Genomic DNA, 60,948 nt, shown 5'->3' with positions numbered 1-60,948 from the left:
CCCAGAGGACAGGTAGAGAAAATTGTCATGTCAGTTTCTAACCTGCTTAATCCAGACCAGGGTCACGGGAGCCCACCCCAGCTAGCACAGAGTGCAAGGCAGGAATAAACCCTGGACAGGGCACCAATCCATCATGGGGAAAACACAAGTTCACCTAACCTGCATGTTCTTGGACAGTGGGATGAAACCAGAGCACCTGCTGGAGAACAAGCAGGGAGGACTTGGGAGACAAACCCTGATCTCTTTACTGCGAGGCAGCAGCATTACCACTGCACCACTTTGCTGCCCTGGTATAGAAAATAATATAATACACTAATTAAATAAATATAGTAGATGCATTGAATAAATTAGTTAAATATAGGACTTAAAAATGCTGAAAAAATTATACAATCTGAACAAATGAGAAAAATTTGAGAAACAAATTGAAAAAAACTAAAGGTGCCACTTGTGACAATGTTGTATTTAACTGCTGACAAATAGTTGTGTGCTAAATCCACTTTATCCAGGTATTAGGGAATCCACAAAAATATACCGTATGATAACATAAAAGTTATGAGTCATCTTAATACGGGAATTTCACTAATCAGCTGTCTACCAGGAAGCATGAGACAAAAAAAGTGGGAGGGTTTTATATACAAGGAAATAACATTTAACCTGCTTAAAGAAAAACAACAGGAGACACACTTAACTTGGTCATGATGGCAGCAATTGCACTTCTGGTGTTTATTCCAGCTGTGGGTAAGTCATAACTGACATTTAAAAATTGGAATTGCCATCCTAATAATTTACCTTAAAACTTTTGAAAATAAATAGTACAGATTTAAAGATTTTAATTTTTTCTGTACCATCTGTTCAAATCTTATTTGTTGTTATAGCCTTATAATATACATTATACTGAAGGAGTAAAGTCTTAATTTTAGGAAATGTTATATTAATAATTGGTTTAAAGTAGCACCACTGCCAAATTACTGCAGAAAAGTAGAAAATGAGAAGTGACTACTATACATCTTCAGGTAACAATTATGAATAACATTACCTGCTGTCAGGATATTCCTCATGAACTTGAGCTGGACTAAGAGGGTCTGAGGATGTAAGGTTATGTTGTTAAGATGTCACCTCTGCACTTGCCAGGTGTGAGCCAAGTGTGAGTGAGCATATGAGTGTGTTCTGCGATGGGCTTGGGACGGCTCCTGTTGGGATTGCTTTTCCTCCTTGAGACCATGGGTAGGTAATTAGAAGTGTCTAATACTTAATCAGCTGGTTTCACTCTTTTCCATCACATGCTTATAGACTATTACAGGACAAGGGCTTAAAAGCAAATGGATGTTAAACTGATGCAAAGATGGCAGAGATAGAAAATAAACTGTAACACTGTTGCCATTCTTCTTAATTAAAGGTCAGATGCATATGATGGCTTTACATTATAAGCTATAATGCAGGCAAAAAATAATACAAATCATTAATACATGCAACTTAGAATTTGTTCATAATCTGGAAATCATGCCTGTCTGTTGGTCCCCATGAGATGGCATACTATACAGTATATGACAGGGCATATATAAAGACCCACCACTACCCTACATTCACTGGTCTTCAGTTTAAAAGCTCCTTCATGCATGTGTAGGGGTTTGTGAAGTTCTCGGGTGTTCAAATCTTGAAGGATGAGTGCTAAAGACTAACCATGCAGCAGTCATGACTTTTATTTTTATTTAGTAATATTTGTATTAGCTCATAACTGCTTTAAGCCCATGTTTCTTTACTTTCATGAACTGCGTTAACTTATACATTGACTTAAGAGAAATAATACAGCAGCATTGTTCAGTCTCTTTGCATGGTTTGTACCAGCAAAACCTGCCTATGAAAGGTTGTTTCAAAATTAACCTTTCCAGTAGTTTTTAAGATCATTTTGTTCTTTCAGAGAAATAACACTTGATAAAAGATTGATGGTGACATACAGTATGTGTGAACTTATAAAAGCAGTCTACTCAGTGCAATGAGCACACACACATATCTTTGGAGCTACAGCAGGGCCCTAGCAGTGCATTTGTGCACGTCCAGCAGTCCAAACCTTACTTCAGACTGATCATTGCTTAGAGTTACTGATTTGTTTTCCATAAAGATAATAATTTTAAGGGGCAGCATGTGGTGCAGTGCTGCCTCGCAGTAAGAAGACCAGGGTTCATGCCTCGGGTCCTCACTGCATGGAGTTTGCATGTTCTCCCTGTTTCCTCCCAAAGACATGCAGGTTAAGTGAACTGGTGATTTTAAGTTGGCCTTGATTTGTGTGTATTTGCCCTGCGATGGACTGGTGCCCTGTGCAGGGTTTATTCTTGGCTTGCTCCCTATGCTAGCTGGTTTAGGCTCCAGCAGCTACCCCGAGACCCTGTTCAGGACTAAGTTGGTAAGAGAAAGACTGACTGATTTCTTCTTCTTCTTGCAGCTGCTCCTGTTAGGGGTTGCCATAGTGGACCATCTTGTTCCATATCTTCCTGTCTTCTGCATCTTGTTCTGTTACATCCATCACCTGCATGTCTTCTCTCACTGCATCCATAAACCTTCTCTTAGGCCTTCCTCTTTTCCTCTATCTTGGCAACTCTATCTTTAACATCCTGTTCCCAATATACTCAGCATCTCTCCTCTGAACATGTCCAAACCAACGTAATCTCACCTCTCTAAATTTTTCACCCAACCGTCCAACTTGACCTTCTAATGTACTCATTTCTAATCCTGCCCATCGTCGTCACACCCAATGCAAATCTTAACATCTTTAACTCTGCTACCACCTGCTCTGTCTCCTGCTTTCTGGTCAGTGCCACTGTCTCCCACCCATATAACATAGCTGGTCTCACTACCATCCTGTAGACCTTCCCTTTCACTCTTGTTGATAACCGTCTGTCAGAATGATTGACTGACTAATAATTTCAAATGCCTCTACATATGTTTCCACTGCACTCGCTGCTCTAATTTTCCAAAAGTATTCAATTAATAATATTTTGGCAAAGAATGCATGTGTTTTGGCTATTGTGAGCATACAGTGGGATGACTTGATGTATGGATTATGTGACACTTGTGGCATGAGATTTTTTACAGTAAATTGCTTGCTGTGGAGCAGCATTAGTCTTCTTAGACATCCATTCTATCTGAAAGTTTGTTATTGCTATTCTCAATGAAAACAGATACTGATGTTTTTTTCAGCCATCACTACAAACAACAAGGGGTAAGAAATGTATATAAAATATCCTATTCCTGTCAAGGCTGAAGATGCTGAGCAACAACAGAAGAATGCTGGAGCTTTATAATACTAACACTCCCATTGTTAAAGTTTAAACATCCGAAGAAGCAGATAATCTTGAGTAGACCAAGAAAAGCTATGTATGGATAAGATCATGAATGACTGTTTAATGTTTATGAACAACCAGGTTCTTGTTTACAGTTTATCGTGCATTTTAGCTTCTTGGTAATCAATTCAATATTACACAGTGTATGTTGTGTCGAGAACTTTAATAAACAACATTCCAATAACTGATGAGAGTTCACTCTAAATTCAGCTGGTTATTTATGGACAAAGTTCATCTTGTAAAGATGCCTTACATTTTTAGGCAATAGATTCCAATTGTTTCAGTAAATGAACAATACAAAAGTACTTCCATAAAATTAATTCTGAAAGTGAACATCCACTCTGGTTAACATTTAGGTTGAAAAAAATGTGGTTGGAATGCTAGAATGAAAGGAGCCAAAGCCTGAAATGGCTGTAGATGAACTGGACTGCATTCCGCATTGATAGCAGAACTGACAAAATGATGAACCCATTGTGTTTTAGAAGCTCAGCAGAATTTGGGGGTAGAGGATGATGCTCACATAACTGATGGTGAAAGCAAATAAATTGGTAATAAAATGCAACAGGGAAAGAAAATGCCAACACTCTAGAAAAATCTCCTCTGGCAAAGGTTAACCTCCAATATCTTTTAAATAGTCCATGCTCCTTTGGCTGCTCTTGCTGGATTATCTCTTCACATGACAGATTCATGCTCCTATGAGCTAGCATTATGGCTAGCTAGCATGGATAGAAGATGAGTTGCCACTGATAGAAAGACTGTTGGGGTTCTTTGAAGCTTTGGTTGTAGTGATGGCTCACCTTCGAAATTCCAAATTGGAAATTTTAATCAGTGAAGGGAACCTACAGTTACACACACAGACACATTCTAGCTTCGTGATGTCTGTGTGGCTGAAAACATACCATCTCCAGTTGCAACCTCAACATATGCATAAAGTGCTGGGGTTCTGCCGTTCGAATGGTGAGACAGTTCAGGCAGAGAAGTTGGAACCAAACTGAGAAAAATTATGTTTTTGGTGTAATGGACTTGGTGTGAACTTTCAACAAATCAAATTTGCTTTGTGGTTGTGATTTTTACTGTGTAAATAAAATTTATTTTTACCTAAAAAAAATGATCTGAGACTGCTCTACGTGGGTGGCATGACTCCTCAGTATGTACTGTAAGTACCTAAGAAGAAATCAGACATCATAACAGGTTAAAGAGAGAGCCAATGAGACCAGCAGAGTTCTTCTGAGGCTGTAAGCTCAAGGAAATTTATAGGTAGAAGGTAAAGTCAAATGTGTGAAGGTTTATTTAGAGAGAATGGGAACAGTGATGGCTGGGGGCTTTAAGAGGCAACAATACATGATGGCATCCATGAATGGAAATTAGGGGACACCTCTCCCTCCTAGTGGCATGAGTGGCGGATGACCTGTTGGGGGGAGTAAAAGTCTTTGAAAATGCTGTCTAATTATGACATACAATCCTAGGATTACTTCTTTTTCCAAAGAGCTATAAATGTTTTAAAAGAAAAAAAAAAAAACAAACAAAACAGTGAGTAAGTAAACCAATAGAATATATGCTGAAATTTCAGTGATGGAAATACTGTACTCATTATTATAGGAAACATCGATCCATCCATTTTCCAACCCACTGAATCCAAACACAGGGTCATGGGGTCTGCTGGAGCCAATCCCAGCCAACACAGGGCATGAACCAATCCTGGGCAGGGTGCCAACCCACCTCAGGACACACACAAACACCAATCACACACTATAGTCAATTTAGAATCTCCAATCTACCTAGTCTTTGGACTGGGGGAGGAAACCCATGCAGACACGGGGAGAATATGCAAACTCCACACAGGAAGAACCCGGGAAGCGAACCCGGGTCTCCTAACTGTGAGGCAGCAGCGCTACCCACTGCGCCACTGCACCACCCTATAGGAGACGCTTTCCAAGTTTTCTTCTTTGCACTTTGTATTCATCATCTTTTGAAAAATTCACATGAACTGGTAGGCAGTGCCTGCTGATGCCCATTTAGAACCCTAAGTGGGGTTGACGGACACCGGCCCTCATTGTCCATAGCGGGTAATCAGCAATATTAAATTTCAATGACCTGTGTGTGTGGTGTATCCCTTTGTGTGTGACACCTCTGGTTGTACAGCACATGCGCACTTACAGTTTCATAAATGATGCCTAGTGGGTAACAGTGCCCACACAGTATCATTATTGGTTGATGTCCTCAGCTTGTGCACCTTAACTTTGGTATTTGTCAGCCCTCAGATGGGCCCTTTGTTGCTTAATGGACTGACCAATTCTGCTGGTAGGAATGACTGTGCAGTAATTAATTTGTCCAGAGTGCTCTTTAGCAATCAAGCTAATTATAGATAAAAAGTTAATAACTGCAGGTCTGACTCAGCATGAAGTGCAGTTTAATAACAAATGGATTTTTTGTACTGTATTAGAATTCATAGTTTCAAATTAAATTGACATGTTCCATCCATGTATTCATCCAGCTACCCTATCCATCATTGTTTATTAGTATGATGGGAAAAGGGAGGTTGAGAAAATAGATGTCTAGATGGATATGATCAAGCACATTTCAATATATTTGACAGTAACAGATTTGTCAGTTGTCAATGTATTATTTGTTATAAATAATCAGTATAAATAAAGTGGGGGGTTTCCCAAAATTTTAACTTGACTGAGTATTTGGCATTATTTTAAAAATACATCAATGACCTTTTCTTTTATGCCAACTTCCTGGTTCCTTTTTCCAGTAACGTAATTTGTTTGAAGGAAGTAATTAAGATTACAGGTATATTTAATTGTGTAAAAATATTTCCTTCTTTGAAAAATAAAATGTTGTATCATCTTGAAGTTTTGCAAATTTAAAATAGTGAGTTCCCAATTTTAAAGCTTTTCTTTCTCCCATAGGAGCTAAGAACTGTTAAACAATTCTCACACTTCTTCTGATGTTTTAACTTTTTCTTTTTATAAATAACATTGCAAAAGTATTTGTTGCGTAAGTCTTTTTCTAATCTATGATAGCACTGATATCATGTCAAGCTCATGTTGCTAATCATCTGGGTAAGAGAAGTTCTTCTGGGTCACATGTGTGGCTGGTCTTTGGCTCTACAGGGATGGTTTTAGGTTGTCTTGCCTGGTGGTGGACCTTGGAAGGTTCGCATGTGCTGACTGAAGTATCTGGAATAGAAGAAGGAAGATCCCCCTTGGAGTGCTGAGCTCCCTGATGTGCAACAGATTGGCAGGCATGCCTGCTTTCTGAAGGTGTTACTTATGAGTTTGCATTGCAACTGAGGAACAGCCATGACAAGTGCAAGGGCAGACTTAGTCTTGGTTACAATGGTGCCAGCAGTGGGAAAAAGTGTCATTTTCTGAGCTGTGAAAGTTGCAAACATTTAACTTCATCTCAGTAGATTAGGTCACTTTTGTGTTCAGTTCATGGCCACACGGACTAGGGTTTGGGAATGAAGTGCATTGGATGGTAAAGTCAGAAATCAACATTAAATTATTAATAAATGCACATTTAAAAACAACAGAAGTTCTACCAAAGTGCTGTACAGAAGAACATACGTATAAGACTACCGTAATGAAAAAAATTATGTAAAACAGTTTGTTAATGACTATTTAATTTCCATCCACCCAATGACCTTACCCAGAGTGAAAGGCTGAAGAGACAAAGTGGGTTAAAAACCTCAATAGAAGGAGAAGATCTGATATGGAACAGAAGATCGTTTCAAAGTTTAAGAGCAACAATTGAAACAGCTCTGTCACCCCAAGACTTCAGCTGTGATCATGGAACTGCAAAGAGTAGTTGAGCAGATGACCTCAAAGCCCTTGTTCCTGAGAGGTGATGAAGGAAATTGCAGAATAATTTGAGGTGAAACCATTCAAGGCTTTAATAACAGTTAAATTTTAAAATCAATCCAAATTCAAACTGGTTGGCAGTGGAGAGAGGCCAGCACAGGTGAGATATGCTCTTTTTTTCTAGTACTGGTTAGAAATCTAGCAGCTGCATTTTGAACAAGTTGAAGGCACAATAGTGCAGATTTGGGCAATCCCATAATATAGGGAATTGCAATAATTTAGCTGAAATGTAATAAAAGTATGAATCACTTTTTCCAAATCTGCTTTGAAGGAAAAGATTCTAATTTTGAGATTTGCCTCAGTTGGTAAAAGCTGGACTTTAACACAGTGGACATTTGTTTCTCAAAGTTTAGTGACAACTCAAAGAGAAAACCATCCATCCATCCATTATCGATCCCGCTATATCCTACCTAGAGGGTCACGGGGGTCTGCTGGAGCCAATCCCAGCCAACACAGGGTGCAAGGCAGGAAACAAACCCCGGGCAGGGCGCCAGAGAGAAAACCATGTTATTAGTAATTAAATGAACCACGAATAAGCTAAGAAATTTAATAAACTATTTGACCATTTTTAGTTTCTTTTTTCCACTATCGCACTAGGCTGTTTTTTTTTTAAATAAAGGATGTGAACATTTTTTGTTAATCAAGTTGTGAAAAACACACAATTACCTTATACATGAACACTCTGTACATAATTTTGAATCATATATACAGTTCACAGTGGTAGAGCTGTTGTCTCACAGTAAGGAGACCAGGATTCTTGTCCTTGGTTCTTCCTGCGTGGAGTTTGCATGTTCTCCCTTTATCTGCATTTATTTCATTCGGGTGCTCCAGTTTCCTCCCACTGTCGAAAGACATGCAGGTTCATTGAATTGCTGACACTAAATTGGCGCCAGTGTGTTTGCATGTTTGCCCTGCAATGAACTGGTGCCTTCTCCAGGGTTTGCTGCTGCTTTGTGCCCTATGCTAGCTAGGATGCGTTCCAACAACCGTCTACCATACAACAACCCTGGCCTGGATTTAGCAAGTTAGAAAAATACATACAGTAATATTTACAGTTCAAAGTAGCCAACTGCATGCATTGTACATTACATTTTTGTGTTACAGTGTATGTTGCTGTGCCGATGCCATTCTTTCTGACTGTTGCTACAGACTACATAGTCTGGTTTGTGTTTCTTGCTCTCATAAGTGGCCGGAAAATGATGACACAGAAATGTGTTGATAACTTACAGGGAGGATCAAAACAATGATCTGCATATATGTTTGTCTACTCACTTATCAGTTGAAAAGCCTTCTCCTGAAAAAAACAATTTGAAACAATCAATTGGCTTTTAGTCAGAAGTGTCCACCAGTAGCTGTTGACCAATCCACTCACATATGCATATGAAATGTGTGATTAGCCAAGCACAGAAACCAATGTTCTAATGTGCACATGCACCCACCTGGAGCCTGCACATTCCAGCACTTCCAATTATTTCTTTAAAATATCCAACCCCACAATCCTCCTCTTTACAGAGAGCATTTTGGTGAAGTCATTTGAGTGGGTCTTCCTTGTTGCGACTTATCTGAAATTTTTACTCACGTGATCCTAACCTTGTTGACTAGTGTCAGAAAGTGGACGCTTAGTGGCACTGTTGCTCACATTTACCCCAACAGACAGTATGCAAGACACAGGATAAAATCACTAAGAAGTAATTTTAATTTCTTCTTTTTTCAATGTTATGCCCCAAAACACCACAACCACCACAATAAACAATAAACTAATACAATAAATACAACAGTTCTCTCCTCCCACCAGCTCCATCACAGCCCCTCCCAACTCCAGCTCTCTCACTGGGTCTCCACTAGTTCTTTATATAGTCCTTGACCTGGAAGTGCTTCTGTCCTACCGTCCATGTGATTCGCCAGCACTTCCAGGTCAGATGGAGACTTCTATTTTCTTCAGCCCGGAAGTACTTCTGTCCTTCTGTCCCCATGACTTGGGAGTACTTCCAGGATATATGGGAAAAACAAAAACTCCATCTCCCATAGTGCTCTGCGGGAATCCGGGGTACCACTAAGCTGCAGGGAAGTTGCCATCTAGCGTCCTGTGTGTGTCGGCCGGGTTGAGCTGTTAGCTGTCCATCACACTAGGAACATACAGTAATCACCATAGGCATGTAACAAATGGTGAGGCAGCCCCCTGGTTATCCTAGTTTTAGGATTTTCAAGTCAAATGAGCTGCGGTGGGCTGGTGCCCCACCCGGGGTTTGTTTCCTGTCTTGTGCCCTGTGTTGGCTGGGATTGGCTCCAGCAGACCCCCGTGACCCTGTAGTTAGGATATAACGGGTCGGATAATGGATGGATGGATGAAGTCAAATGAGTTTCCTTTGGTTGTGGATTCATTTTTGGTTAGTTTAGATACTGAAGCCTGTACAGATATTTGACTTTGATTCTCTCTCTGCCCCCCAAAGACTACTTAATTTCCTGATCTCATTAGCTTTACTGGTTTTGACCTCTGCCTGTTCACAACTCTTAATTTGCTTCTCCCTCTGTATAGCCTCTTTAATCCCCTGGTTACATAATTCATAATATTCTTGGCAGAGACTTAGCCTGTTCCTAATGCCAACAAAATGAAGCAAAGTGTCTGAAGTCATCAAATACTGTATCAGAAACTTACAATGATACCTCAACTTCACTTCTCACCATTAAACAGTGATTTGAAGCATTTCATTTTCAGTACAAAACAATTGGGTAAAACCTCAGTGCCAAACATTAAATTTCAACCAAGGAATAATTAGATCCAGGGATAACAAGAACATAATCATTATACCAAAATTGCATTATCTTAATGGAAATCGCTTGAGCAGGAAAACCGACTCAGAGAAAAGAGAATGTATGTGAAGGAATGTGCCACAGCGTGGAGCTATGACCAAAGCTGGACTTCATATCAATCACAGGTAACTGTATTCTCAATTATTGGTAGAAATAATAGGGCAAAGATTATATTTAGTTAATACATTAATTTAATTAACAAGACAAAGTACGGAAAGATTAAGAAAAAAGTATGCAAGGCTAGTAGGTAACAAATCAATTTTAATGGTTAAACCAAAAAAACAGAGGGGGCCAATTAGGGGTAAAGTTTTTATTGTATATGGCATTATACCACAACTGAGCAATTTTGGTTAGAAAAGCTATTTCTGAGCTGTCCTACTGTGTGCTACGACTTGCTAGGTGCTAATTTCCCTCTGGTAAGCATGCATTTCACCTTAGTTACCCTTACAATTTGAATATTCCAATTGAGTTTCAAGCTGAAACTGCAGAAAAACTATTTGGGAGATGGCATAAAGAAGTTGGAATTCACACAAGCAAAAGATAGATGAATATAATCACTGGATTTCTTGGCCTCAGAAACACCGAAAACTATGCTTAAATATTTTTTAAAGTTAAGAAACAGTTGGAAAAAATTCACCTTACAAGCTAAATGAATGCAAAGAGGGGAGAGAGAAAAGGATATGAAGGGAGAGATGGAGTATTTTAAATATTTTAACTTGTGAAACTAGATGAGCCACTACACTTAAAAGGCAGGAACTACAAATACAACGGTGTCTTCGGCACTAGACATTATTGAAGAGCTTGACTGGAATTGACCTCAGAATTATATTTAAAGCCCCATTACAATCAACACATTCATTCAGCCTGGAGTAAGGACAAAGACTTCACTTGGAGAGTGAGAGGGGAGGATAGAGAGAAAGAACATACAGTAAGTGGAGTGTTTGCTGTTTTGTCGCACAGCTTTTTGAAATGAAAATAGGCTCAGAATGGATACTGATATTTTGTTAAATTTGTACATTTTCTATTCACCCTTTGCTAATGCTTCCCAGTATGCTTCATTTATTTATTAATAAAGGGACCATTTTGAAAATTTTCATTCTCCTCCCATTTTCATGGATGGAGTACATATGTGTATGCACTCCCTGAGCAAGTTGTTAGTAAAATCTACATATACGCCTGCTTATACATGCAATTATTTAATCAGCCAATTATGTGGCAGAAGCACAATACATAAAATTATGCATATACAGGTACACGTCAGGAGCTTCATTTAATGTTCAGATCAACTGCCAGAATGGGGAAAAAATGTTACCTCAGTTGTGAATATGGCATGATTGTAGGTGACAGGCCGGTTTAAGTATTTCTGTAACTGCTAATCTCCTGGGATTTTTTCACACAACAGTCTTGTCTGAAAAACAAAAAAACATTCAGTGAGTAGCAGTTCTGTGGATAGAAGTGCCTTGCTGGTCTGAGGAGAATGACCTTACTGGTACGAGTTTACAGAAAGGCTACAATAACTCAGATTAACTGCTCTCTACAACTGTGGTGAGCAGAACAGCATCTCAGAATGCACAACGAACCCTGAGGCTACAACTGCAAAAGACCACATTGGGTTCCACTACTGTCAGCCAAAAACAAAAAGCTGAGGCTGACCAAAACTAATACTAACTAATAACTGATAATACATAATGCTACCAAGCAAAAGTTTTCTTAAACTGGTTTCATGAACATGACAATGAGTTTAGTGTTCTTTAGTGACTTTCCCAGTCCAAAGAACACCTTTGGCATAGTAGAACAGAAAATTAACAGCATTAATGTGCAGCTGACATATCTGCAGTTACTGCGTGAGGCAGCCATGTCAACATGGACCGGAATTTCAAAAGAATGTTCCCAACATCTTGTGAAATCAATGCCATGAAGAAGAGACAGCAAAAAAAATGTAGGAAGAAAAGGAACAGTATTTTAAGTAAATAATTTTGTTAAGGATCCTTTTTTAGTTTCCTTACCTTTCTCTTTAGAAGACTATCTCCGGCTGTTAGACCGCTATCAATGTAGATTAGATTAGATTGGATTAGATTAGATTAGATTAGATTAGATAGATAGATAGATAGATAGATAGATAGATAGATAGATAGATAGATAGATAGTGTGGTCCCCGGCCGGGGCTGGAGCCCGGCTGGGACGGGCTGGAGCCCGCTGGAGGACCGGAGGACGGCTTGTGCCTCCTCCAGACCGTGAGGGGGCGTCCGTCCTGGTTATGTAGAGGGCCTCGGGTACAGGGCTTGGAAGCCCAGCCCTGTAGGGACCCGTGGCCACCGTCAGTCGGCGCCCCAATGCCTGCATATCCCTGGAGCCCAGCACTTCCGCCACACCAGGAAGTGCTGGGGGGAAGACGACAGGGGACACCCGGACGGCTTCCGGGTGCGCAGCCGGCACTTCTGCGCTATGACTGATTGCCGGGAAGCAGCTGGAGCCCATCCGGGTTTCCATATAAGGGGCCGTCTCCCTCCAGTCAGCAGTGGATGTTGGGTGGAAGAGGACAGAACTGGAGAGAGGACGGGAGGCGGGCAAAAGAAAGGCACAGAGACTGTGAGGCCTGGACAGTTGGGGGAACGGTGCTGGAGGCACTGGGGGTGCACGTGAGCACAAATTGTAATAATTCTTGTAAATAAACGGTGTGTGGTGAAACTATGTTGTCCATCTGCCTGTGTCCGGAGCCCAGTTCACAATAGATAGATAGATAGATAGATAGATAGATAGATAGATAGATAGATAGATAGATAGATAGATAGATACTTTATTAATTCCAAGGGGAAATTCACATTCTCCAGCACCAGCATACTAATAAAAAAAACATTAAAAAGTGATAAAAATGCAGGTATAACAGACAATAACTTTGTATAATGTTAACGTTTACCTCAACCCGAGTGGAATTGAAGAGTTGTATAGTGTGCGGGAGGAATGATCTTCTCAGTCTGTCAGTGGAGCAGGACAGTGACAGCAGTCTGTCGCTGAAGCTGCTCCTCTGTTTGGAGATGATACTGTTCAGTGAATGCAGTAAATTCTCCATGATTGGCAGGAGCCTGCTCAGTGCCCGTCGCTTTGCCACGGATGTCAAACTGTCCAGCTCCGTGCCTACAATAGAGCCTGTCTTCCTCACCAGTTTGTCCAGGCGTGAGGCATCCCTCTTCTTTATGTTGCCTTCTCAGCACACCATCGTGTAGAAGAGGGCGCTTGCCACAACCGTCTGATAGAACATCTGCAGCATCTTATAGCAGATGTTGAAAGATGCCAGCCTTCTAAGGAAATATAGTCGGCTCTGTCCTCTCTTGCACAGAGCATTAGTATTAGCAGTCCAGTCCAATTTGTCATCCAGCTGAACTCCCAGGTATTTATAGGTCTGCACCCTCTGCACAAAGTCACCTCTGATGATCATGGGGTCCATGAGGGGCCGAGTCCTCCTAAAATGCACCACCAGCAACTTGGTTTTGCTGGTGTTCAGTTGTAGGTGGTCTGAGTCGCACCATTTAACAATTTAATTTAGTTTAATATTTAACAATGTAACTAAAAGACACTGATTTTAAAGAAGACAGGACACAATGCAGACGTGACAAACATATATCGTAACACAGAATAGACTGGCTGTTAACTGGTTATTTAGAGTTCTAAATTTATCTACTTACAGATGAGTAGTTTTACGATACCAAGTCTTTAAGGATGGTCCGATGTTGTGTGGAGTTCTTACTCTGGGTTCAAATGAAGGATTCTTCCTGCATTGGATTGTACTCTTTCTCTTTGTCACATGGTCTTTTGTTTGTGGTATGATGCCTTCCTCAGTCTGCTCTTTGGTGTGTCCTCTTCAGCTTCACAAGGAAAAGCAGTGCTCTTTCTGGCACGAAAGGTTTGTGCTCTGAATTTCCCTTCTTAGAGTAGTGGTTGCCTCTTAGCCTTCCCAGACTGGGCTCAGCCACTGTAATAGAGCTTGGCAGAGTGGATCTCAAAGGTGGTTCAGGGCAGAGTAAGCTGTCTGCTATTTTGGATCTTCAAAGATAAGAGGATTGTCAGCTTTCAGCTCCCTTATTTTGGAGTCTGCAGAGACATCAGTTCAACTCTGATTTATACATTTGTTATTACATGAAGTACAGGGATTATCTGGGTATGCGCAGAGGTGCTCAGCAGTTCATTAGGAGTGGGGAGTGGTGGTTTTGCTGCTGGATTCCTGCGCTCCTGTTAAATCCGATGTCTTAACAGACCTTGTGTGCCACTAAAAGCCTAGGAGAATAAGCAATGCCCACTTTGTTCTATATTACTCAGTATGGTGTTCCTAGTAATTTGGTCAGTGTGGGTATATACAGCATATATTAGTAATAAACAAAATATTGATGTGCTTGTTCCAAGCATTTGGCTTAACTGAATTGCTACTAAGCTCCAGTGGTCCCATTCAATGCCCTCGAATAGCTCATAATGCATAATCCTTCAATTGTGTACCAGTGGTCAGAAAAGCTTGTACAGTATCATCATATACATAAAGTCTCTTTCAGTATGCTAAGTCTACATTGTGCTGGTAGTTTGTTTGAATTCATTGAAAATGATGTACTCTACATAGCTGTATCACTTTATTTAAAGGTAACACAGTATAATGGAGCCTTCTTTAAATGTAAAATAAATTGACAACATCAACCTTCAAACACTTGATCCCTTGAGAGATCTCCTTCTTCATCTTTTCTATGTGGCATTGAAGTGCTTGATCAGCTCATTCCTGCATCTCCACACCAAACCCTTTTCCTTCGGATCTTCTTTTACTTTATCCATCCACCTCCACTTTGGCCAAGCTTCCTTTCTATTCCCCTGTACTTCCATTCCCATCACTTTTTTGCCCACATATTCATTGTCTCACCTCTTCACATGTCCATACCACTTCAGTATACTTTCCTGTACTTTCTTAGATTTTTCTCCAACTTTTGTTGTACCACTGATTGTCTCATTGCTTATTCTGTCCACAGATCCATCTCAACATTCTCATTTCTGCCACATCTCACTTCTTCTCCCACACTCCCTTTACTACCCATGTCTTAGCTCCATACACCATTGCTGATCCCCTGAGAGATATTAATACAAAATTAGAAAAAAAAAATCAAATCATGAGTATGTACATATGTGACCTTTGAGAGTGCTTTTTATGTAAAATGAGTGAATTACTAGTTATTTGTTTAGGTAGCAGAAATTTGAAAATTCAAATGAGAAATCACAGTGTTGGTATCAGCAAAGGTCAATTAATTAAATTTTCTTACAAACCATAAATCATAGTTTTGAATGCTTAGTAGGAAACTTGGAAGTCTTACACAAAATCATTTCTTTTTAATTCTTACTGAAGGGACTCTTTCCTTTTTCTAGGTAATAGTGCAACCACAGCTCTTTAAAAGTCTGCATCTGATATGTCAAAAATTGGTACATTACCCATTCTATTTAATAAGGATAACAGTTATTAGTACAGTTTGACTCTTATGCTCATTCATTTCATCGGTCATGGGATGAAACTATCCACACCACCATTTAGTCTGTAAATTTTTAATCTTCTGCTCAACTATCTTTGCATCAGTTTCACTATTGACATAGTCGGTTCAGTTCCACCTAAGGTAAAAAGGGGATGTGCGCTGTGGACAGTCATTTCTGTTTCAGTTCTTCTCTCAATTCTTACTTTTGCTCAGTCCTGTTTCATTTTTCCTCTCCCTAATCAAACCTTTGTTTTGTTTACAGACAAACATTAAAGGTGGTTACAACTTTCCTGTTCTTTCTCTTATACTTACAATTAAATTTCAGATACCTTGAAATGTAGCCAAAAATCACTTGGAGATAAAGCATTTCATTAATCATATTATACTTGATGGAAATGCATGAAATAGCTTTTTTTTTTGTTTATCTTGGATGTGATTATTAAAACTGCCGATAGTGAATTAATGTAAGTATTAAATGAAACAGCAAAATCCAGGATGTTGTATGTAAGAGGCTGCACTACTAATAACTGTGCCACTCTTAACGCCATATATAACATGTTTTATTTTTTTTTTCATGTAAGCAGTTGCTACAAAATATACACTCATTTTCTGGGCAAACAATATACCACATTACTTTAGAAATATCCACTTAGATTTTTCCTATTTACAATATCAGGAATGAATTTTAATTTAATTTACTAATTGATACAATAGCACAATGGTTAGTGCAGCTTAAAAAAACATGAACTAAGTCTGTGTTATTGTATGCAGTGAGAGTTATTTTAAATTTATGACACATTGGTATAATCTGTTACTATCTATTCATGGTTATTTATTGTATGGAGCCTGTTACAGATTTTTTTGGAAACTTCATGTGGATGGATCTTTTGGGAACCAAAAATGGTTTTCCTCTATCCTAATCTGGGGATCATTAATGCTTTAGTTTTAGATGAACACTAAATCTGGTATACTGTCACTTAGGAAGTACATATTTACTATATATATATATTCTTATTTCTGAACTGCAATCTGATTATTTAGGTGGTTACCTACTGTAAATAACATCTGCCACGTCTTTTCAATTGGGGAAAGCAGCACATACATATGTGATACAGTATTTGCACATATAATACAAAGAGTGCATGACACATGTTTTGCCCTTATTGGGTGTATGCACTTTTGCATCCCTTTATGTAGATCAAACCTTGGACATCAGCGCCTGAGGCGAAGCCTCTGACGTTGCGCCACAATGGCTGGTTCACTTATTTGACAGGGTGAAGATTGGTATACAGTATTACATTCTCAGTTCTGAATTGCAATCTGATTAAGAGGTGGTTACCTATCAGGTAACGCTTGTGGTTGGTTTGGCTAGTCGGCAAACATCCGATAATATATACAGTACAGTATATAGTGAAAAAAAAAAGAAAAATTCTAGAGGAGACGTTAATGGTGTTTTTCAGCCATAAAAGGTTAAGTTGCCATTGTGAGGTCTGACTTCTCATGTAGCTGGTTTTACAATGTCTCCAGTCAGCAAGTGCTTTAAGTAGTAGTGTGGATTGAAGGGGCAGGGCTAAGGCTGTTATCCCAGATGTGATGTCAGAATTCTTCCTGTGGGTTCTCCATTTTAGGGTAGGAATCTGAACAGAGATAAGCATTGTTGTCACCCTAAACATCCTCCTTTGCTTCCCGTAATACCAGTGAGACATTCACTATGATCATGTGTGTGACATGGTCTAACCCCCCACCAAACCCACCCCTGGCAAAAAAGTGAAAGCAGAAAAGTGCATACATGTTAGCATATAACCTATCTGGTGAACCATCTTAAGGTTACATTATATGACCAAAGAGTTTCTGGACACCCGACCATCACACCTATATGAGCTTATTGGAGAGTTCATTCCAAAACCATTGGCATAAATATCGAGTCCAAGAAGTCCTGTCTCGTATTTCAATTAATCCCAACAGAGTTTATTAGGGTTGAGGGCAGGGCCCTGTACAGGCCATTCAAGTTCCATCACAGTGAAATTGTCAAACCATGTTTCCATGAACCTGGCTTTGTGCACAGGGTCATAGTCATGCCAGAACAGAGAAGGGCATTCCCTAAATTGTTGCCACAAAGCTGGAAGTGTACAATTGGCTGCAATGTCTTTGCATGCTGCAATGTAACATTAACAGCAGTACCATTCATTGGAACCAATGGGCTTAGCCAAAGCATGACAAACAGCCCCAGACCATTACTCCTCCTCCACTAAACTTTACAGCAGGCAGTATGCAGTCCAGAAGGTAGCATTCTTTTTTCTCAACCACCAAATCCAGGTTCATCCCTCAGACTGCAAGACAGTGAAGTTTGATGGTGGTATGCTGTACATCACTCCATCCAATGATTGGCATTGCACATAGTGATCCTTGATTTCTGCTCTTGTTGGGGTGTTGCTTCGAGAGGCAGTTTGGAACTCTGCTTTGAATGATACAACATTGCCAAGTGGACAAAATCCTACAGAAGCTGGGTAATGCTCACTACCTCTCAATAGTTCTGAACATGACAAAGGGGTATTGGAAAATTCATCTGTCCTCTGAGGCCAATTGTCAGCCCAAAGTAACTTTTTTTTTTATTAATCCAAAGGTGGAACTGCTGGAGCATGTCCAAGACCTGTGGCAGTTGTTCTTCTCATCTGCTGGAACAACTGCCTATTTAATCAAGGCAGGCAGTAGTTTAATCATTGTGGCACCTTTGCAGTCTGCCTACCAGATGTTGGAAAGCCACTGGGGCCCCATGTAACCCAAAGAGAAAATATGATACTGCCAACAGCCACTTGGGGCGCTAAACATGCTTTTTTTATTTGGCCTGAGGGCATTGATGAACGCCACTGTCATGTTCAGCATTGAGAGGTGAAGCGCGTTACCCAGCGTCTCTAGGATACCGTCAACCACGGCATGGAATATACTTCAAACTGCAAGACTAAATTTAGGCGGCATAAGTCATTTAAAAACTACCAATTTCCATCAAGACTATATACATGAACAATGGGACTTAACCAGAGGATATTGCTCTCCTCAACAACCTCCAACTCAAGCATGTTTTTAACTTCCAGATCAACTTCCGTTTCCTTAGCCTCAGGGATCCGGTATGGGCATTCCCTAGGAGTGATGATGTTGTGAATTATAAGCCCCGGGTTTAGTTTTGACAACATAAGTAACTTGCTCAATTATTTGCCCCAATTGTCTCTTTAGTGTACAAGCTCGGGTATTGCCAATGACCATTACAACATATGCCAAGGTGTTCTCCAGGGAATTTGTTGCCTTCTCTCTATCTTTCCAGGGCTTTAGTAGAATGACATTATAAATCTGCTCAGCTGGTCCTGTTTGTTTATCATGTAATCCACCCATCTTTGCATTTTTTAACATCATAGTGTCTTTAACAATGTGCTAATAATTTGGATTTGGAGGTGGGTACCCTCATCATGACATGGTTCTCTGAAATTAAAAAGGTCCAATTTGTTGTATGATGTACTCGATTACATTCACAGATAGGTCAACTGAGCAATGTACTTACAGTAAATATGTTCTCAGATTACTATCTTGTTCTTCCCGTGACTCCCTGATTAAGTCCAGAATACCCAGAGGCCGTCTCCCATACAGCAGCTCAAAGAAGAGAACCCATTAGAAGTTTGCTGCACTTTCCCTGTAAGGAAAGAAAAAGAGTGGAGTCAGCTGATCCCTATCCCATCCATCCTCTCGGACTGCTTTCTTTTTTTATATCTGTTTAACTGTCTGGTTAAAATGCTAGTCCAAACCATCCACTTGCAGATAATAAACAGATGTATTTAAATGTTTAATTCACCGGAGTTTGGCAGTGTTTTTTAATACTTTAGAGATGCCCCTTGATCCACCAGGATCTATTTGGAAATGCCTACCTGTGTAAACACCAGAAGTAGATCTCTAGCAATTACCTTTGCATTTGCCACTCAAAATGGAATGGCCTCTTAATATTGTGTAGTGTAATTGACAAGCACAAGGATGAACTTATGTCTGCAAGCAAAAGGCTCCAGTGGACCTACAATGTCCATGCCTATTTTTTTCAAAATGAACGTCAATTGTTGGCAGAGGGATTAAAGTAGCTCCCTCATATTGGGTGATTTGATGCAGCTGGCATTCAGGACATGAGATGCAAAAGCATCTCACTTTGTCATTGGTGCCTGGCCAATAAAAGCAAAGATTAATTCTTTTCAGTATCTTTTAGTACCCAAATGGGCACTCGTAAAATGCTTATATGCCAACTCACATATTTAACAACGGTACTGGCAGAGGACCAGTAGGAGTCTGCACTGCTCCCCTTGATGATCTGCTACATGATGCCATTAATTATTCTCTAGAACAAAAAGTGGTCTATAGAGTGGAATTACAGTAGCTGTTGGTATATCATTTGTAACAGAGACATCATTTCAGACGTGCTTCAGGAAATCACCATTCCACAGTTCTCTGTTCATGATGGGAAGGGCACCAATGTCATTAGCTTGCAAGTCTGAGGTAGAAGCCAGCACAGTTCCATCACATTGTATGCCTATGCTTTTTGTTGGATGTCTGGCCATATAGCACACTGTACACAGGGTGGGAGTGTTCTAGCTAGAACTAGTTTTCAGGGTCTCCAGGTTTTAATTGACCACATACATGTGTCACCACCTTTATTTTCATACAAATCTTTACCTATTATTCAGCCATTATTGAGGGGATTGTCCATTACCACTATAAGCAGATGTTTCAGCTATACTTGGAAGGACACACAACAGATGGCCATAGAATAAACATACATATCCCTGTGTTTGCAGATTAGTCTGATCTTTTCTTTCAAATACTATTGCTGTAACTCAAACCAGTGTACAACAATGGATGTGTTTCTACTGGAGTTGTCTAGAACTGGTACTTGTTAGTAATAACCTAAGCAACACATGCATAGAGATCAGAAAGCAAGTTAGTCAGCACCAATCAACAATACCATTCAACTGAGGTCCATCCTAGATAGTTCAAGGAAGACAAATTTTTGTGAGACAAGAGCATTGCTTTTGTCCACCAGATCTTTCGTCGTCTTCTAAGGTTACCTGCGAAACAATACAGCAAGAGACTCAGATAGTGCATTAATCAGAAAGTCACAAGGGGTTAATTCAACATGTGTGTATGTGTGTATATATATATATATATATATATATATATATATATATATATATATACATACATATGCACATGCAATGGCATACAATGTGCAAAAAAAGACCAAGCATCATTTTTCATAAAATAATGATATGTAAATGCTTAACATGTGTGTAGTTCTAAAATAGCCATTTCATTATGTATAGTAATTGAATTCCCTGAACCAGTTTGCCACAGTGACACACCCTGCCACAGATCAGTGCTACTGTTCTATTTAGTTAAGAGCACATAAAAAAGAAGCATGGCATATCAAGGGTGAAACTGGCTAAAATAAAATGAATCTCCCTAATAATATCCCTTTCTATCTATGTACGAGAGCATATGGAATCCAACACAGAGTCAGTCTGACTTAGGCACACACTGAATAAACAGAGGTAACCAGAAAGAAAAATGGTAGACAAAAGCAGGAGATGGACCTTGAGTCCAAGGATAAAGCAAAAGTAAAGTTAAATAAAGCAGTCAAGGGGTAATAAGCACAAACCTCACAATCAAGAATGGAAATCAGAATCACCAAGCCACCAAACACTCTTAAGACAGCAGAAAAAGATCCTAACACCAAGTTCTTCTTAAAAGTGTCCTTTAGTGTTCCCAGAACTAAACCAGAAATAAAGATAGGAATTAATTGCAAAGAAAAGGATCTAAAACATAGACACAGAGACCAGAATGCCACTATGCCCTATAGAAAGGGCATTGTGATGTCACAGGTACATCATGTGATTGGTAACCATATATAGCTATGGTAAACAACAGGGCATCACTCAGGGCAAGATAACATAAAATGGCGATGCCTCATGTAATGCAACATGGTGTCACAACAGCAACAACAAAATAATGTTTTATGAAAATAAAAATTAAGACTCAACAGATATTTTTCACAAAATGTATTATGCAATATTTGAGGATATCTAGACATATTTATGATGATGAGAAACACTTCCAAAATAATTAAAAGCAAGTGCAAACATGACATAGCAAATCTTACACCGTTCTCCTACAATGTGATGGTATCATGACATTAATATTGTTTCAGCTTTACTGCGACCAAGGCAGGAAATGCCAGATGTGACTCCTAATTATTCACATTGAAGTCTCCATTATCTTTCTCACATCTTCCCCAGACATGTCAAAGGATGTTCTCCCCTTCCATACTGAAAAGAATGTTGTCACTCAAGAATCTGTCTACTAGCCCTGCCAAGGAATGGCTTTCTACTAGCTGCTAAAATCTTTTCTTGCTAACCCAATAATGAGTACTTTGTGATTTATAATACCATGTTTCTAAAATATATTTTCTGGAAATCCACACCATTTTGATTTTCAGGCTTCCAAAGTTTCCAGACCACCTGGGAAACTACTCTCCCTCACCCCATTTCTCACCTTGATCTTATGCTTAGCAGAAGATTGTCATTCTAGATCAAAAGGAAAAATGACATATATTATTAAAAGTAGTGTTATAAACAAATGGTCCAAGCAAAATTTCAAATAGTTTTATGCAGTGTTATATATAGAAATACCTTTTAAACCTTTCAGATTCAAGTTTTAATAAATTGAGTTAAAATTATGTTTTACAGAGTCATGCTTGCGCTTGAGCAGCAATACAACAACGGTAAATGTGACCACAGGCTCTGATGTGCTACTGAACTGCCACTTTGTGTACAAATTCAAATTAACCCTAGGAATGATCTCAGTTTCGTGGAGGAGGCAGCCTGCAACTGAGGAAAGTCAACAGATGATAGCACATTTTGATGGCCTAAACCTCCAAACTTTCTACAATAACTCATTTCTCTCACCAAAAGCACTGTTGGAAGGAGATGCAAGCTTGCTAATGAAGAATGTGTCTAACTCTGACACAGGAGATTACTTCTGTGATGTCCTGGTGACACCAGTAAAGAAAGAAATCCAACTCAACTTAAATGTAGCAGGTAAGCAAGATTTACTTCTAGACTCAATGGATACCTCCAAAATATCAATGGCTAGAGCTTTAACCAATGTCCAACACCAACACAGTATACTGACACTTGTCTGTGTATCACTGGGCTGTATCAGAAAGAATTGAGAAGAGCTGTCCTGCAGATAAACACATATATTTTTGGGGGGCTGCCCCCTTTCTCTTTCTGTCTTGCATTTTCATATTTCCCTGTCTCCCTATATATGTGAATGATATATGGACACGCTGTCCATATACAGTACATATAAACAGTATTTACCTCCTTGGATGTTTTCACATTGTTAAATAATTTTGAATCACAGTGGATTTAATTTGGCTTTTTTGATGCTGATGAAAAGAAGAAGAGTATTTAATGTCAAAGTCAAAACAGATCATTGCAAAGTGATCTAAATAAATTACAAATATAAAACACCAAGTAATTGATTGCGTAAGTATTTCATATACTGTATGTACCTTTGGCTGTCATGACAGCTTTGAGTCTGTGTGCACAAGTCTCTGCCTCTATCAGCTTTGTACTGTATATCTGGGCACTGCAAATTTTCCTTATTCTTCTTTATAAAACTGATCAAGCTCTGTCAGGCTGCATGGAGATCACAAGTGCAAAGCATTTTTAAGTCCAGCCACAAAATCTGACTCTAGCTCTACCACTCCAGATCATGAACATTTGTTGTTTTTAAACCATTTCTGTGCAGCTTTGACTTCATGCTTGGGGTCATTGTAATGGTGGAAATCAAATCTTCCTCAAAGGAGCAGGTTTCTTGCAGACCACATCAGGTTTTCCTCCTGGATTTCCCTGCATTTTGCTGTATTCCTTTACCTTCTTCCCTCACAGGCCTTCCAATGCCTGCAATAGAGAAGCATCCCCACAGAATGATACCACCACCATGTTTCACAGTGAAGAGGATATGTATTTAACAATGTGCAGCAATTACCTTATGCCAAACATGATAGTCTGATGGCCAAAAAGCTCGAATTTTTGTCTCATCAGACCACAAAACCTTGTTCCAGTTGGCCTTACAGTCTTTCTTGCACTTTATGGTAAACTCTGAGTTTTTGTAACATTGTCTTTCTCTTTGCCACTCTCCCATAAAGGTACAACTGGTGATGTTTCTGGGCAACAGTTGCTTTATGCACAAAGCTTTCCAACCTCAGCCACTTCAGCTTGTTAACTCCTTCACAGTTATCATAGATATCTTGGGGCATCCCTCACTAGTCTTCTTCTTGCAATGATCACTTAGTTTTTGTGAACTACCCACTCTAAGTAGATTTACAGCTGTGCCATACTCATTCAATTTCTTAATGATCGATTTAACTGGACACCAAATGATCAGTGATATTTTCTGTATTCACTTCCTGGTTTGTGCTTTTCAATTATCTTTTCACTGAATACCTTTAACTGTTGTCTTCATTGTTTAGGTCAGGCTATGACACTGACTCACTGAAAGTTGGACCTTCCAGATACAGGTACATTTTATGTGGATGGACCCTGTAAGAATAAGTAAAATGTCCAAGAGTCTCAGAGTAAAAGCAAACCTGTGATTCTCTAGGCGATCCCCTAGGAGGAAGTTTTGATAGGACAGTAGGCACTCAATCTGACAGAAAGTGTGCTCAAATATCTAACCAAGAAAGTCAGTCCATGGAGGAAAAGCAGATTACAACAGCAGCATATGGTTCTTGACTTTGAACAGTGGGACATCTAGTCCATTTAAAACGGGAAACCCAGAAGATCCCTTGTACCCCTGCCCCTCTAACTGACTGTCTCTGTAGCCAAAATATCCTAAGCCTAACCCTATAGAAATAACTTGGCCAAAGAAATCAAAGAAACTTCGGGCAAAAGGACTGCTGAGAATTTGGGTGAAAGGTCACTAGCAGAAGAGAGACAGTCTAGGGCATTGATGAGAGACTGAGAAAGAGAGACAAGAGGAAAGATACAATTAGTATGTTGTTATGAAGGGGGAATGTGTAAGCCACCCTCCAAGTCAGACAGGGAATTTACAAGGGAAGGCAGGCAAAGAGGATTCTGTTTGTAATTATTGTGATTCTTTGTATTTCATCTTATTTGTTTCATTAAAACACAGCACATTATTCCGATACTTGTAAACTCTTTTATAGTATTCTGGGTGCGGAGAGATGCCAGAACAAGGCTCATATTATTACAGTACAGAAAACTAAAATAACTAAAATCGATAAGGCATCTTCACCAAATTTGAAAAGGGGAAAATGACTTGAATAGTGAAGAAAAGCAGAAATTAAAGATCCTGAAAACAAGAAGGTTAAAACAACAGCTAGACCAGATTTGGTCATACAAAAATGTACTGGAACTGTCACACTTACTACAATTATTTGCTTAGAATAAATATTTTCCAAGAACAACAGACCATAAAAAATATCATGCCCAGATGGTATGAAAATATATTTACATAACATGCAAAATAGATTTAACAAGGGACTCGACCTGTAAATAATATTTTGAAATGTACTGAGCCCTTTTCTAATAGATTGTCAGGTTCAGTTGGTCCAAGCTGTAAATGAGCAGTTTAACCTAAATCTCATATGAATACAGAGCATACCAATATTTTGACTTTCAAAGTTTATGATTTGGATTAATTAGATGACATATAGAGTGATAAGCCATAATAATAATGCTTAACGTTATTACCAGAATAACCACAGACCTTAACCAATAGACCTTAATAAATATACAGGACCAAAAAAGACACCTAAAAATACTTGCTTACTTCATTTAGTCACCAGCATATGTGAATTATAATTATGATTAGTAAAACCAGAATGTAATAATGTAGCTAATTACTAACTTACAAAATTTCACATTGTATATATTGAGGATAGGTGGTCTGATTTTACTAAATCCATCTCAGCTGAAAGGAGAACTTATGGAAACGGACACTGATCTTGCACAGACATATTTTATAATTACTTTGTCTTCTTCTTTGGAGTTATGACACTACAAACAAGAAAGTCAAAGAACAGTTAAGCATATCAGCATCTAATAAATTTATAGTTATTAACCTACACAGTGTAGCATTAAACTACCGATGAAAATGAGTTTCTGTGTCTAAAATACCTCTAAGTAGGATACTAAATTAATAAAAATAAAGGAAAATAAATGTGCAAAAATTAAGTCAAGTTATCAGTTTTACAGTACTTACCGAGCACATTTAAAACAACAGAAATTGACCAAAGAGCTGTACAATTTCCATCAATCCAAAAAAGACTTCATAACAAATACTGTGACAGATCTTAGAAGGACAAATAAAGTTGGAGTGTTATTAATTCATTGCTCATTTCCACATTTCAGCCTTTGCTGAGAACAAGTTCCTTTTCTAAATGGAAGTACGGATGGAGTACAAACACAAAATATGAAAAACTAACTTTTATGCTACCTAGAAAAGGTGGGTAGCCAAAACCTTTCTATCTATGTACGAGAGCATATGGAATCCAACACAGAGTCAGTCTGACTTAGGCACACACTGAATAAACAGAGGTAACCAGAAAGAAAAATGGTAGACAAAAGCAGGAGATGGACCTTGAGTCCAAGGATAAAGCAAAAGTAAAGTTAAATAAAGCAGTCAAGGGGTAATAAGCACAAACCTCACAATCAAGAATGGAAATCAGAATCACCAAGCCACCAAACACTCTTAAGACAGCAGAAAAAGATCCTAACACCAAGTTCTTCTTAAAAGTGTCCTTTAGTGTTCCCAGAACTAAACCAGAAATAAAGATAGGAATTAATTGCAAAGAAAAGGATCTAAAACATAGACACAGAGACCAGAATGCCACTATGCCCTATAGAAAGGGCATTATGATGTCACAGGTACATCATGTGATTGGTAACCATATATAGCTATGGTAAACAACAGGGCATCACTCAGGGCAAGATAACATAAAATGGCGATGCCTCATGTAATGCAACATGGTGTCACAACAGCAACAACAAAATAATGTTTTATGAAAATAAAAATTAAGACTCAACAGATATTTTTCACAAAATGTATTATGCAATATTTGAGGATATCTAGACATATTTATGATGATGAGAAACACTTCCAAAATAATTAAAAGCAAGTGCAAACATGACATAGCAAATCTTACACCGTTCTCCTACAATGTGATGGTATCATGACATTAATATTGTTTCAGCTTTACTGCGACCAAGGCAGGAAATGCCAGATGTGACTCCTAATTATTCACATTGAAGTCTCCATTATCTTTCTCACATCTTCCCCAGACATGTCAAAGGATGTTCTCCCCTTCCATACTGAAAAGGATGTTGTCACTCAAGAATCTGTCTACTAGCCCTGCCAAGGAATGGCTTTCTGCTAGCTGCTAAAATCTTTTCTTGCTAACCCAATAATGAGTACTTTGTGATTTATAATACCATGTTTCTAAAATATATTTTCTGGAAATCCACACCATTTTGATTTTCAGGCTTCCAAAGTTTCCAGACCACCTGGGAAACTACTCTCCCTCACCCCATTTCTCACCTTGATCTTATGCTTAGCAGAAGATTGTCATTCTAGATCAAAAGGAAAAATGACATATATTATTAAAAGTAGTGTTATAAACAAATGGTCCAAGCAAAATTTCAAATAGTTTTATGCAGTGTTATATATAGAAATACCTTTTAAACCTTTCAGATTCAAGTTTTAATAAATTGAGTTAAAATTATGTTTTACAGAGTCATGCTTGCGCTTGAGCAGCAATACAACAACGGTAAATGTGACCACAGGCTCTGATGTGCTACTGAACTGCCACTTTGTGTACAAATTCAAATTAACCCTAGGAATGATCTCAGTTTCGTGGAGGCAGCCTGCAACTGAGGAAAGTCAACAGATGATAGCACATTTTGATGGCCTAAACCTCCAAACTTTCTACAATAACTCATTTCTCTCACCAAAAGCACTGTTGGAAGGAGATGCAAGCTTGCTAATGAAGAATGTGTCTAACTCTGACACAGGAGATTACTTCTGTGATGTCCTGGTGACACCAGTAAAGAAAGAAATCCAACTCAACTTAAATGTAGCAGGTAAGCAAGATTTACTTCTAGACTCAATGGATACCTCCAAAATATCAATGGCTAGAGCTTTAACCAATGTCCAACACCAACACAGTATACTGACACTTGTCTGTGTATCACTGGGCTGTATCAGAAAGAATTGAGAAGAGCTGTCCTGCAGATAAACACATATATTTTTGGGGGGCTGCCCCCTTTCTCTTTCTGTCTTGCATTTTCATATTTCCTGTCTCCCTATATATGTGAATGATATATGGACACGCTGTCCATATACAGTACATATAAACAGTATTTACCTCCTTGGATGTTTTCACATTGTTAAATAATTTTGAATCACAGTGGATTTAATTTGGCTTTTTTGATGCTGATGAAAAGAAGAAGAGTATTTAATGTCAAAGTCAAAACAGATCATTGCAAAGTGATCTAAATAAATTACAAATATAAAACACCAAGTAATTGATTGCGTAAGTATTTCATATACTGTATGTACCTTTGGCTGTCATGACAGCTTTGAGTCTGTGTGCACAAGTCTCTGCCTCTATCAGCTTTGTACTGTATATCTGGGCACTGCAAATTTTCCTTATTCTTCTTTATAAAACTGATCAAGCTCTGTCAGGCTGCATGGAGATCACAAGTGCAAAGCATTTTTAAGTCCAGCCACAAAATCTGACTCTAGCTCTACCACTCCAGATCATGAACATTTGTTGTTTTTAAACCATTTCTGTGCAGCTTTGACTTCATGCTTGGGGTCATTGTAATGGTGGAAATCAAATCTTCCTCAAAGGATCAGGTTTCTTGCAGACCACATCAGGTTTTCCTCCTGGATTTCCCTGCATTTTGCTGTATTCCTTTTACCTTCTTCCCTCACAGGCCTTCCAATGCCTGCAATAGAGAAGCATCCCCACAGAATGATACCACCACCATGTTTCACAGTGAAGAGGATATGTATTTAACAATGTGCAGCAATTACCTTATGCCAAACATGATAGTCTGATGGCCAAAAAGCTCGAATTTTTGTCTCATCAGACCACAAAACCTTGTTCCAGTTGGCCTTACAGTCTTTCTTGCACTTTATGGTAAACTCTGAGTTTTTGTAACATTGTCTTTCTCTTTGCCACTCTCCCATAAAGGTACAACTGGTGATGTTTCTGGGCAACAGTTGCTTTATGCACAAAGCTTTCCAACCTCAGCCACTTCAGCTTGTTAACTCCTTCACAGTTATCATAGATATCTTGGGAGCCTCCCTCACTAGTCTTCTTCTTGCAATGATCACTTAGTTTTTGTGAACTACCCACTCTAAGTAGATTTACAGCTGTGCCATACTCATTCAATTTCTTAATGATCGATTTAACTGGACACCAAATGATCAGTGATATTTTCTGTATTCACTTCCTGGTTTGTGCTTTTCAATTATCTTTTCACTGAATACCTTTAACTGTTGTCTTCATTGTTTAGGTCAGGCTATGACACTGACTCACTGAAAGTTGGACCTTCCAGATACAGGTACATTTTATGTGGATGGACCCTGTAAGAATAAGTAAAATGTCCAAGAGTCTCAGAGTAAAAGCAAACCTGTGATTCTCTAGGCGATCCCCTAGGAGGAAGTTTTGATAGGACAGTAGGCACTCAATCTGACAGAAAGTGTGCTCAAATATCTAACCAAGAAAGTCAGTCCATGGAGGAAAAGCAGATTACAACAGCAGCATATGGTTCTTGACTTTGAACAGTGGGACATCTAGTCCATTTAAAACGGGAAACCCAGAAGATCCCTTGTACCCCTGCCCCTCTAACTGACTGTCTCTGTAGCCAAAATATCCTAAGCCTAACCCTATAGAAATAACTTGGCCAAAGAAATCAAAGAAACTTCGGGCAAAAGGACTGCTGAGAATTTGGGTGAAAGGTCACTAGCAGAAGAGAGACAGTCTAGGGTATTGATGAGAGACTGAGAAAGAGAGACAAGAGGGAAAGATACAATTAGTATGTTGTTATGAAGGGGGAATGTGTAAGCCACCCTCCAAGTCAGACAGGGAATTTACAAGGGAAGGCAGGCAAAGAGGATTCTGTTTGTAATTATTGTGATTCTTTGTATTTCATCTTATTTGTTTCATTAAAACACAGCACATTATTCCGATACTTGTAAACTCTTTTATAGTATTCTGGGTGCGGAGAGATGCCAGAACAAGGCTCATATTATTACAGTACAGAAAACTAAAATAACTAAAATCGATAAGGCATCTTCACCAAATTTGAAAAGGGGAAAATGACTTGAATAGTGAAGAAAAGCAGAAATTAAAGATCCTGAAAACAAGAAGGTTAAAACAACAGCTAGACCAGATTTGGTCATACAAAAATGTACTGGAACTGTCACACTTACTACAATTATTTGCTTAGAATAAATATTTTCCAAGAACAACAGACCATAAAAAATATCATGCCCAGATGGTATGAAAATATATTTACATAACATGCAAAATAGATTTAACAAGGGACTCGACCTGTAAATAATATTTTGAAATGTACTGAGCCCTTTTCTAATAGATTGTCAGGTTCAGTTGGTCCAAGCTGTAAATGAGCAGTTTAACCTAAATCTCATATGAATACAGAGCATACCAATATTTTGACTTTCAAAGTTTATGATTTGGATTAATTAGATGACATATAGAGTGATAAGCCATAATAATAATGCTTAACGTTATTACCAGAATAACCACAGACCTTAACCAATAGACCTTAATAAATATACAGGACCAAAAAAGACACCTAAAAATACTTGCTTACTTCACTTAGTCACCAGCATATGTGAATTATAATTATGATTAGTAAAAACCAGAATGTAATAATGTAGCTAATTACTAACTTACAAAATTTCACATTGTATATATTGAGAATAGGTGGTCTGATTTTACTAAATCCATCTCAGCTGAAAGGAGAGCTTATGGAAACGGACACTGATCTTGCACAGACATATTTTATAATTACTTTGTCTTCTTCTTTGGAGTTATGACACTACAAACAAGAAAGTCAAAGAACAGTTAAGCATATCAGCATCTTCATTGTGGTAAATCAGGTATAACCTTTATCGACAAATTGGTTTAAATATTTTTTTGACATATTCAGTTAAAATTCTGAATCGCTTTTGTCCAAAGTGGATACACTAGTCAGATTAACTTCCCAGTTCGGTACACACCATACATATATAGCACAAGACTAACTGAGATATTTAGTGCACACAGGGTTAAATCTTATTGTGTCCCTTTTATTTTCACAATAGAGTTTCCTATGTGTTACTTTGTGTAAGGTTTGCAAAAGGTTCCAATACTCAAATTCACTGGCAAATTTCCTCCACTCCCACATCTACACAGGATGGCACAAACCACAGTATTAAGCTGGCATTTTGAGCAGGTTAAATTACACTGGGCCACTTTTCATATTTTTGCAACAAGTAGAGTTGGAGGTTCTATGTTGTGTAAAAATAAACTTTGCATGTCCCAGTGATGGTTCCCTATTTAAATTCATTGGCAAACCTGGCACACTCCTACATGGGCACCAATGTAAGATCAAAAAGCAAACCCCTTTTTCTCGGTGCAATGATTATACATATTATTATACTTACTTATACACCAAATACACCTCAAAAAATTTTTAAAAAATGACAATATATTTTACCTTAAGAAAAGGATAAAGACTAAGACAGATCCCAGAAAAAATATGCCACACAAATTGTATTTATTCTTTCTTTTATTGAGCTGTATAACTAAGTGGATTTCTATAAGCAAACAAGCTAACTTCAGCATTACCAACAGTCCCAACAATACTTATCTGTACATCTTTTACACTTGTGCCTTGCCACAGCAGATGTAAAGGTGGGGTCCTTGGTTAAACATTATTCCAACAAAACTAAAAGGAAATACAAAGCGTTCAGTTGTTTAAATTCAGTATATCAGTATAACATTTCAGCCAGCGAGATGGAGCAGAACTGGATGGATAAACAAATGCCCGACTAACAACTTCTTATCAGTAGAAAGACTCAAGGTCAAATAATTCCTGGTACAAGAGCATCTTTCAATCTTTTTTTTTGCAAAAATAGTGTTATAATTATTATAGAGTGAGACGAGACAGGAGAAGAGCTGTAGTTAAAAAAAATAGCAAGGTCAAATGGCGAAAGATCAAACAAAATGGTAATTGAACCATCACGAAAAACAAAAATCAAAGTCAAAAAACAAAGAAAAAGTGTCAGAACCAGAAAAAGCTTTTTGAAAAAGGTTTTTCAAATTCTAGAATGAAGTATACCAAAGGTGTCTTTTATCCACAAACTCAGATAGAGAAATATCAAATGCTGACCTTTACTCCCGTCAAATCATAATGATCAAAGGTAATGATCTCCGAGGATCTGCCCAGAACAACAGTGAGACACATCATAATGATGGTTATACAAATTTGTGGCATCCATAATAAAAACACATAGTGGTGAAAATGGTCCTAATAAATTTATAGTTATTAACCTACACAGTGTAGCATTAAACTACCGATGAAAATGAGTTTCTGTGTCTAAAATACCTCTAAGTAGGATACTAAATTAATAAAAAATAAAGGAAAATAAATGTGCAAAAAATTAAGTCAAGTTATCAGTTTTACAGTACTTACCGAGCACATTTAAAACAACAGAAATTGACCAAAGGGCTGTACAATTTCCATCAATCCAAAAAAAGACTTCATAACAAATACTGTGACAGATCTTAAAAGGACAAATAAAGTTGGAGTGTTATTAATTCATTGCTCATTTCCACATTTCAGCCTTTGCTGACAACAAGTTCCATTTCTAAATGGAAGAACAAACACAAAATATGAAAAACTAACTTTTATGCTACCTAGAAAAAGGTGGGTTGCCAAAACCAAATCCCCTGCAAATATTAATCCATAAAAGTATTAAAAACAAATAAAAAGCGAAAGGCAAAAACATGACATGAAACTACAAACATAATGAATTTTTCATTCTAACCATTCTGGCTCCATATGCATTTTCTACAGAAATAAGCATACCGTACATGTCACAGGTAACCATAACATTCTGTATTCAGTGTGGTGTACTGTAGCAGTTAAGGCTTTGAACTTCAAAACCTGAGGCTGTGGGTTCAAAACCAATGTTCACACAGTCACTTGACCTGACTGTGCTCCAATTGGAAAACCAAAAGAAATGCAACCAGTCGTATCATAAATGCTTCAAGTTGCCTTGGATAAGAGTGTCAGCCAATTGAGTAAATGTTGTTTCATTTGAAATTATATGGACACTACCCTGTGGTGGGTTGGCACCCTGCCCGGGATTGGTTCCTGCCTTGTGCCCTGTATTGGCTGGGATTGGCTCCAGCCAACCCCCGTGACCCTGTGTTCGGATTCAGCGGGTTGGAAAATGGATGGATGGATGTACACTGCCTGACCTCAGATGACTAGATATTTACCAGGAAAGCTCAGCCAGTACATCTAGTCCTTATGCTTTGCTTTCTCCTATTTGCTCTGACAGGTTTAGCCCACTGCACCTTCATTAAACTCTTTCTTATGCTCTGTCAGCCAGAAGCTTAGTAGCTTCAGAAGTATTACATTTTAACACATTAAAATTCTACTGAAAAATATTCATGAGGCAAGATATGTCCTTGAGCATCTTTGTATTCAATGATAAGTGTGTAATGATGAAAAATATAAAATTAGTCCTTGGTAAATGTATACAATGTTCACACTATTTGAAGTCCCCATGTGAAAAATGAGTGGGCATTCCTGGTCCTGGGAGGCTGCAATGGCTGTAGTCTTTTGTTCGAACCAATCCCTTTATGTAAGATCACTCAGTGTCTAGCTTAATCAGAAGGCTCACAGAAGACTACTGTTTGCTGTCAAAAAAACCTAATAACTTCTCCTGCAAACTCACAGAAATGATTTCTGATGTTAGATCTTTTACCATACACGAATCTCACCTTTTACTTTTTTGTCTTATTTGTATTAACTTTCTTGTTAAGAACTTTAAGTCTTTTATTGATATATTTTATCAGGTAACCAAAAAATTTAAAATAATAATAATAATAATAACAATGAAGACTTTAGCTGGGCAGCTAAATTTGTTAAATTTTCACTGGTATTTAAGAGATTAAGAGTTATAAAGAGATTAAGAATTTTAATCCTTCCCTGTTTATTTGCTTGATTTTCCCAGAAATTTCGAGTGTAATAAATTTTACACACAGAATAGCATGAACAATATGTGCAGGGGTCCTCAATCCCAGTCCTGGAGAGCCGCAGTGGCTGCAGGTTTTTGTTCTGACCTGGTTGCTTAATTAGAAAGCAATTCTTGCCAATAAAGCACTAACAAGCTATGAAATTAAATTAACTCTGCTATGTCAGGTCATTCTCATATCCTAGATTTTCTTTCCCTTTCTATCATGCAAATGATTTGAAGGCTAAAATGGACGAGTAATTCTCAGTCCTTCACTTTTTTCTCTTCATTTTTCTTCCAAGTATTTAATTAAACCCAATAGTGCAGATAAATACACACAGGTGTAAATGTAAATAAGCTAAATGGAGAAATGCTGCTCTCTCTTGTCATTTGCATGTTATTGATAATAAGGAGCAATTAAAATAGCTGTTTAAAACAAAATTAAGCAATAAGGGCTCAAAATCACTAAAGTGAAGCAGAAGTGTTACTTTAGCAATAAGTGCTTTTTTTTAAGCAACTGGGTTGGAGCAAAAACCTGCAGCCACTGCGGCTCTCCAGGACCGTGATTGAGGACCCCTGAATATGTGGAATGCCTAATTAAATTACACATTCCACAAAGCAAACGGGTTACAACAAAAGCTTATAACCAGTGCAACTAGCATGGACCAGGAGTGCTTACCCCTGCATTACAATACTGTATCATAGTATCATAGTCCTTACAGATGTATGGTAGACTGAACATAAACACCAACATATTTCTTTTTAGAAAAGGAACATAAGAAAAATAAAGAAACAAGAAAGCCATTTCGAAAATACCCATATGGCATTATTGGTACAGTGGCTGGTTTAGGTGTAGCTGGAGCCTTAATTTACACAGCAGGTGAGTAAATATTATGTCTATATCTATCTATATACAGGGGTGGGCAAAGGTAGGTTTAAAGTTGTTAGCACATGAAACACAGCTTATTCTTGTACGATTATTTATTGCATAATTTATTTATATTATTTGTCTTCTTATTTGACTTATTATTAAAGTGTGCTTGAATGTAGCAATCATAACTTGCATGACTTTTTCCATATTAATAACTATAAACCTACTTTTTCCTACCCCTGTATATACAGTATATAGTTAAAAGGAGACACAAGAAAGTGAAAAGGCTGGGGCATCACCTTGGTGAACTTATATATTTTGAAAGAATGGACCAAAATGCAGCACACAATGATTTGCAGAGATGTCTTTGCAGACGCAAGTTCAAAATAGAACTGACAACAAGATTGGTGATTCCTGGCTTACATAGTCACTCAGCAGGAAGAGGTGTGTCCAGAAGGGTAGACCAGGGAAGTGATGTCAGTGGTAGAGTGGATGTCAGTCTTCCATTCTGCAGAGGGAGAAAGAGAGAAGGCATTAAACCACAGTGCTAACCATTGGTTTGGCAAGTAATTACCATCACCAGAGCACATTCACGTGTGTGACAATATATATATATATATATATATATATATATATATATATATATATATATATACACACACATAGTTATACAAACATTGATATATCTACATATATTACGTGTTTGTTTACATGTGTATGGGTCTGTGTATATATACCACAAAGTAAATCCATCTAATTCTAAGCATAATTCAGATGGAATTTCTGGTGAGGTGTCTTTCAGTTTTTTATTTATACATTTTAACTGTAATACATTGGGTGGATACCAATTAGCAAACTAGGAAATGAGAATTATATGAAAAATAAGCAGAGTACTTTGAAATGTGTTTTGAGTATTTGAAAGAGAGACTACAGTCTTCATCCACTTTGGGACACTCTTGTAGTGGGTGTACTTACTACTTAACCGAGGCTCTTCTGGATTAAGGAGGAAATGATGGCAGTAGCCTTGGCTTCAGCTCTTCAGACTCTTGTTCAGGCAATGGGAAAACAGAGGCTAGTAATTGTCATACGCTAAGATACAGTCTCTCAGTACAAAGTTAGAGAAGGTCTAGCTACACTAACATTACTGAATAGTAAATAGTAATCACATTGAGAGATAATTGGCATATGACTTTAAATGTTGACATTTTAAATACATTTTCTAAAAAAAGACTACCATAATTTTTTCTAATTAAATAATATCTTCAAACCAGGAAATCTTGTTTAATGTTCCTGTATATGACCCACTAATGGCAATTCAAAGTTTCAAAGTTTACGTCTATTATTTATTTTATTGATGCATTTCTTTATTGACTTCATAGTTTTACTACAAATGCATTCATCACAAATCAGTAAGGCATACTGTATATATATTATATATCCTTTCCCAATTCATTATAGAAGACATTTAAAGGAAAGGCATTCATTTTGAATTAATTTTTTTCTTCTACTTTTATCAGGGTTAAAGAAACGATTTCTAAAGATAAACAAGACATTTCCTAAAAGGCCTATTTCAAGTTGTATGACTAAATCATGTCAAATCACATAACATCTGACTGGAATCTTTGGCTGGTGAGTATCAGCATGTGAGTATTTGAAAGACAAGTAGTCCAATTTACTTGTGCATCAGTCTGTTATATATATGTTTCTATTAATTAACACATTCTTTCATCTATTTTCTTAACATGTTTATCTATTACAGATTGTGTGTCTGATGCCAGTCCATTACAGGGTGCATTCACACACACAAGTTTCCACTTACTTGCACATAGCCAATCAAGAGTCTTCATTTTACTTCACTCACATATGCTCATGATACAGGAGGAAGCCAGAGTACCAGACATGCTGTAATTGCTGCAGTCCTGAGTTCAAATCCTGATCCAGGCTGGAATGTTCTCCTTTGTCTGTGTCTGTTATCAAGTGTTCTCTAATATTACATTAATAATATCATTACTGAGTTAATTGATAAAACCATGATTGAGAGTATAGTGTGATGGACTGGTGCCCACTTAGCTTTAAGCAATCGATGTTTAAAGGAATATTCCTGAGGCCCAGGCTAAACTCCAGTTGAAGCCATAGGGTTCTGGCAAGGAAAACAAAATACAAAGTATATGCTTCAAAATAGACTTGATAAAACACACTGTAGCTGATTAAGCAATCGATGTTTAAAGGAATATTCCATTATCCAACCCACTATATCCTAACTACAGGGTCACAGGGGTCTGCTGGAGCCAATCCCAGCCAACACAGGGTGCAAGGCAGGAAACAAACCCCGGGCAGGGCACATACACACACACACCCACACACCAAGGACAATTTAGAATCGGCAATGCACCTAACCTGCATGTCTTTGGACTGTGGGAGGAAACCGGAGTACCCGGAGGAAACCCATGCTGACACGAGCAAAAAATTCAAACTCCCCGCAGGGAGGACCCGGGAAGCGAACCCGGGAAGCGCCACCGTGCTGTCCGTTTAAAGGAATATTCCGTCCAAAAATAGTCAAATATAGCTTTATATGTTGCTTACCCCATGTAGCTTTTTGGTGATGACCAAAATTTTTTTTTATCTCATTCCTTTTATGCAAGTTATGATATTAAACACGCTAATGATGGCCAATGCTGTACAATGGAAGATGATGAGAAAAATATCCAAAGAAAAAAGTAAAAGAAAAAACTCATGTTACTCATGTTGCATAATTTACACATTAATTATCCAGTTGTATACTCAAAACGTGCAAAATGCATACATTTTTACTAAAATATTATTAAAATATACTTTAGGAAAAATCAGCACTCCTCATAAATTGGAAATGTGAGGTATGTAATTGTTTATCTGAACTGAAGATCTGTCTCTCCTTCCTTATTCATTGGTCATGAGTCTTATCTTCAATTCAAAAAAAGCAAATACCATGTAACTTGCATTTCTTATTTATAATGTGCCCTCATTTTTCCAGAAAGTAACTATTTAAAATGTTTTAGCAAATATGCATGAGTTTTGCACATTTTGAGCATATGACTGGTGTGGATGACTCTTGTGTGGATTATGTAACCTGAGTAAATTTTTTTTTCTTTTTCCAATGGATGTTTTTCCATATTGCTTTCTATTTTATAATAATACACCTTAATTAAAAATATTTTTTGGACATCACTACAAACTATGTAGAAAGAGTAACGTATAAAAAGGTAATATTTTTGGGGGGAGTATTCCTTTAAGAAAATGTTGTCTTATTTTTGGTGTTTGACATATCTGAGGATCTGTTACATGAGTATTGTAAATCAAAAGCTGCATGTTTTCAACTTTTTTCCAAACATTTTATATGTGGTATTTAACGTCAGATGGTTCACTGCCATTTTTGTCAGATGTCAAAATGTGACTATTGACATCAAATGTACTTTTATAATCTTTGACATAATGGTGATTGGTTACATTACCCTTTTAATTAAGCCAAACCAGCTTTTGAGTTCTAAATAAGAACTTATCCTTGAATAATCTGACTCAATGTAGAAACCAACCTAGACAGCTAAATACTAAGGTGAAACCTTAGTAGCCTCATATTTTGTCTGCAACAAGGCATGAACTTGCCCTTTAGTCAAAAGTGCAATCATAGTCCCAGTGTGGAGGTAACACTACGGCTCAGGCTTATTAAACACATCAACAAAGGCAGGACTGATATCGTATTACTAATGATTGGCTTAGGCACAGTTCTCAAGCAATTCTGAACATAGTACAAGCTCCACTGTACAATATATGTGTTGTGTAACCAGGGGCTTCTGAGAATTATACAAAGGAGGCAGTAATAAAAAAGGACAATGTTTCTTCATGAAAGATTGCTATCTTGATTTAAACTACAGATATAGCATAATGTAGAAGCCCAGAGCCAACGAGCCGACCATCCACTGAAAGGACTTGAGATTTATACTAAAGATGCACTAGAGCAAGTTGTAGACACTCAATCATAGAGGAGCTAATAAAATTCCCAACTACGCCTGAACCAGTCATTACATCTGTGACAGTATTATTAGCCATACAAAAAAAATCTTTGTACAGGGTATGGCTACAAGTTCACTCCCTACCAACCCAAATGTAGAGTGGGTGTTTTAGTTTCCCAGCAGGTTAGGGTAGCTAGACACCATGTGTCTTGCTCCTCTACAGTAAAAGCAGAATTTTTTCCTTTAATCAACACTGATGCTCATTAATATCAATTGCTGTTTTGCCCAATTCCATATACTCCGGTGCAGTCTTGGATTCACTTGTCTAAAGAGAGGTCCCCTTTCCCATCTCTGTTCTAACTTTCTTTCTGATGAACATGTACCTGCCTTTTGGGCTACCTCTATCATTCCACCGAGTCTGTTACCAATGTGTGCTAACTCATCCTTTATCTCAATGCTTAATGCTCATTTTAAACACCGGAATTGGTGCTACTTCATCTCAATGAGTCTGCTCAGTAGATAACCTGAATTCCACAAAATATTCATTTATGGTCTTTGAACCCTGATGACAAGCTAATAATCTGCTAGCCACTACTTCCAAATGAACAGGTATATCGAACATTTTCCAAAATTTCAACACAAAGCCAATAAACAGCAGCATTTGTTGTTAATGTCGTACATTATAGAGGACCAATGAAAAAGTTTTTTATCCAGAAGAAATATTATAAATATGTGTCTGAATACTTTTAGGTTGGACTTCAAAAACCTTGCAACACTAATTTAGGAAACCTCGACACTCATTAGTGCATGCCTTAAAACGAATTGGATGTGGAATCTGAAGCTCATGATGTTGACAGCAAGGGACTACAAAGTCAGATTTACCAAGGGAGTAACCGCGACCTTTAACTCTTTCACCATACCTGCCAGTTGTTACACAGATGCCTGCACTTGTCCTACTTGTTTCTTTAAAGTTTTAATTTCCCCAGCATATCCTTCATGTCCCTGACTAACATCTAGGGGTCATTCATTTTTGTACCGACTCAGCAAGAACACAGGTAACTAATTTCTTGATTAAACTGAGAGATGTGAGCAAAAGGCAAAATAAATGAAAATAAAAATAGAATGAGGCATCTGAAACCTAGACAAGAGGCATAAATTACTGTCAAATAACAGGCAACAAGGCGAAAACCAGGCAAGATACAAAACGTAATAACACAAGAAGTCAAAAATGTAAATAAAGTTTTATTCGCAGATCTGATAAGGCTCAGTGCAAAAGGCTAACCTTTTATCCTGTAATTCAAGGCCACAACCTGAGAACATGCTCCTAGAAATTCAAGACATGAACCCGACAACAGTACACAAAATGGCTTCCATAACAGGAAACAAAAAAAAACCTCAGTTTTCAACTAAAATCATGACACATGCAAACTCCACATGGGCTGTGATCAAGTTGGGATTTAGGCTTGGTATTCTTGCCTTGTCAATTAATGGCACAACCTCTGTGCCTGCTGTTGGGAACAATATAAAAAGACAGACAACACAAACAAGATAATTACAACATCCATACAATCACTTATTTAAATAATCTGATTACAAAGAATAATGATAGATTTAATATTTTTTAAGTTTCATAAAATTGACAAGATTTATTTCTAAAATAAAAAGCATGTTTCTAATTACAAAACTGAAATATATCTATTGATGGAATGATGGAATTGCAGTTCAAAATAGTAATAAACCAACTATCCATTCATCTTTTCTAATTACAAAACTGAAATATATCTATTGATGGAATGATGGAATTGCAGTTCACAATAGTAATAAACCAACTATCCATTCATCTATTACCTTACTGGTGAATCAATTTCAGGCTTCCAGTTAACTCATTTTTGATACTGCTAGAAATCATCATCATTAAGGCATTTTTAAAAATAAACCCACTAAATGGACACACACATTTTAAACACTAGGGTGATAATTTTCCTGAAAGAACATCTTTGAACTGTGGAAGGAGATTGGATTCCATGGTGGAAAGGCAGCTGAACATGTCAGCCCTGCACAGGATGAACTGGAGAAGGAGAAAGCAATGCACAACTTTACATCTCATTAATCTCATGTCTCATTAACAACTAATAGTAGATTTAGAGTCATAGTTTGGATTGTACAGTATACATTGGAAAGCCATGTAAAACCCAATGTAATAACGAAACAAAAAGATTATAAATCTTTGGGGCACCTGAAGGCCAACCCCATATATTGTAAAAAAAAAATACGTGTTTAAAATATGTTAAAAAGCAAAAGAAAAAAGTCCTAATGATGTGAGTATCAAAACAGACTGATCAAGATAGTGGAGCTGCTGGTATTATTGGCTCCTGGCTGGAAGAGGCAGGTGGACACCGTAGGAGACGTCAAGGATGTTGTGGGCATTAATTTTCCTATCTGCAGATATCTGCAAATCATCAGTCAACAGTGCCCTCTAGCTTTTCGAAAGAAAATTACAATTATCTGAGTTCTTAAACTGTCCCCCACAAGCATGCGTGTTGACACCCAGTCACTGAAAAACCCATGATCTGAACCCAAGACAACAGAGAATGTTAGTAAGCAGATGTTAGGCAGGCTTGCTGTTCTAATTTAAGTGCTAATTACGTATAAGCTTAGAGGTCAGCCAAACTTTATATACTACGTGCACACATTTGCCCAACCTTAGATTTCAGGATGCAATAGTACATGGGGGTGGACAGTAAATCAGGCAAGCAAATCTGTACTCTTAATAAAATGAAGTTATGCATTTTAATTAATTTTTGTTTATTACTGGACCAGAGTGTAGTATTGATTTGCATACTGGTTTGAGCATGCAAGCAAGAATTTCACATAATTACTACTACTACTACTACTAATGGCTTGAATAACCATTTAGTGGTCCGGATTGGAATTGCATGTCAAACCTCAGATACAACAGTATCTGACACTGGATCAAGTGCCAAAAAGTTTATTTTTATGAAACACAATGCCTTCCCCACAGGAAAAGTACTTAACTTCTTCCATTTTCCTTCTTCTCCTCCTTATCCAGGCAAACGATGTCATCCTCCACTTCCAACTATGACTGCCCAGATTGAGACAGATGGCTTCTTTTTAAGCATTTCATCTGAAAGCACTTCCCAGCCAAACATGGTCACCTCCGCATGACAGGGAAGTCTTCCCCTGGCTGCTCCATCGGGCAGCACCAAAGGACCCAAACAGTGCTTCCCATTGGAACTACAACTCCCATGCAGCCCTGTTCCACCAGTAGGGTGCTGCCACCCAGTGTACCAAGGGAAAACACATCTTCCACTGTCCATTCAGTACATTAGCCACCTGGCCAGGTATAGAAGCACCAACTTTCTGGGTGGGGTGCCAGCCCATTTATGCCTCCCTTTATAAGACCCTAAAAGTGTCCTTAATCTGGTGATGTAAAACTGGAGCATACTGGTAATAGAACCATCACACAAAACTGTCACAGCAGTCTCTTCAAGGGACTTATCACTTTAAATCTTTGATTGGGCAAAGAACACTTGCCTATAATTTTCCTAAAAAATGACATCCTGTAGAGAACCTCATTTCAAAGCACTTTATATATTGAAAAATTTTGATTCAAGACAGATATAGTGGCTTACCTTTGGGTGATGCACATAGGTAGCAGTGGGACTTAACTTGCAACCTTGTGGTTTAAAGTCCACTTTCACAGCAAGTATACACAAGTGGAATAAGCTCATTTGTCTGATTGAAAAATATTGTGGGATATTCTTGATTTATACGTTAGCTCCTTGTCACTTAAGGTTCTACTGCACTTCTACTGCCAACAGTAAAGGATAGTGAGTACAGTGCTTTAATAGAATAATTTTCACTTTTATACATCCACACTAGAAAGGATATTTATGCATTAAAAACCACCATTCCTTTTTTATGTTGTGTGTGTTACACCTTCTTTGTTAGATGATCATTATACCCAAACTAAACCAATAACTTGGCAAAGTAGCTCATAATCTGAAATTAAATATTAAGGATGTGTGCATACAGCTTTTGTACACATACATGAAAAATGGTAGCCATTCTTGAGGATGGAAACTACCCAATATATAAGAAATCATTGAAACCATATCCATACATAAAGAATCAGTAAATAAATCAGATGTAAGCCAAAACTACGCTTTGCAACCCAGTAACTTTTAACAGTATCTACTATGGGAATGATAATATGAATAATACATAAATAATGCCTTAATACATAAATTATTTTTTTTAATAATTCCATTCATTTGGAAACAGTAAATAAAGACAGAATCCAACTCAAACAAATGACATAGCAAGAATGTTACAACTGAAAAGCAAAGCTCAGCATTTTGCCTGAACCAACAAATGCTGAAACAGCAAGTTGAATAAAGAAAGTTAGCACAGGCCTGGCATGTTTATCAACGAAGTCTTGCAAAGTTTTGAAAAAAATCTGAACTTATCTTTGTAAAAAAAAAATAATTCAAATTTGAGATTAGAGTGCTTTCTCACTGAGTTACAGATGGTGGACTGGGTTATGACTGACTTTTCATAAGACATTTAACTCATCTGGTAGTACTCCATGTAGGCACTGAGATGGATATACAACACAATGTTTAAAACTTCATAGACTATAATAAAATTTTTATTTGATATACTTATACTGTTAATCTCCAAGGGAAAATAGTCTTTTCACATGACCATTGTGGGGACAAAGCGCATGGTGGAACTAAAGGGCATCCCCTAACTGCACCATCAAAGCCTTCATCACATACCTCATTTTTTAACTTATGATTTATTTATGTAGCACTTTTTGTTATTATATTCTTCTTTGATTTGTATAGCTTTCAGGGGCTTCATTATTTGCAATTCAGAGGATTCTGGTCCTTTAAAAAATGAAGTGGTAGTGTTGGACATTAAAAACTCCCAAAAACATGATTTCAGAAGACAACTTGTAAATGAATAACATAAGCATTACAAGAGGGACTAATATATGAAGTGTAGACCTCTCTTCATCCAATGATTCTTCTGAAAGTACTCTCTCAGTCGATTGTGAAATGAATCCTGATAATATTTTAAGCAATTTTAATGTTTTAACACTAAATTGTTTCTATTAACAATGAAACCAGTAAAAGTTATAAAGCAGTGTGCAGTTTTTTCATTAAGTAACTTTTGTTGATAATTTTGTGCTTTATTTATAAGTCTTATATGTCCAGTTGTTAATGCAACTTTTCCCCATTTTCTGTGTTAATGTGGAACTTATCTTGGTACTCTAGAATCCTACTGTTTTTCACATACAGTTTAGGTTAACTGGTTGCCCTAAACTGGGCCACTATGACTGACTGAGGGGGTGTTCTTTTGTGTACTTAGTAATGGAGTAGCATTTCATTCTTGAGGACCTGCATTGCACAATTTCAGTTTAAACAGGCCCCAGTAGAGGAGCCAATTTAAAAAGTTAACCAAACCTACATATGTCTGGAATGTGGTAAGAAAGTTGGAATAACAGGAGAAAAACCTATTACTGAAGGAAAATGTATTAGTACAGTATTTAGACAAGAGACCCAACCCCATGATACTGGATCTGTGAGGCTGCTGTGCTAATGATCATCCCTTCACTATATGTATATTAAAAACAAAACATTTTGATCATAAGTTAACTGATAAAATGAATAAAAGTGTGTTTGGCTGTGAACCTACAACATAAATGAAAACAAAAGGGATGCTCTATTAGAGAGCATCGATAGTTATTCACATGATGGATTTAAACTTACCTTTGGTCAGATTATGTGTACTTTTTAACAGGTCTGCTTCAAAGCAATTGGTGGCATATATTTGGTAATTATATGAAAAACGTACAAAGTAGCTTCCATCAGTGCATGATTCTTACTTCTTTATTCAGTTCTCTGTAGCATCATGGTGCGTGGTACTTCCTTTATCTTCATGGGTTTTGTCAAGGTAAGACAGTTCTCTTATACTTAGAAGTATTACAAATGGGTTTTCACCATGGCTTTGTGGGAATATGGGTAAGTGTGGATATCCTTGGCAAGTTCCTGCTTTTCACTCAGTGCTGCCATGATATTTGACTCTTAGTGACTCTGAATTGGAATAAATAGGTTTGGATATCTGATAAATGCATGTTAGCAGTGTTATGCAATCTGATATTGACTTGTTCAGAATGAACAGCCAGGTGAATCCCGTTTAACAGACATGTCTGTTAAATATAAGAAAACAAAAACTTATGAATATGATGGTGAAGACCTTGTAGATCTGTTATCCCTCTGATGGGCTGCTACTGGAGTAAAATCCCAGAGGCAGAAGAGACATGAGCTCCATGGCATCAAAGGAATGGTGTTACAGTTCCTTTGGCTGGTCATCATCCACTCTGAGGACAAAAAGGTAGGAGTTAGTGACAGTGCCGACCTATGGGTCTGAAATGAATTTCATTTCATATCAGAGCTGTGAAGATTTCCCCTACTCACACATGTCAGAGAGCAGTTTTAAATTGTCCTTTCATTAATTATTGTGGATTTATGCAGAAGTATATCTTGTACAGGGCTGGCAACTCATTAGAATTTTGTTCCTGCCTTGTGGTTATTATGGCTTTTAGCCACAGGCTGTTTCTTTTACTGGGAAAAGCAGATAAAGAAAATGGAACAATCATATTGGAACAAAGCACTAATACAGGATTGCAAAGATGTAAATAAGGCAAATTGGGGCAATATAGACCTTGTGCTGTCCAGCTTAAGGGTAAGGCTTATTTATACTCCATATACCCATCTGTCCATTTTCTAAACCCACTTTATCCTAAGCAGTGTTACAGAGTACTGTATATATCTCATTTAAATACAGTAATAAGATAATGCTCCTGTGTGTTCTCTTGGGAAATTGTTAATCACTTCTCCCCACAAAGTATCACCACTTGTGCATATGCGCCGTATTATTTTCCCGTGCTTAATTTGTTGCACTGGTTCCCACCCATAGATCCAATTTAATCTTGCCAAAGTTATTAAGAAAGTAGCCAAATGACTAGAAAGACAGCAGGCTGTACACGGCCTTCCAAGTATACAGTCAAGACACAGGGAGACCTTTCTTCACTGTAAGGGGTCTGATGGTCAAATGATGCTGCTGGGTAGAAGAGTCAAAGGTGGAGGTAGGGCGGAACTGATACCAGTTTTGTTTCACTTGACTTGACCAACACAAGAATCACAAACTTCAACAAGGTGAAAAATCAGAGTTTACCTTGCCTCATCTCCACAAGGCACTGTAAAATATTTCCATTTATTTCAGAAACAGTTTGGTATTATTGCAGACAGATGCTCCTCATAGTTTTCAAGTCATCAAGATTCTACAATACATTTCTATTTGTAGTGAATATCATTGGAATTGGATATAATAAAAAAGGATTCTAAATAATAAATTTATTATCAGATCAAAAAATACAATTGGAAGAGTCCTGGCATCAGCGGTATAGGCACTTACCAAGAAAGGCACACCCAAGTCTGGGTGTTGGCATCAGAATCATATGCATTTACCCTGTTATTTTTTAATATAATGGTTTATTTCTAAAGTTATTTAAAAATATTTGTAAAGTTTTTATTGCCAAGATTAGCACTATCCAAAATAATAATAATTATCATTTGGGTACATGTCTGAATTAGCTCACAAAACAATATATAATGGAAATGGTCATGCGACTAAAACACCCCAGGATCCAGTATTCTCTGCTCCCCTCTGAAGTTTCCCTATTGCTACATGAGATTTCTACTGAAAACAATGATTATTGGTACTAGTTTACTTACATAACAATTGGGTAAATACCTGAGGATAAAAAATTGAAGTTGCGTTTAGTTTGTCAAATAAGACTCTTAATATTTAATTTTACTATAGGATTATGTAGATAAGACATCACTTTTAAGTGAAAAAACTGTGAGACCAAGGCTATAACTACACTGCTCAAAAAAAACCCTAAAAAGAACATAATCGCATAAGCGATTGTAAATTAACTTCATTTGCTTTGGTGGAAATGAAAGTGACTACTGGAGCATTGGAGAGACAACAGCAAGACAACCCCCAGAAAGGGATTTGCATTTTGCTAGTGCTCTTGTCACTACTGGTAGCATGAGGCAGTACCTGCAGCCAATTCAGGTTGCACAGGTAGCCCAGCTCCTCCAGGATGGCACATCCGTATGTGCTGTCTCAAGAGCATGGAGGACATAATAGAAGATGGGGAGTTACACAAGGAAAGCTGCACAGGGATGTAGAAAGGCATCAAACAAGTAGCAGGACCAGTATCTGATCCTTTGTGCCAACACTTAAATTCACTTCCGAATGTAATTAAATTAAAACCTTTCTCCCCAACCTGATTCACAATCACTGATTCACTTTTGAATTTAACTAAGACCCTTGTTCAATTAACTGGCTTTTTCTAGTTGTTATTGTCAACTTAGTAGACAAAAATCACTCCATAAAATATGACATTTTCTTTTGTAAGGAACTGAGAGAGAAAGGTTTATTTATTACCACAGCTCTTAAGTGTACAGTGGCATCTTTTTATGTTCATTATTTTTTTTTTCCTCCCTGTGAAACAGATACCCTTGATGATTAGCTGTCAATATTTGGATTCAAAAACAAACACTGGTATAAGACTGCTAAAGTGGAGGAAATAATTTGGTGCAATCTCCACCTGTGCACTTATTATTAACACAGAATCCTTTAAAAGCACACTGGCATAGAAAGAAACGCAAATTTTATCCATCCTGCCCTGGACAGATTGCATAACTATATGGGAAAAAGTTCTGCTGGGAATTTTTAAAATAGCACCATTCACATAGCAAAGAAAAAACACTAGCATGCCTAAAACGGTTGGTCATGATTTTCTATTTATTACTAGTACTCTTTCAAATAAGATGTTTGGGGGATAAAGAAAACTGCAGTGTGAAACTATGTACTGGCTGTTTTTAAATAAATAGCTAGAAAAGAATGGAGTTGGCAGACATTGAAAGGTACTGTATGGACTGTGTCATCCAAGATCTGGTGTGCTCCTCAAGAAGATATCTGCACACTCAGGTTGCAGGGTGTGTGCTTGGGCATCTGACTATTGAATGTTCTGAGACAAACAACCGACAGAGGGGAGAAAAGAAAAGAAGGAAAGAGAGAAGAGATGCTTCACTAGTGTGTAAAGAAACACACAAACAGACCCCAACCCTCAGATGCCTGCTTGGCCTGTAGGTGAGTATGGCTAGAAATTGCTCCTAGTGTGAGGCGTCCAGCCCACTATCTTCTTCTTGCAGCACTGGCAATCCAGGAGCTCTGTGGTCATGAAGTACTATCCATTCCCTGTTCAGGACCCTCTGGATGGTCTTGTACAGGATGCATTCCGTCATCCTGTGGCCACCGTATGCCCAGCAAGTGAGTTTGTAGGCCCACATGTGGTAGTGCTCCCACAAAATAAATGTGTTGGGGCACAAAGCCGCACAGGTTACAGATCCAAAACAGCAGCAGGATCCCACTTCCTCTCTTCCTCCTTACTTCACATCACCTTAGGGATGCCACTCACTTCTTTATTTTCCGATCTGTGGCATTGTTGAGGGCTTTGAATATCAGGTCTCCATAAGTCCTGCAACCGACAAGCCTCCTACCTTTAACCCATGTGCCGGGGGCTAACCCATCTCTTGAACCGAGCGTAGGCCACCAAGAATATGGATGCTTGAGGCAGTGTAGTTGGAAACCTGGCCACTTTTGCACTCCCTTTGGTGGGTTTCCAACACTATGATGGCACTAGAAAGCCTGGCCCCAGTACTGGCCAAACTGGAGGTCACTCTTGACTATCCATCAGATTGCAGGCCATGGGGTCACCACCTGCTGCTTACACATGATTTCCAGCCTACTGCCTCATTAATTCAGGAACCCTCACTGTGAACAGCCGATACTGGCAGGCGACCTGGCCCACCTTGACTGAGGCCTGGGTGGTCGGTCCACTGGTGGGCTTGTTGTGGAACTCTTTCTTATAATTCATGCTGGATAAATTAGATCATTACATGAGCAGACAGGCAAACAAAATGGATAGAACATGTTGTCTGAATAAAAAAAAACACCAATAAGACCTTACAACAGAAGGTGAGTGGCGGAAAGACAAGTAGTATGCAAGCAAAAAGAAAAAAACTTTTAGATGCAGACGAAATGACACTGACCATAAATTTATTTGACTTTCTTTTCATAAACCTTTCTAAACAATCTCAATAAATTCTGAAGAGAAACAAAAAAGTAAATTAAAAAATCATTCAGTTCTACCATCATATTGATAATTCTAGTAACAATATCAAAAATAACATAGCATTACTATCGTCAACAACAATATCCCAAAATCAACTACATTTAATAAAGTAGCTAATACTGCATTACTATTAATATAATAACTATTACTACTGTTAACAATTATTTCATCATCACCCCTACACAATTTGCAAAGAACAGAAAGGGTTAATATTAAATGTTTTTATCTTCATCAGCACCATCCATTTCTGAAAGACTAAACAGATAATACTGCAATATCACTAATATTACTGTTATAATCACTAATTATTATTAGTACTGCTATAATTACCATCATCACATCTATACAATCTTTAACAGAATAAAAATGGTTAATATTAAGTGTTTTAATCTTCCTCAGCACCATCCATGTTTTCAATCTAGCCACCAGGGGGCCAAACCAGACCAACTTGATGCTGGTCCCAAGCCTGGATAAATAGAAAGGGTTAGTGTTAAGAAAGCCATCCAGCTGCAAAACTTTAGCCAAAACCGTAAAAATGAAATCAATCTAATGAGCTTCAGAAAATGCTACTGCGTACCCTGTAGGGGCCTCGTCTAATCAATGACTGAAAGGTCATAAATGGGGAAAGTGTGACAGTACAGCTTAAAGTGGTGGTGATAGACTCAGAGATCATTTTCTACACAATTCACACTGAATAAAAGGATAAATATAATTTGTTTTTATATTCACCAGCAACATACATTTCCTAGACGCTGAATAGCTGAGTAAAGCTGAAAGGAAGAACAACTGAATTATTACTATTAACACCTGACACAGTATGCATCAAAACACACTAAAATTAATACTTGTTTCTACTTTAGAACTACATATATAATCGTCATTGCCAGTGATCTTGGTGATTTTGGTTATTCTGCCATTTTGTACAGTTCATATTTCACTGTTATTATTAAATCAGCACACTCCATTCAAATAAATGGACATAGCTGTTTAAAGTTGTTGAAATTAGACAGAACAGAATGCACCAATCAGATCTTGCAAGAATAAACCTGACACTGAACAGCCAATGGGAGGAGGATGCTGAAGAGACAGGAGGTCCAGTTTAGAACCTCCAATGAAACCTTGATGTGTTGGGGCATCCAATCATCGCCCAACTTCAGCAGCTTAGTGTCTCACTTTTTCAGAGATGTTGGTTGCAAAAGGAACCAAGAGATGACCAGCAAAACCTGGGGGTACAGACGCAGATGCTGGATGGCCAATTTCACTCAAAAGAAATCCCTAATTAGAAAGTAATTCTTGCAGAAGAAGAACGATATTATGCAGTTCCCTGTCTCCTTAGGGCTTTCCTTCTCCCACACCAATAGACATTTTCATAAGTGGAATTTTTCTGCAAGTACCATCAATAAGTTTTTAAAAAGCCATCTGAAAAAATTAAAGGGGGAAAAACTGTGTTCCACTAAAAGCTGTAACGGGGTGTCATGAAAGTGGCTGAAACGAAAACCTTCATGAATTGAGATGAACAAGGAAGGAAAAATGTGAGTTTCAATCCCGCACCCTGTATGTCCACAGGGTGGCAGCAGAGATTGATATATTTGACTCGTTGCCATTTTTGGAAAGTTGTGCAGGATATACATGCACTGCTGTTGCACGTTCAGCCCAAACAAAAGACAATATCATTAACAAAAACACAATTATATGTATTTCCAGTAAAGCCTTCCACAAATAAACCTGCGTTCAAAAATGTCAAAACTCTATGTATAACAACAGTTCTTTAAGGAAGCTATTTAATTTTAACCTTGTAATCAATGTCTTATAGGTAGGTTTACATACAAACCGGCATAAGATGCTACCTTATTTCTTTCAAATGTAAACAAACCGCGGAGGCTGTATTTTATGTTACACTGTGAATAGCCTCACTTAAAACAGTCTCAATAAAACACGACTAAATATGGAACGCGTTAACCTCTTCAGAAATGCAGATTTCTTCCCAGGCAAACCACGGCAACCAGGGTCATGTGACGTCTCACAAGCAGGAACTACGTGATCAGGCCAGGATCTTCAATTGGTCACTTGCATCAAAAATCACGCATTTCATTTGCATATGTCACAGAAGCCTCTGGAATAAATATATACACTGATTTTTACTAAAGATAGCAAGCACTTAACAATATTAAACTGCACTAATCGATCATCGCAGATGTGTATTATTGCAAGTACGTAGTAGATCAAAATAACACAATAACTTCAATATGCTCTCGACAGATCCCAACAATGAGAAACGTACGTGAGAATCTAGCAATATATGGCGGACAACGTATAAACAAAAACGTGCTTGCTTCGGCAGCACATATACTAAAATTGGAACGATACAGAGAAGATTAGCATGGCCCCTGGCGCAAGGATGACACGCAAATTCGTGAAGCGTTCCTCATTTTGTAACAGTAAAATATAAACTGCGTATTTCAAAAACTTCACGTTTTTAAAATCAAAACACTACATATACCATTTTGGAAATTGCCTATTCAATGGAAGTAACCTTTTATAGTATGGCAAAACTATCAGTCAATATTTCCTTCCAAGATGGACTGCACATACCATACAAACTGGAGAATAATTAAGTATTTTTTTGGTAGTTGATTTTATTTACTCAATCGTTCCGGGAAACTAAGCATTTTCAAAATCATAACACAAAACAGACCCCATCTTGGACTCATGACCAATGGCCGCGCATACCTCGCGAGAACAGTCGGTAAATACTTCGCGCCCACATACGGAATCAGCTATCTCAGCGGCCCGGTGTCTGCCTCCTTTAACCCTAATCTTAACCATACTGGAGCCGAGCGGTGTTGTGAAGGTGTGCAACTAGACTCTATTAGCGCACATTAGAGTCAACTCTACGTACGTGTAACTACAGGGTGGAGGCTGTGGGCTGCAGAGATTGATTTATTGGATGGACAGTAGGATATCTTTTTACACCCTGTAATACTGTATAATCACCATTCCATCTGCATGGTCTAACATCATCAATCGATTCCTTTTTTGATTCATATGAATTATGTATTACCTGTGAAATTACATGTATTACATATGAAATATGTATTACAACTTGCCTGAACAGAGGGCCCGAGTTGCCTCGAAAGCTTGCATATTGTAATCTTTTTAGTTAGCCAATAAAAGGTGTCATTTTGCTTGGCTTTTCTCTAGATTCATATGAAGAAATTAATCTCATAAATTGATCTTTGTTGGGCAGTATTAATGCAAAGGATGATGGCGCAGTGGTAGTGCTGCTGCCTCACAGTTACGTGACCTGGGATCGCTTCCCAGGTTCTCCCTGAGTGGAGTTTGCATGTTCTCCCCGTGTCTGCGTGGGTTTCCTCCCACAGTTCAAAGACATGCAGGTTAGGTGGACTGGCGATTCCAAGTTGGCCCTAGTTTGTGTGTGTCCTGCGGTGGGTTGGCACCCTGCCCAGGATTGGCTCCAGCAGACCCCTTTGTTTGGATTCAGCGGGATGGATGTGGTCAAAGGGGATATGCAAGTGATGGGTGTAAAAGAGCAAGATGCAGAGGACAGGAGGTTATGGAAATAGATGATCCGCTGTGGCAACCCCTAACGGGAGCAGCTGGAAGAAGATGATGATGCAATTTGAACGCATGGTCTTAATTTTCCTCTTAGGTGAATCTTTGAATGCAAGAATCTTCCTGGTCCTTTGTCAAATGTTTTTTTTCTTAACTGAAGCCCTAGGAGCTGCAAAGTTGTGCTTTACACAAACCTTTTATCCATTTAAATGGAATATTTGGAATACTGTAATATGTGTCATTTGTATAAAAATTAGTACTTTTCTAAACATTTGAGCTAACAACAAAATTGTCTTTATTTTGGATTTATGTTGATAACTTTTTAATTACTCCAGATTTATATCTGTATCTTATCCAGCATTTACTTTAGTTTTAAATACTAGTCCAGTGAAACTGTATTTAAACATTATCATACACTTGACTTCCTGATATATATTATTGGTACACTAAATATTTTGGGCTAAAAATGCAATAATATAACTATCCGGGTTCAGATCCCATCATTACATCAAATTTATCTAAGACTGCATAGTTTATGGGTTACGAGTATTTGCAATTCTAAATTGTCCTTAGTGTGTGCTTGGTTTGTGGGTGTGTGTGAGCGCCCTGTGGTGGGATGGCGCCCTACCCAGGGTTTGTTCCCTGCCTTGCACCCTGTGTTGGCTGGGATTGGCTCCAGCAGACCCCCGTGACCCTGTAGCTAGGATATAGCGGGTCGGATAACGGATGAGTATTAAGATATTAATTGTACATTTTGTCATTCAAAAACAAAAGAATGTTAGATTGAAAGATAGACAGATAGATTAAAAGAACTTTGTTAGCACACATTTCTTTATTAGCACATATTTTGTATTTTTGTTAACGTTCCAGCCTCCAGAACCCTATGGCACAGAGTGGACAGCACTGAAAATGACACCTTGCCTATGTATCATCATACCCGGTGTACTCGTGCTATCGTGTAGCAAACTGCAACTTTGAACGCACCTGCTTAAGCATGAAATCTTGCCATAGTGATGTACCGTTGGGTTCTTTTAAACATTTTACAGATTTGTAAAGGTGACGATACAAGAACCTTCACAAATGGATGACTGAGTCTAAATGATAATTTGGCTTGCCATACATCGTCAGTTATTTGCAAAATGGGCGTGCGTCCAAACACAGTAACTGAACAACGGCATGGAATCTGCACGTTAGTTAAAAAAGAGGTCAACAGGCAACTCTTCACTCATATTTTATGAAAACACACCTATCCTAAAACGTTCACATACTTCCAGCAAAACAAAACCAGACAAAATCAGACACATTTTAAAATTTCTCTTACCTTACTAGTGTGGTACAGAGTAGGGCTTTAAGGACCTTCAAATGGCCTGATTTAATGTTATTTTGGATATAACAGGATACGTAGAGCATTCAGCAGCAAGGTTTGAGATCCTTTCCTCGTTTTTTCTAATGTAAGGTTACTTCGTACAAAATGACGCACTTTCTTTAACGTCTCCTCCCGCTAATTGCAACTTGTAAAAAGCCCGCCCATCCAACCTCGATAGATGTCTCTTCCCATAATCCTCCGCCGTCACTCTCGTGTCTTTCTAGTCATTTGCTGACAGTAACTTCGAGTTATTCTGAACTTTTGTGGCCTCTGTGTCCTCAAACATAAAGCATCGTCCATAATATATTTTTATATATTAAAGTCTGCGGTATCGATATATACACGTGTAGGGCAAGACAGTTGTGATCGAAAACGGAAGACGGGTTAGAAGATCTTCGCGGCAGCCCGACAGTATGCGATCTTCTCCCTCACCAGGATCATTGCTGCAGGACTGGGGATGTGGCAGGGTTGCATATCTGCATGTTGCCATTTTACTCACAGTAAACCGCTAGCACACTAATTCTAAACCTAACGGTTTACATTAAACCCGTAACCTTCATTTACGCTTGTAAATGCTGCCCTTAATTGGGTTGATGTTATTTAATAAAAGCACACTGAGTCGCTGTAAATATAAATGGCTGCATTGTGGTTCAGTAGGGAAATGTATTTATTTACCTTGTACAGCGATGCTTGAACAGGGCGACTGAATAAATAATAAAGAATATCACAATAGACTAAGTAGTAGTGGATACTTGACATTTACTTCGCTACATTTTGCAGCAGATATCTCGACTTTCTGTTCCACTACATTTCCACATGGCGACATTTTACAGTTGCATGAACGGTTCGTTCATGAGTATAAATTCAGTAGAGCGCCACAGGATTGTTAAAACGCACGCGGACATGTCTGTAATGGGTCGCCACTTAATTGTGTGGTAGAATTAACCAAGTCTGTCAAAGTGCGAATTCTGTTTCGAGCGATAGGCCGCTGGCTATGTAATCGTAATATTCGCGGCAGTGCAGTATGTGAAACAATGCCGTTAACGCACCGCGGAGAGCTTTCATTTCTGTGGCATTACAACACAAATATTCCAACCTTCTATCTCGCAACCAGTGAAACAGTCGAACTGATAAGACTGACAACAAAAACACTTGTAAGAAAAGGGAGGAAGGGGAGGAAATGGCAGACGAGCTTATGAGGTGAAGGGACCGCAGCGCTAGTTTGAAATGTAGATCTGAAAATAGTAGGGGCGGCACAAGGATGTGACTATTTTGGGCATTTTGTGATAGGTGAGTCAGAATATTCATATATTGCTGTGGTAGTGTTTTATACTAACCATTACGTTTCAGTGGTACTGGGAAATTGATTAGTTCAGACTAAATCATTGAAGCTAAATCTCCAATTGAGGTACAAAGTAGAATTTTTATTAAGTTCAGCATGTCTTGGGGGGAAGTATCCCTTCTTGTCACACTATTTTAAAGTAGCTCGATAAATATTAATCTACTGGTAGAATTAAAGACATTTTTAAACCACTGAGAACTTTTAAGAACACTATAAAATATCAAATGGCTGAGACAAACAGTAGACATTCAGCACGATGTTAGTCAAGTAGAGTTAAACACTTCAAACTGGACTTTTGTACTGAATTATTTCCCAAGATGTAACCATTCAGCCCTATACAATACACCTTCATTTTTTAGGAAAAGAGGAAGGCCTAAGAGAAGGTTTATGGATGTGGTGAGAGAGGATGCAGGTGATGGGTGTAACAGAGCAAGATGCAGAGGACAGGAAGATATGGAAAAAGATCAGCTGTGGCAACCCCTAACAGGAGCAGCCGAAAGAAGAAGGAGAAGAATTTAGCTTTTTTTTTTTTTTCCCAGTTGATTGAAATATTGAATGGAAAACAGAATATTTTGAACTATTTGTGAACTCATTTAGAAAAATATATTGTTAATGGTGGAGCTCATTTGAAAAACTTTTTTAATGTTGTTTAAGACAAAGTAAATAATCTGCATTGGTTAATAACATTTTTCACTACTTCATTCCTTATGGTACCATTAGTTAAATGGCAAAGTTAAGTGTCCTTTCATACCATGCCTTCAAATAATCATCATATCCTCACACCACATCCCAAAAATTCCTTCTCTCAGCTTTACTAAACCTTAAATAAAGCATTTCCACTGGCATAAGTACACCTCAGAAATCAATACCTCTTTTAAAGAATGATATATGTTTTAGTTTTAAGCCCAAGTGCTCACTGTGTGGAGTTTGTATGTTCTTCCCATATCAACCTGTGCTGGTGACACAGTAGCTTAACAGCACTGCTGTTCAACTGCACCTCTGACAACGGCAAGCCGGTCCATATCTTCGTCAGCCATCAGCTGAGAGTAGTCGATTCCAATAAGTACAGTGGCTAGTCTGGACTGAGAGAGACAGTTAGCCACCACATTGTTTTTACCCTCATTATGATGGTGTCTGTTGTGATCCCTGATATGTATGTCAGGTACCATTGCTGCCAGGCAGACCAGGGCTCAGTGACTTTGAACACTGTAAGGACTAGTGGTTTGTGATTAACAAATGCAGTAAATGGCTGGCCTTCGCGGAAGAAGTGGAAATGCAAGATACAGACATAAGTTTTTCTTAGTCGAAGGTGCTGTTCTTGTGTTCTTAGGGTTGTAATTGTCTGCTGAAAAATGACAATGGCTGCCAAGCTCCATCAGCCCACTGTTCAAGAACTGTCTCACCTGCATGGTCTGAAGCGTCAGTTGTAAGAGCAAGTGGAGTATTGGGCAGCATGGCCACATCAATTAAAGCACATTTGGCGTTCGTGAATACCTCATCCAGGTCTTTGCACCATGTGACAGGGGCCCTGTAGTGCCTACTATGAAGGCTGCATAATGAGGGCTGCCTGAGGAATGAAGCGGTGGTAGAAAGTGACCATGCCCAAGAATATTTGGAGGATGTGTACCGTGCAGGGTTGTGGAAAATCTGTGACAGCAGAGACTTAGGAAGGCAATTCAATTAGTCACAAAAATAGTCTCACACATTGAAACAATTAAATGATATTGACAACTAAAACACTGCTTAAATGTACGTTTACATGCATTTATCTGTTTAATATCAGTTTTAATGATTTCTTGTATTACAGATTTTTTACTGTGAAAATACTCAACTAATGTAGTGTATTTTTATAGGACTTGTTTTTACAGTGTATTAATCCATTTTCCCCAAAATTTACAACAAGTTCATCAGGTTTTTCTCCTGTCCACTACTTGGTAATTTATTCCTTGTGTCTGTGGTCCTCTATGTGAATGAAACTGTCACGCATGCATCTCGGAAGATCTTTTCACGGGCTCGTTCAAGGTAGGGTGATAGGAGTCACTGTTGCTAATGTTCTCTTCTTCTTCTCTCCCTACAGCTCAGAGAAACCGTAAAGGGAGGGTGCTTAGTCCCACCCCTTCTGGTTCTTCCATTAGAAGAAGCTTGGGTAACCAGAAGGAGGTGTCTTTTGCGATCAGAGCGATCAACGGAACAGCGCTCCAGTGAAAAGACCCTGGATACGACAGCTAAGTGCTGATTGTACAATGCCAAGAGGTGTGCTTTTGTTGGATTTTGTTCAATTAAATGGGACAACTTGGGTTGTATGAGGAGTGATTATCATTCCTTGATGTGCCATTTCTGCACCTAGCCACAAAACATTCTAATGTTTGTATGATATCAAACACATTTCCATTAGTTTCCCTGTAGCCAGGATTTGACTTTTAACTATCGTCTTATCACACACAGAAGTGAAATACTACATGATACAATATAATACAATTTATTTTTGTATAGCCCAGAATCACACAAGGAGTGCCGCAATGGGCTCTAACAGACCTAATCTTTTGACAGACCCTCAGCCTTGACTCTCTAAGAAGAAGAAAAAACTCCCAAAAAAACCCATGTAGGGAAAAAAATGTAAGAAAGCTCAGGAAAAACAATTCGAGAAGTGACACCTTTCCAAGTAGTTTGGGCATGCAATGGGTGCCAAAATAAGGGGTAAATACCCTACAATACACTACACAGAACAGAACATTAGTAATCATCAATGCAATACAATAGTACGATAGTAATATTACAAGTACATAGAAAAATGCAGTAGTAGATGATATCACATAACACTATTCTGATTTGTTTAGAATCCTGGAGACTTTGGCCATCAAACTGACCATACAAACCCCCACCCATACTGGTCATTCCACAGCTGAGTCAGAGGTGGGTCAGCCAGTATGATGAAAGGACCCTTCTTCTCAGAGATTCCAGTGCTCCTCCATTAAAAATGAATTTTCCTTAAGCATGCAGACAACATGGCAGTAGGGAAGTGGAATCAAGTGCCACATTTGAGTACCGAAAACAGAAACAGAATAGGTGAGAGTTAGCAAAAAATTCTAATAATCATTATTACTAAGCTTTAGTGCTTATGACTAAGAGCAGAGATGCAGTATGCACTGTTAATCAGTAGCTCACGTCTGGGTATGCTAAACTGAAGTACTGAGTCTTCAGCCAGGATTTGAAAGCATATAGTAGCAGGCAAACCATTTCACAGTTTAGGGGCCCTGTAACTTAAAGCTCATCCTCCCATTGTTATTTTATTAATCCTTAGAATAAGCAGACCGGCATCTTGGGATCTTAATGTGTGCTCTGGTTTGTTTGTAAGTAAAGATTATTTCAGATAAGAAAGCCAGACATTGACTGGTTAAGGCTTTATACATTAAAAGTAGGATTTTGAAATCTGCCCTAAACTTGATTGGGAGCCAGAGTAAGGATTTAGGAATTGGAGTTATGTGTTTGTATTTTCTTGTTCTTGTAATAATTCTTGCAGCGTCATTTTGGATTAACTGGAAGCTGTATACGGAACAACTTGAACATCCAGTGAACACCGCATTTCAGTAGTCAATCCTACTAGATATAAATTCATGAATTAATTTCTCAGTATCTCGCATATTTAGAAAATGCCTTAATTTCCCAACATTTTTAAAATGGAAGAAACATGTTTTGGACAATTTTGTAATGTACTCTTTAAATGACATGCAAAAGTCAAAGATAACACCTAGATTGCAGGCTGATTCAGTAAAATTAATGGTGATTCCAGCTGAGTCAAATAATGCCAATATATTGTTGCGATCAGAATCATTCCCTCCAATAATTAGCATCTCTGTTTTGACTGTGTTTGAATACAAGTAGTTTGCATCCATCCACTCCTTTAATTCACTAACAAAACTAATTAAAGACAATATTGGAGAAACTTCATTTGGTCTAAAAAAAAGTATAACTGGGTGTCATCTGTGAACGAGTGAAAATTATCATTATGTTTTCTAATGATAGATCCCAGAGGAAGAAGGTAAAGTGAAAACAATAAAGGTCGCAGTACTGAGCCTTGCGGGACACCATATCTCACTTTTGTGTATAATGATGGAATACTGTCAACACATTTCTGGAATAAATTTGATAAATAAGAACTAAACCAGGCAAGGGTATTGCCTGTAATCCCAATGTAATTTTCCAGCCTGTGTAGTAAAATAGAATTACAGTGGAGTTTCCTTCATCATAATGTCATTTATAATGTGTGTTAGTGCCATTTCTGTACTATGACCAGTGCGGAAGCCAGACTGGAATTTCTCAAATAATTTGTGATGTGTAAGGTGTGACTGAAGCTGATTGGCAACTGCTTTATCAAGTATTTTTTGAGAGAAAGGGTAAAATGCAGTGAAAATGAACAAACTGAAAATGTCCTACAATGCAATGCAGACCAGTCTAAATACAATTTTACAGTAATCTGCTGTCTTATGATAGAAGATGGTGTAGCTGTATGTGATTATACAGTAGATTTTTCATTGAAGTATTTTATTGTGAAAAATTACAGCTAACTCCTGTGAAATGCTGGCAATTTGTTTACAGTGTTGATATAATTCCAGTGTTTAGTAGTCATTTTATGCTGTGCAGTGGAGAAGGAAAGGTGGCTTTTGTGATGTAGGATGCACATTATTCATTATGTGTTGAATGAGAGTCACTAAATATAGGCAAGACATTTATAGTGTGACTACTATAGCACATACTGTACAATTCACTCATAATGCAGTATTTCCTGTAGTTGGGTCATTACTGTGTCAAATCAGCTTTAAATGTAAAGAAGGCATGAGATACAAGAGAGGTAAAACTAGTATAAATTGAGAATTTAGGTTGAAAAGCATCTTAGGCTTTGTGAGATCTCTTTCCAGTGTTATTTTTATGTCATTCAAGACTTGATATTTTTTCTACCACGAAAATCATCTAATTGGAATATTATCATAATTGTTTTATTACAACAATCAGCTGTCCATAAATTCCAGCATATATTACTGAACACATAATGCAAATATTTTCAAACTGCAAAAACATCAAGACATTACTCAGAGTTGAGGAGGAAGAAGAGGTTAGGATCACACGCTGATTACAGCGCGTTGCTGCACTCACCACATGGCAAACCACCTGGGTACAACAGGTGACTTCTCAACACCATACTGAACAGTGTGAGGTTTTTTACAGTGGCTGGACTGCCAGTCCTGCCACCAGCCTCCAAGTTGTAGGACCTGCTTGCAGAGTGCAACAGTAATAAACCTGATGAATCAAGGCATTAACTTTATTTGTTTTAGGTACAGAAATATGAGCCCAATGTATACTCCAAAGAAATGGCAGACATTTTAGAATGCATGTGCTGCTTAGGATCTGTTATTATACATCATTAAAGATCTACAACCTAGAAATGCGAAGGATGGATTTTAAATTGTGTTTCGAGTGTTAACAGTAAAAAAAGTAAAAAAACAGAGCTAAGGATGCAGCCTAGAGAAAAGCCCACTACAGAGACATACTTGAGCACAAGTTAAAACAGAACAATATGAAGGAAATATGGAATAAGACGAGGACTATCACTGGCTACAA

General features: G+C 38.0%; 1 protein-coding gene, 2 long non-coding RNA genes and 1 other non-coding gene across 5 annotated transcripts; 3 read left to right on the top strand and 1 right to left on the bottom strand.

Moving 5' to 3' along the window:
• Positions 1-673: 673 nt before the first annotated feature.
• On the top strand, positions 674-24,486 carry LOC120525828 (natural cytotoxicity triggering receptor 3 ligand 1-like). 2 transcript variants are annotated; one of them, XM_039748438.1, is made up of 3 exons: positions 674-738; positions 22,287-22,637; positions 24,080-24,486. In XM_039748438.1, the coding sequence occupies exons 1-3, from the start codon at positions 696-698 to the stop codon at positions 24,103-24,105; spliced, it is 420 nt and encodes a 139-aa protein (XP_039604372.1). In that variant the 5' UTR covers positions 674-695; the 3' UTR covers positions 24,106-24,486. The 2 variants fall into 2 exon arrangements, with proteins under 2 accessions (XP_039604372.1, XP_039604370.1); XM_039748436.1 differs by lacking the exon at positions 24,080-24,486 and having other exon boundaries at positions 22,287-22,871.
• A 3,005-nt stretch (positions 24,487-27,491) lies between these two features.
• LOC120525829 lies at positions 27,492-43,947 on the top strand. Its single transcript, XR_005633027.1, has 4 exons — positions 27,492-27,710; positions 34,661-34,774; positions 36,283-36,394; positions 41,822-43,947. It is a non-coding gene; the product is annotated as an uncharacterized LOC120525829 (long non-coding RNA).
• LOC120525830 lies at positions 34,769-54,143 on the bottom strand. Its single transcript, XR_005633028.1, has 3 exons — positions 53,946-54,143; positions 44,550-45,160; positions 34,769-35,273 (listed from the first exon to the last, which is right to left on the bottom strand). It is a non-coding gene; the product is annotated as an uncharacterized LOC120525830 (long non-coding RNA).
• Positions 51,377-51,484, top strand: LOC120526965. Its single transcript, XR_005633247.1, has one exon. It is a non-coding gene; the product is annotated as a U6 spliceosomal RNA (small nuclear RNA).
• Positions 54,144-60,948: the final 6,805 nt, after the last annotated feature.

This window comes from Polypterus senegalus, chromosome 3, assembly GCF_016835505.1.
Source record: "Polypterus senegalus isolate Bchr_013 chromosome 3, ASM1683550v1, whole genome shotgun sequence".
NCBI classification, from domain to species: Eukaryota; Metazoa; Chordata; class Cladistia; order Polypteriformes; family Polypteridae; genus Polypterus; species Polypterus senegalus.
The sequence above is the reverse complement of the archived record's forward strand: the minus strand, read 5'-3'. Positions and strand labels throughout refer to the sequence as shown.

What these genes read in the sequence shown, in the direction of transcription:
- LOC120525828 (XM_039748436.1), top strand. Translation starts at nt 696, where the DNA reads ATGATGGCAGCAATTGCACTTCTGGTGTTTATTCCAGCTGTGG. An exon ending in GGTGTTTATTCCAGCTGTGG is followed by an intron (nt 739 to 22,286) that starts GTAAGTCATAAC and finishes TATGTTTTACAG; the next exon opens with AGTCATGCTTGCGCTTGAGC.